This window comes from Carcharodon carcharias, chromosome 21 (genome assembly GCF_017639515.1).
Source record: "Carcharodon carcharias isolate sCarCar2 chromosome 21, sCarCar2.pri, whole genome shotgun sequence".
Classification (NCBI taxonomy): Eukaryota; Metazoa; Chordata; class Chondrichthyes; order Lamniformes; family Lamnidae; genus Carcharodon; species Carcharodon carcharias.
In genome coordinates this window covers 33999720-34050516 of record NC_054487.1, presented here as the reverse complement: position 1 = coordinate 34050516, position 50797 = coordinate 33999720, and the positions used below count along the sequence as shown (strand labels likewise).

Sequence of the window (50797 nt, the reverse complement as noted above, 5' to 3'; positions counted from 1 at the left end):
CCAGTCAGTTTATCCTGGGTGGTGAGAATGCTTTTGGAAATGATAATCCTGGAGAAAATTAACAGTCAGTTGGACAAGGGTCAATTCATTAAGAAAGACCAGCATGGAGTTGTTAAAGGCAAATCAAGCCTGCTTGAGTCTTTTGATGATGTAACGGAAAGGATTAATGAATAATGTGGTGATGCAATCGAAGTACTTGGACTTCAAAGGTATTTGAGAAAGTGCCACATAATAGGCTTGCCTGCAAAGTTGAATCCCATGGAATAAAAAGGACAATAGTGGCATGGATATGACATTAGCCTGAGTGACAGGAAAAAGAGAGTAGTGGTAAATTGTTGTTTTTTGGATTGGAGGAAGGTATATAATTGGAGATGCGGGCTAACAAGTGCCCTGGTCTTTATGTACTTCATCCAAGGGTCTTAAAAGGCTAGTGAGATACTTGATGCATTGGTTTTAAATTTTTCAAAACTCCCTAGATTCAGGAAAGGTTCCATTAGATTGGAAGATAGTGAATGTAACTCCATTATTCAAAACGGGAGGGAGACAGAAAGCAGGAAACTACAGGCCAGTTAGTTTAACATCTGTCATAGCAGGGATAATCCAGGAAATTACAGGCCAGTGAGCCTTCCGTCAGTGGTAGGGAAATTATTGGAGAAGATTCTTCGTGACAGGATTTACTACCATTTGGAAGCAAATGGGTGTATTAGTGAGAGGCAGCATGGTTTTGTGAAGGGGAGGTTGTGTCTCACTAACTTGATCAAATTTTTCGAGGAAGTGACAAAGATGATCGATGATGGAAGGGCAGTGGATGTCAGTAAGGCCTGTGACAAGGTCCCTCATGGCAAACTGGTACAGAAGGTAAAGTCATACGGGATCAGAGGTGAGCTGGCAAGATGGATACAGAATTGGCTTGGTCATAGAAGACAGAGGGTAGCAGTGGAAGGGTGTTTTTCTGAATGGAGAGCTGTGACAAGTGGAGTTCCGCAGGGATCAGTGCTGGGACCTTTGCTGTTTGTAGTATACATAAATGATTTGGAGGAAAATGTAACTGGGCTAATTAGTAAGTTTGCAGACGACACTAAGGTTGGAGGAGTTACAGATAGTGAAGAGGATTGTCAAAGGATACAACAGGATATAGATCGGTTGGAGACTTGGGCGGAGAAATGGCAGATGGAGTTTAATCTGGACAAATGCGAGGTAATGCATTTTGGAAGGTCTAATACAGGCAGGAATTATACAGTAAATGGCAGAACCCTTGAGTGCATCAATGGGCAGAGGGATCTGGATGTACAGGTCCACAGGTCACTGAAAGTGGCAACGTAAGTGGATAAGGTAGTCAGGAAGGCATATGGCATGCTTGCCTTCATTGGGCAGGGGTATTGAGTATAAAAGCTGGGAAGTCATGCTGCAGCTGTATAGAACGTTGGTTAGGCCACACTTGGAATATTGCGTGCAATTCTGGTCACCACATTACCAGAAGGATATGGAGGTGTTGGAGAGGGTGCAGAAGAGGTTTACCAGGAAGCTGCCTGGTATTAGCTATGAGGAGATGTTGGAGAAACTCGGATTGTTCTCACTAGAGCGACGGAGATTGAGGAGCGACTTGATAGAAGTTTACAAAATTATGAGTGGCATGGACAGAGTAGATAGAAGCTTTTTCCCAGGGTGGAAGAGTCAATTACTAGGGGACATAGATTTAAGGTGAGAGGAGAAAACTATAGAGGAGATGTGTGGGGCAAGTTTTTTACGCAGAGGGTAGTGAGTGTCTGGAATTCATTGCCAGAGGAGGTGGTGGAAGCAGGTACGATAGTGGTGTTTAAGAGGCAGCTTGACAAATACATGAATAGGATGGGAATAGAGGGATACGGACCCAGGAAGTGCAAAATGTTTTAGTTGACAGGCAATATGATCGGTGCAGGCTTGGAGGGCTGAAGGGCCTGTTCCTGTGCTGTACTTTTCTTTGTTCTTTATTGGGAAAATGTTAGAAGCAATTATTAAAGAAGCTATAGCAGGGCACTTGGACAAGCTCAAGGTAACCAGGCACATTCAACATGGTTTTGTGAAAGAGAAATCATGTTTAACCAATTTATTGGAGCTCTTTGAAGAAATAACATGTGCTGTGGATCAAGGGGAATTGGTGGATGTAATGTACTTAGATTTCCAGAAGGCATTTGATAAAGTTGCAAGACAAAGGCTGTTGTGGAAAATAAAAGCTCATGGTATAGGTAACAAATTGGCATGGATAGAAGATTGGCTGGCTAACAGGAAGCAGAGAGTAAGCATAAATGGGTCTTTTTAAGGTTGGCAAGATGTAATGAGTGGTGTTCCACAGGGATCAGTACTGGGACCTCACGATGACCATGAAACCATTGTCCATTGTTATAAAAACCCATCTAGTTCACTAATATCCCTTAGGGAAGGAAATCTGTTGTCCTTACCTGGTCTGGCCTACACATGACTCCTGACCCACAGCAATGTGGTTGACTCTTAAATGCCCTCTGAAATGGCCCAGCAAGTCACTCAGTTGTAACAAACTGCTACAAATTTGCTAAAAAGGAATGAAACCGGATGGACCACCCAGCATCGGAAACAACAATGGCAATCTCAGCCCTGTCAACCCTGAAAAGTTCTCCTTACTAACATCTGGAGGCTAGTGCCAAAATTGGGAGAGCTGTCTCACAGACTAGTCAAGCAACAGCCTAACATAGTCATCCTCACGGAATCATACTTTACAGATAATATCCCAGACACCACCATCACCATCCCTGGGTTTGTTCTGTCCCACCAGCAGGTAAGGCCCAGCAGAGGTGGTGGCACAGTGGTATACAGGTAGGAGGGAGTTGCCCTAGGAGTCCTCAACATCGACTCCGGACCTCATGAAGTCTCATGGCATCAGGTCAAACATGGGCAAGGAAATCTCCTGCTGATTACCGCATACCACCCTCCCTCAGCTGATGAATCCGTTTTGCTCCATGTCGAACACCACTTGGAGGAAGCATTGAGGGTGGCAAGGGCACAGAATGTACTCTGGGTGGGGGACTTCAATGTCCATCACCAACAGCGGCTTGGTAGCACCACTACTGACCATGTTGGCCATGTCCTAAATGACATAGCTGCTGGACTGGGTCTGCGGCAGGTGGTGAGGGAAAAATATACTTGACCTCATCCTTACCAACCAATCTGTCACAGATGCATCTGTCCAGTATTGGTAGAAGTGACCACCACACAATTGTTGTGTAGATTAAGTCCCGCCTTCACATTGTGGATACCCTCCATCGTGTTGTGTGGCACTACCATCATGCTAAATAGGATAGATTTCAAACAGATCTAGCAACTCAAGACTGGGCAACCATGAGGCACTGTGGGCTATCAGCAGCAGCAGAATTGTACTCGACCACAATCTGTAACCTCATAGCCCGGCATGTCCCCCACTTTACCCATTACCACCAAGCCAGGGGATCAACCCTGGTTCAATGAAGAGTGCAGGAGGGCATGCCAGGAGCAGCACCAGGCATACCTAAAAATGAGGCATCAACCTGGTGAAATTATAACTGTCATGAAGCTATTAATATATATAATATTTTGGAAAATATTTTTCTTTCAAAATAGAGATTTAGTCTTTGGGTGTGTCTTAATTGGATTGAAGCCAGAGAGTCTGGGTGCTTTGATGTACCAGTTTGAGATGTAAGCAGAGAGATAGCTCACATTTGTATTTTTTGAATAGAACGTTCAAGAAGTAGGGTGAAACTTGATGCCTTTCTTACAGCTACCAAGCCATATGTTTATATTACTAATAAATTTGGTACAATGAATGGAGTTCCATTGTTAAAAGGTAAAATTCAAAGAGGTTGTTGATACAATGAGAATTAACATTCAATGAGGCTGGTAGGTACAACTTCAGTAGTTTTTGGTTGAACAGGCAGAGGCAATGTAAGATCAAAAGGAAACTGCAAGCCTCCAATTGGCTCCATAGTGGAAAGAACCTCATTTTGAATGTGTAAGGTGAAGATGCTTTGCCTGGTGTTTGGTTAAGTCTATGAATTGTTGTTGCCTTAATGTAGATTAGTTTGGGAATTTGTTAATAGTTATGTTCGGAGTAATTTGTAGCCATGTGTATATATAGTTTAACCAGTTTAAATTAATAAAATGTTTAATTTAGTTTAATGTAAAACCTCAAGAACTAGTGGCCTGATTCCTGAGTTTAGAGTTGCATCTCAAACATAACACTTAAAATTATAGGTTATGACAATTGGTTAAAGTTTCCCTCTGAGATTTTAAATAACTCTGCTTTACCAACTGCATTGGTCATAACAATTGGGGGCAATGCAGGGATAAATTACATTTCTAATTCTTTAATTGGTTAGGAATTGGTGGATCTTAAAACTTACGAGTACGAGGGGCACTTTGAATTCAGGAGTTGGTGAGGTATTTTAAGAAGTGGTGAGACTGCATGATAGTTTTGGCAATTGCTGAGACTTGTCTGGGAGAAGAGATAGCTCTGAGTGGGTTGGAGAGAATAACCAAAAGTAAGTTAACAGAGTTGGCAGATGAGATACAATTTGGGTTACCCGTGGGGTCAAGGAAATTAGATATGGTTAAAAGTATAGCACAGCATCTACAGTTGAAAGTGAAACCTGACACTAGTGAGTCAGAGCTGAAGGTAGCGAGATTTCAAAACAAAAACAAAAATAAAAATACCTGGAAAAACTCAGCAGGTCTGACAGCATCTGCGGAGAGGAACACAGTTAACATTTCGAATCCATATGACTCTTCAACAGAACTAAGGAAAAATAGAAGAGAGGTGAAATATAAGCTGGTTTAAGAGGGGTTGGGACAAGTAGCGAGACTTCAGTTGTAAATGAAAAAGCTTGAATTAGAAGCAAAGGACAGAGAAAAAGCTTTTAAGAAAGAATTAGAAATTGTGAAAATGGAGGAGGAAAGAGAAAGAGAGAGAGAAAAAAAATTCCAACTGAAAATGTTGGCTGTTAGAAAAGAGACTTCAGTAGGTGAGGAAGGATTTATCTCCAGAGTAGGACCCAGTGGGGATTTAAATTGAAGAAACAAATATTGAAGCGTTCTTTATTTCATTTGAGAAGCTAGCTAAACAGATGAAATGGCCACAGGAAAACTGGACAGTATTATTATAATCTAAGTTATTAGGTAGGGGGCTTGAGGTATTGTTGGTGAATTATGATGTGGTGAAATAAACTATTTTGAGTGCATATGAGTTGGTTCCTGAAGCATACAGGCAGAAATTTAGGAATATGAGAAAACAGCCTGGGCAAACTTATTGGGCAGAATTTTATTTTGTTGGATGGGCGGGCCCCACCCAATCGGTAGCAGGCGTGTAGCCGATCTCAGCCGGCGAAACGGGCCAATTAAGGACCTCCCAGTGCATTTCAGATTCCCGTGTACAGCGGGAATTTCAAATGTGCAGCGGGTGTGTACAGACCACCGGTTCCAATGGGGAACCGACAGTCTGTATAAAGAAAGGTCAGGCAGCCTCCTTTAGGCTGTTCATCATGGCCAGCCACCGGTGCAAGGGGTCTGCACAGCGGGCTCCAGAGGAGGGCAGGGCAGAAGAGGAGGGAGGCAGGTTGCAGGGTAAGCCAGTGAGGGGCCAATGTGCTTCTCAGTTCTCTGATGCCTGCCTTGCTGCCCTCCTCAAAGAGGTTGCAGAAAGTCGGGAGGTCTTGTTTCCCGAGGATGGGAGGAGGAGGGCCCCCCATGTAATCAGGCAGGCCTTGCAGGAGGTGGTGGAGGTCATCAGCTCCCAAGATGCTGTGCGGCGCACAGAGACCCAGTGCTGCAAGCGCTTCAATGATTTGTTGCGCTCTGGAAGCGTGAGTACCATGTCGGCCTTGGCCATCTGACCCAGCAGGTAGCCTTAGCCTTTGAGGCCCCCTCCCCCCACGTCTTAGTGTCGTTACTGCATTGGGTATTTGGCGCATGCTGGGTGGGCAAACAGATAGTGACCATGCTTACATCAGCCTTAGTGGTTGAGGAGAAGATGGGTTCTCCCCACAGCATATGTTGGTGTTTATCGCATTTGAGTAGTCTGGGGACAACCTGCAGGGGAGGCAACTAGACACATACTCAGAACTCCAACACATGTCATATTGATGGTGATGAGATGGTGGAAGTGGAGCTTCAAGGCGTCGTGGCCAAGAGCCATCTGCTGGCCTCGGTGCTGCACCTAGTTGCGCCTCCTTGCCATGGGCGCTAAGACCCGTGTGTTATTCAAAGTGATGGATGCCGAATGTGTCCAAGGTGGCCATTGAGGGAGGGGTTTGGGAGCAGCCGTACTATCTTCTGGTGACTGATCACCAGTAGTGTGGACAGGAGCTGCTGGAAGCCTCAGATGGGCCACTGGTTGGCGTGCGGCGTGCGCGTGCAGAGTACATGAGCGATCAGCTTCAATAAATACTCTTCTCTGTTCTGCAGGCAAAAACAGAAAACAACACCCAAGAGCGTTTGTGCACTGGTGGTGGCCAGGCCATGCTACACCATGTCACCCATTTCGGGGAGCAGGCCATGGAGCTGGGGAGGAGGCAGGTGGCCAGATCGGCAGGTGTCAGTGAGGCTGGGGTCCAGCGGCCAGGTATTTGAGGTCCACAGTCCCATCCACTCTGTCTGCCCACCATCCAAAGCACTGATGGTTGCTGCAATAGTTAATGCTGCAACACTGCTCATTCACAGACTGAGACAGTCAGACGTGTGGGTCATACACACAGGTCCCTCGGCCCCTTGAGGATGCATGTCTCTAGCACTTTCCAAAGTCGCCTTATCCCATTTGTGACCACTATCGCCATGGCCTAACATGCCATGGCATCGCTGCTGCACATCCAAAGACTTATATCATCTTAGGAGGATATGTACCTCCAGCACCCTTTCAGCCAGTGCGTCCCACATTACTCTGTCCAAAAGGTCCTCAGCACCTCACCCGACAATCTCATGGCGCTCAAATAAATGCCATCACGTTAGTCATCCCTGTGCCAAGGGGAAATGTTGCCTTCTGTCCACCCGTTCTATGCCTCTCATAACGGTATGAAGATCAATAATGTGACCTGTCAATCTCCTGTGCTCCACGGCAAATGTCGCAAGTGTTTGCAATGTTTCCTCATCACTCCAACTCTCCAGGCCAGCATGCATCCAGATCAGGTACCTCTGCATTCTCCCCACTCCAATGCCATCCCTCCCATGAAGCGCAGGTCACAACTGAACACAGAAGTGTAGCTGTGGCCTCGACAGCATTTTCTGCACTTGCAACATGACCTCCCTTTTCCTACATTCTATTCCTCAGCTAATAAAGGCAAGTCTGGCTTTTACCTTGTTAAACGCCTTATATTCCTTTCTGCTACCTTAACGGGTCTGCCCAGCAAGGTCCCTGTATTTGTCCTTACTTTCCATGGTCCTACCATTCCTCGTGTATTCCAAAACAAAAACAGAAATACCTGGAAAAACTCAGCAGGTCTGGCAGCATCGGCGGAGAAGAACAAAGTTGACATTTTGAGTCCTCATGACCCTTCAACAGAACCTCGTGTATTCCCATACCTTGTTTGTCCTGCCCAAGTGCATCACCTCACGCTTATCCACATAACATTCCATGTGGCATTCCTTAGGCCATCTGACCAATCTGTCTGTATGCACCTGTAATGTTTGGGCCTCCTCTTGACTATTTACCACCACACCAATGTTGGTCTCCTTAGGTTCTTGAAGGGTGAGCACATTATGAGGCTGGGGGGGGGGGTGGGGGGGAAGGGATGAATGGTGTTACTGACTGAAAGCTAACTGATCCACTGTTGTTAATTTCAGTATCACCACTGCATGGCCGCCAGGAACAAGTCCAGAGCCCCCCTCCACACCTGAGGGGCATCACTTGCAACTTGCGTCACATCATTTCAGCGAGCCAGGCACCAGCGCAGTGACTACCACATCGGTGGGGATTATAACGTTGGCTAGTGTGCCAGGGCACAGTGGAGAGGGCACTTCACAATCGCTGGAGGAGATGGCACAGACAGAGAGTGCCGATGGCGCCTGCAGCCAGAGGACTGCAGGGGACCAGGCACATGCTGAGTCCGACAGTGATGATGTGCCTCTTGAGGTGTCAACCATGCAGCAGCTGCAGGACAAGCAGCAGGGTGCGCAGGAGCATCTGAAGGGTGTGCTTCACTTGGTCTCTGTGGTGGAGGAGTCCAGACAGAGTGTCAGTGATGGCATGGACCTCAGGACAGAGCTTCAGGCTTCCTCCATTGAGAGATTGGCGACTCTCATGGAGAGGGGCTTCAATCGGATTGAGAATCTTCTGACTGGGTTACACTCTGACCTGCAAGCCCTCACAGCACTAATGGCCACAGGTGGTCATTGGCAATGTGGGAGATATTCTGGGCATCATGTGTCTCAGCTCGGTGCCCATCCATCTGCGGTGAGCAGGGAGGTCCAATGTGACCTCACGTTGGCGCATATTCATGGCAATAAGTTGGGAAAGACACATTTGGCTTTATATGATGTATGTATAGAAATATCATCTTCAGTGAGGCAACAACCTTATGGACTAAATCTGGCAAAGTTATCACAAGTACAAAAAGAAACTGATTTCATGTTTCAAAATGATATCATTGAGTCTAGTTGCAGTAACTGGAGTTCACTAGTTGTACTGGTACCAAAACCAGATGGAACAGAAAGACTGTGTGTGGACTATCGAAAGGTGAATGCGGTGACAAAAGTGGGATTTTTAAGTAACTCCGCTTTACCAACTGCATTGGTCATAACAATAACACAGGACTACTTGCGTGCCAAACAGCAAGAAATAGACAGGGCTAAGCGACCCCAAAACCAACGGATCAGATCGAAGCTATGCAGTCCTGCTACATCCATTCATGAATGGTGGTGGACAGTTAAACAACTCACTGGAGGAGGAGGCTCCACATATATCCCCATCCTCAATGATGGAGAAGCCCGGCACATTAGTGCAAAAGATAAGGCTAAAGCATTTGCTACAATCTTTAGCCAGAATTCCGAGTGGATGATCCATCTCGGCCTCCTCCGGAGGTTCCCAGCATTGCAGATGCCAGCCTTTAGCCAATTCAATTCACTCCACGTGATATCAAGAAATGGCTCAAAATACTGGATACTGCAAATGCTATGGGTCCCGATAATATTCCGGCAACAGCACCAAAGATTTGTGCTCTAGAACTGTCTGTGTCCCTAGCCAAGCTGTTTCAGTACATCTACAACACTGGCATCTACCCGACTATTTGGAAAATTGCCCAGTTGTGTCTTGTACACAAAAAGCAGGACAAATCCAACCCGGCCAATTACCACCCCATCAGTCTACTCTTGATCATCAGTAAAATAATGGAAGGGGTAATCAACAGTGCTATCAAGCGGCACTTGCTTAGTGATGCCCAGTTTGGGTTCCACCAGGGCCACTCAACTCCTGACCTCATTAAAGCCTGAGTTCAAACATGGACAAAAGAACTGATCTCCCAAGGTGAGGTGAGAGTGACTGCCCTTGACATCTAGGCAGCATTTGACTAAATGTGTCATCAAGGGCCCCTAGCAAAACTGGAGTCAATGGAAATCAGGGGAAAAACTCTGTTGTTTGGAGTCATACCTGGCACAAAGAAAGATGGTTGCAGTTGTTGGAGCCCCAGGACACCAGTGCAGGAGTTCCTCAGGGTAGTGTCCACGGCCCAACCTTCTTCAGCTGCTTCATCAATGACCTTACTTCCATTAAAAAGTCAGAAGTGGGGATATTCGCTGATGATTGCATGACATTCAGCACTATTCGTGACTTCTCAGATACTGAAGCAGTCCATGTCTAAATGCAGCAAGACTTGGACAATATCCAGCGTTGGGCTGCCAAGTGGCAAGTAACATTTGCGCCACACAAGTGTCAGGCAGTGACTATCTCCAACAAGAGAGAATCCAACCATCACTCCTTGATGTTCACTGGCATTACCATCACTGAATCCCCCACTATTAATATCCCGGGGTTAGTATTGACCAGAAACTGAACTGGACTAGCCATATAAATACTGTGGCTACAAGAACAGGTCAGAGGCTAGGAATCCCGTGACGAGTAACTCTCCTCCTGACTCCCCAAAGCCTGTCCATCATCCACAAGGCACAAGTCAAGAGTGTGATGGAATACTCCCCACTTGCCTGGATGAGTTTAGCTTCCACAACACTCAAAAAGCTTGACACCATCCAAGGCAAAGCAGCTCCCTTGACTGGCACCACATCCATAAATGTTCACTCCCTCCATCACCGACGCACAGTAGCAGCAGCATGTAGCATCTACAAGATGCACTGCAGGAATTCACAGAGGCTCCTTAGGAAGCACCTTCCAAACCCACGACCACTACCATCTAGAAGGACAAGGACAGCAGATAGATGGGAACACCACCACCTGCAAGTTCCCCTCCAAGCTGTTCTTTCACTGTCGCTGAGTCAAAATCCTGGAACTCTCTTCCTAACAGCACTGTGGGTATACCTACACCACACAAACTGCAGCGGTTCAAGAAGGGAGCTCACCACCAACTTCTGAAGGGCAACTAGGGATGGGTAATAAATGCCAGCCCAGCCAGTGAAGCCCACATCCCGTGAATGAATTTTTAAAAACTGTTTGGAATTTATCTAAATGACTTGGATGAAAGGATGGATGGGATGGTTGCCAAATTTGCTGATGACACATAGGGAGGTCGGAAAGTAAGTTGTAAAGAGGACATAAGGAGGCTACAAAAAGATACAGATAAGTTAAGTGGGTGGGCAAAGATTTGGCAAATGGAGAATAATATGGGAAAATGTGAAATTGTCCATTATGGCAGGAAGAATAATAGAGGCATATTATCTAAATAATGAGAGATTGCAGAGCTCTGAGATGCAGAGGAATTTGGGTGTCTTAATGCATGAATCACAAAAGGTATGCAAGTACAGCAAATAATTAGGAAAGCTAATAGAATGTTATCTTTTATTGTGAGGGGAATTGAATACAAAAGTAGGGAGGTTATGTTTTAGTTATACAGAGCACTAGTGAGACCACATCTGGAGTACTGTGTACAGTATTGGTCACGTTATTTAAGGAAGGATCTAAATGCATTAGAAGCAGTTCATAGAAGTTTTACCAGACTAATACCTGGAATGGGTGGGCTGTCTTATGAGGAAAGGTTGGACAGACTAGGCTTGTATCTGCTGGAGTTTGGAAGAGTAAGAGACAACTTGATTGAAACATTTAAGATCCTGAGGGGTCTTGACAGGGTGGATGTGGAGAGGATGTTTCCACTTGTGGAAGAATCTAGAACTAGGGGTCACTGTTTAAAAATAAGGGGTCACCCATTTCAAATGGAGATGACGTGAAATTTTTTCTCTTAGGGGGTCGTGAACCTTTGGAACTCTCTTTCTGAAAAGGTGGTGGAAGCAGAGTCTTTGAATGGTTTTAAGGCAGAGGTGGATAGATTCTTGGTAAGCAAGAGGGTCACATGTTATCTGGGGTAGGCGTGATGCAGATTTGAGGTTACTATCAGGTCATCCATTATCTTATTAAATGGTGGAGCAGGCTCAAGGGGCCAAAAGGCCTACACCTACTCTTTGTTCATGTGTCTGTATAGTTGGGTTCCCCAGGGGTCGGTACTTGGTCCACTTCCTTTCTTGATATATATTAATACGCATAGAGGTACAGGGCACAATTTCAAAATTTGCAGAAAGCACAAAACTTGTAAGTATTGTGAACTGTGAACAGGATAGTGATAAACTTCAAAAGAACATTGATTGGCTGTTGGAATGGGCAGATCCATGGCAGCTGAAATTTAATACAGAGAATTGTGAAGTGATACTTTTTGACAGGAAGGAAAGGCAGTATGAAATAAAGGATGCAATTCTAAACGAGGTGCAGAAACAGAGAGACCAAGGGTTTCATGTGCACAAATCATTGAAGGTAGCAGGGCAGGTTAAAAAACAGGAGAGTGGTTTAAAAAGCATACAGGATCCTGAGTTTATAAATGGAAGCATAGAGTACAAAAGCAAGGAAGTTATGATGAATCTTTATAAAACACTGACTTATACTCAACAGAAGTATTGTGTACAATTCTGGGCACAGCTCATTAGAAAGGATGTGAAGGCTGTAGAGAGAGTGCAGAAGAGATTTACGAGGACGGTTACAGGGATGAAGGACTTTGGGTAAGTGGATATTGAAGAAGCTGGGATTGTTCTCCTTAGAGAAAGTTGAAATCTGAAGAAATTTGATGGAAGTAGTCAAAATCATGAGGGGCCTGGGACAGAGTAGATGGGGAGAAACTGCTTCTGTTGGCAGGAAGGCTGAGAACCAAGGGATAATGTATGCAGGTGATTGGTAAAGGAGCCAAAGGCGACACATTAAAAATGTTTTTATGCAGCAAGTGGTATGGATCTGAAATGCACTGCCAGAGTGTGTGGTGGATTGTGACTTTCAAAAGGGAAGAATAACAACTTGCAGGGCTGTGGGGAAAGGCAGGGGGAGTAGGACTAGCTGTGTTACTCCTGCAGAGAGCTGGCACTGACAAGACTGGCTAAATGGCCTCCTTCTGTGCTCTGTGCTCTAAGCATTCCCTGATTCTGTGATATCTGAAAAACCTTTGTAACGCTTGTCATTTATGTCATCTGTTAACTCTATCTGTTAATTAGAGAAACTTACTATGCTGGCAGACTTACTGGGATTCGCTGTACAATGATCAGAAGTGGAAGTCCAGGCTTCTTTAACTCTTATTTAACTAAGGTAGGGTTGTTTTAAAATATTATGTCACTCAAAGTTTAAATTTAAAACTTGTTAAGGTGCTGCCAGACCTGCTGAGTTTTTCCAGGTATTTTTGTTTTTGTTTTGGATTTCCAGCATCCGCAGTTTTTTGCTTTTATCTTAGTGTTTAATTGACTGCCACTTCTTTTCAAGGAATGCCTACCTTGAAGAAGTATTGCTTTTCTCTCCGTCAGGATTTTCATATCTCTCTTTTGCCTTGTTCCACCTCTCACTGGCCCTCTATCCAGCTCTACTTGTCCCACCCCGCCTTAAACTAGCTTATATTTCACCTCTCTTCTATTTTTACTTAGTTCTGTTGAAGGGTCATTCGGACTCGAAACATTAACTGTGCTCCTCTCCGCAGATGCTGCCAGACCTGCTGAGTTTTTCCAGGTATTTTTGTTTTTGTTTTGGATTTCCAGCATTGGCAGTTTTTTGCTTTTATCTAACATGTGACACTTGTTTGTTTCAGAGTAGATTGATGACCTTTTGTAGAGATATGTAAGATTTGTATTACAAAAAACAAGTGCACAATATTGCAGTTCCAAGTACAATACTATCTGCATGAATTATTGTGAAGATTATTTAACATGCTAACACTTTTTACATTCATGATAATCTTACCTGAGGCATTGTGTACTTGGTATTCAAAGTGTTCCTATCTGATAAAGTTTCTTTGTTGCTTTATCAGGCTACATAACTCTGTTCTGTAGGTAAATACACCTTGCTGATAGATGCATCCTAGAACATACCAGGATGCCCTGTGCTAAGTAAACTGATAGTAGCTGAGGGAGCCAGACTTACTCAGGTAGATGGAATAACAACAATAATGTATATTGGCAGCCTTAACATGGAATAGATAACAAGTTGCTTCAGAGAGGAGAATTGGAGTAGTAAGGAGTTGGCAGAAATATTAGCAGCAAGGTTGCAAAGATGGCTTTAAAGGAGCTTTTAAAAGGTGAGGTGGAGAGGGGAAGGCAGGTGCAGCTAAAGGCTCGTCAACCAATGGTGGACCTAGACTGGAAAGAATAAAAGAACCAAGAGCATGGATGGGTGGTGAGACAGAGGAGGTTCTAGAAAGTCAAGGCTTTCTGGCTTTGAATGGCCCAACTTTCTGGATAAACTCACTGAGCCATCAAGAGAAACTTGTGTGTGAACTTTGACAGGGAGTGTTGTCCAGTTATTCAATGTGAGGAGGTATTACACTGCATTCAATCCCATCCTCATCTGATATCTGCTCACATTCCCTTTAGAAAAGGTTCCATTGGGTGCTTTATCAAAAATGACAGTTCTCGTTAACTTTTGTGGGGAACTGAGGAATGGGGCTAATTGTGAAGCTCCAATTTCTGCCCCAGCTGAGATCAGTCTACTCACCACAGCACTGGATACAAATCTGGAATCAGCTCAGCTACTCACCCCCTTAACCAGCTGAGCCACTCTGTGTTGGCTTTACTTGTTTTTAAATTTAATCTCCTGAATGTAACAGGTTCTTTCCCTTTGTTCCAACTTTGGAGGGGGAAAATACAGTCAACTCATGGACATGTGTGTTGACCTGTCTCTACTGGTTGTGATTCCTTAACTTTTAAAACACAAATTCCATAAAACTGCTCTGACCCAAGAATGGGTCGACAGCAAAGGCAAGCTATATATTTCAATACACATTCTTTGAAAGCTCCAGATATATTACTAAGCCAGTTAATTAGTAGGTGGTGCATTACAACAGGACATGTCCATGCCCAGGAATGCAAACAATGCAAATTGATGTCAACAACATCCAGTTATCTGATGGATATTGAAATCAATGAGGTGCTTTCATATTTTAAAAACTGTAGCCAACAGCAAGTGTGTAATTCTGTCCCTATTGTTACAGTTTCAAATTTAAACCTGTGATCTGACTTTTCACTTATCAGTACCGATTTATGATCTGCCAGTATCTACTGCATAAATTTCAAGGCTGTTCTATTTGTACCTTGTCAATTCTATCTAATTTCCCAATTTTCTTGTTTTCTGTGGCCTAGAACTTACAATCCCCGGAGTGTCTAATCCCTAACCCCATCTACCCTCTCATCCCTGCAAAAAACTCCAACCCCTCCCAACTACCCCCCGACTACCTCTGATCCCTCCCAACTACCCCCCGACTACCTCTGATCCCTCCCAACTACCCCCCGACTACCTTCTCCACTCCCAAGCTACCCTCTTCATCCCCCTGACTAACCCCAACAATCCTCCTGACTACCCCGACTAACCCCCAACCACCTTCCCCACCCCTCAACTACTCCCCCACCCACCGACTCCCTTCCCAACCCACCTAACTAACTCCCAACTAACCACCTGACCCACCAGACCCATCCTACCCCTCTGACCCATCTTAACCTGCCCCAACCCATCCTATCCCCCCGACATATCCTACCCTGCCTCTCCCCGTCTCCCCATCCTACCCATCTACCTCACACCCTTACCTTCTCCCTGGCTTCTCAAAGTGGCTGGGATCTTTAAACATTCCTGCTTTACAGCAGCTTGTGCTACAAGAAGTGGGTGTAGCTTTATTTCCCTCAACGCTGCTGCCCTGCACTGAAGGCTTTGGGAACCTGCTGCGCTGCCCGTTTCTCACCATGTGACAAGGTCAGGTGAGAAATGTGCAGCTCCCAACCAAAGTAAGTAAAAAGGAGCAGAATGGCAACCTGACTGTGATTACTGCTCCACAGAAGTTCTGGCCCTATATATCTTGTCTTTTCGGCTGATAATATTTGCCCAATCTTTTGTTCTTTTATCTCTGCGACCTCACCGAAGATCTATTATGTTATCTAACAGTCTCCTATTTAGCGGCCTGAAGGCCATTCAACTCATTTTTCTCCCTCTGTGATTGGTGTAATTTGCTCTCTTTCCATTTCTTCATTTCCCTTTTTCTCACACCTTCAATAACACATCCGCTTATCTTTCAAGACTTGACTTCTGATGGAAGAAATGCTCAGAGGAAAGGTCATAACCCCTACTTCTCTTAACAGCTGCTGTCTGAACCTGCAATGTATTTCCAACGCTTTCTGTCTTGCTTTAGTAAAACACTGTCCTGATGTAGCTAGTTGCAATGCTGGTGGACGCATTCTTTTCTGTGCGCTTGTCATTTGTTAGTCCTGCTTTTACCTGAGGACGGAATAGTAAATGGGGAGTGCAGTATTAGAAGATCAGTACAGAGCAGTATTTGCAATGCGAGCGTATCCTCACTGTCATCTTTTGTTGTCAAAAGGACTAACTGTAGTTGGTTTTATTTTTAGGTTGTATTTTTGTCAGAAAAATCTGCTTAAATTCAATGTTAACCCTCATACATTAATAAAACCCAGTTAGGAGAGATAAACTAAATTCTGGAGCCTGATCCAAGCGAACAGCTCTGACTTCATTGCCAGCTCCGGCAGTGCACGTTCTTAAGTGGCCACCCACTGTAATTGTTGTTGATTTAGCTGGCCCTGCAAAGATACAGTGTTACTGATGGTGCTGGACACTACGACCCACCAATTTTGCCAAACTTGCCCAGTGAGACCAGTTCTCACTGTTCCGTACAGATCTTACCCCGTCACCTTTCAAAATGTTTGCCTCAATTTGTATTTGATGATCTTTGACTCAGAAACAGTCCAGTAAGGAAAATTTGTAATTTCTGCAGAAGGTCTGTGGAATCTGTAATTGCTTTTAAGAATGTTTGAAAAGGACTTTAAGGAGTTTGAATATTGAAACCGGATCAATTATAATTTTCTTGGATTATAAGAAATACTGGTCCATGTAACTGGCTACCCTTGACCTGGAAGAAATACCATCAGGAAGGAAGTTAAGAAAGAAGCCATGTAGCTGACAGTTCATGAAGGAGAGCTGCAGAAACAAAGGAAAGCTACAAGCAGGGGAGCTGGAAGGTGTAGGCAATCAGTGCAACAGATGCAGACAGAGACAGAAAGAGGAACACAGACTTCTTGTGAAGAGAAGAAGCAAATCAGTTTTTCTGTTTGTCAGAAAAGAAGACAACAGCTCTCGGAGGTACTGTGTGAGTTGACTAAAAAGATCTAAAACTTGGAAAGCTGTGTGAATAGTTCCGAGACACGAAGGAGCCAAGTATTTTCCCAGAAGTGGCCAAACCATGAGCTGGGGTTTTATTGGTTGGTCAGTTGAAAAGAAACTCTGGAAAGCTACCATCAGAACTGTTGTGACTTGAGAGAGAGAGAGAGAGAGTTTGTAGAAGTGTGCCTTGATGGTGATAATCGTACCTGTGAAACTCAAAGGTGAAAGAAGTTGTTGGATAGGACTGCTGACCTACCCTGTGTGAGTAAAGAACAGCACATTGTGGAACAGTGTAGCTAAATAATGCCAGATGTCTGCGAGGAATGATTGGATGCTTGTTGGTTGCGTGAGCCTTTTTTTTGTTGTGTCGATTATTTAAAGTGAAATTTAGCTCTCTACCTGGAAATATCATTTGCCTATTAATTCATGTTTAATTTGCTTTGCTTCTAATCTTGTGTTAAAGTAAAAGTTAAAAATGTGGAAACTTCTTGCTAATTTCTTGATTTAGGGGTAATTTAGTAAATTTGGTTATTTCAGTTTATGGTACCCCCAGGGTGGGGGCGCTGGTGGTGGGGGGTGGGGGGGGGGGGGGGGTGCACTGTAACAATATTTCTACATCTCCTCCCTTGTGGGTGTGGGCTCTTTTCTGGGGTCTGGTCTCAGGGTTACGGTTTCCACCAATACCTCACCTAAGAAGAATTGATTAACATACAAGACTTAATGTTCAATCTAAGCAGACTTTTTGGACCATGAGAGCATTGCGTCTGAACCTAATTCTATCTGATCTGACATCCACATGTTGATTAGAAACTCTGGCGGAATTTCTCTGCCTTCAACTCAGAAGCACTGAGTTAAATTGTAGCACTCTGACTGCCACCTGAACCGAAAGCAATTAATTCAACACAGCAACAAACAAGCCTGATACTTTACAAAAACAAAAATACCTGGAAAAACTCAGCAGGTCTGGCAGCATCTGTGGAGAAGAGCACAGTTAACGTTTCGAGTCCACATGACTCTTGAACAGAACTAAGGAAAAATAGAAAGGGGTGAAATATAAGCTGGTTTAAGGTGGGGGGGAGACAAGAACAGCTGGATAAAGGGCCAGTGATAGGTGGAGATAACCAAAAGATGTCACAGACAAAAGGACAAAGAGGAGTTAAAGGTGGTGATATAATCTAAAGGAATGTGCTAATTAAGGGTAGAAAGCAGGATGAGCAAGGTACAGATAGCCTTAGTGGGGGTGGGGTGGGGTGAAGGAATCAAAAAAGGCTAAAAGGTAGAGATAAAAAGGTAGAGATAGAGAAATATATTTAAAAATAATGGAAATAGGTGGGAAAAGAAAAATCTATATAAATTATTTGAAAAAACAAAAAGGAGGGGGAAAATTGGAAAGGGGGTGGGGATGGAGGAGAGAGCTCATGATCTAAAATTGTTGAACTCGATATTCAGTCCGGAAGGCTGTAAAGTGCCTAGTCAGAAGATGAGGTGCTGTTCCTCCAGTTTGCGTTGAGCTTCACTGGAACAATGCAGCAAGCCAAAGACGGACATGTGGGCAAGAGAGCAGGGTGGAGTGTTGAAATGACAAGTGACAGGGAGGTTTGGGTAATGCTTGCGGACAGACCAAAGGTGTTCTGCAAAGCGGTCACCCAGTCTGCGTTTGGTCTCTCCAATGTAAAGGAAACCGCATTGGGAGCAACGAACACAGTAGACTAAGTTGAGGGAAGTGCAAGTGAAATGCTGCTTCACTTGAAAGGAGTGTTTGGGCCCTTGGATGGTGAAGAGAGGGGAAGTAAAGGGGCAGGTGTTGCATCTTCTGCGGTTGCTTGGTAAGGTGCCATAGGAGGGGGTTGAGGTGTCGGGGATGATGGAGGAGTGGACCAGGGTGTCACGGAGGGAACAATCCCTACGGAATGCTGCCGGGGGGGGGAGGTGAAGGGAAGATGTGTTTGGTGGTGGCATCATGCTGGAGTTGGCGGAAATGGTGGAGGATGATCCTTTGAATGTGGAGGTGGTGGGGTGATAAGTGAGGATAAGGGGGACCCTATCATGGTTCTGGGAGGGAGAGGAACGTGTGAGGGCGGATGCACAGGAGATGGGCCAAACACAGTTGAGGGCCCTGTCAACCACCATGGGTGGAAAACCTCGGTTAAGGAAGAAGGAGGACATGTCAGAGGAACTGTTTTTGAAAGTAGCATCATCAGAACAGATGCGACGGAGGCGAAGGAACTGAGAGAATGGGATGGAGTCCTTACAGGAAGTGGGGTGTGAGGAGCTGTACTCGAGGTAGCTGTGGGACTCGGTAGGCTTGTAATGGATATTGGTGGACAGTCTATCACCAAAAATTGAGACAGAGAGGTCAAGGAAGGGAAGGGAAGTGTCAGAGATGGACCGTGTGAAATGATGGAGGGGTGGAAATTGGATGCAAAATTAATAAATTTTTCCAGGTCCAGACAAGAGCATGAAGCAGCACCGAAGTAATCATCGATGTACCGGAGAAAGAGCTGTGGAAGGGGGCCGGAGTAGGACTGCAACAAGGAATGTTCCACATACCCTATAAAGAGACAGGTATAGCTGGGGCCCATGCGGGTACCAATAGCCACACCTTTTATTTGGAGGAAGTGAGAGGAGTTTAAGGAGAAATTGTTCAGTGTGAGAACAAGTTCAGCCAGATGGAGGAGAGTAGTGGTGGATGGGGATTGTTTGGGCCTCTGTTCGAGGAAGAAGTGAAGAGCCATCAGACCATCCTGGTGGGGGATGGAGGTGTAGAGGGATTGGACGTCCATGGTGAAGAGAAGGCGGTTGGGGCTAGGGAATTGGAAATTGTTGATATGACGTCAGAGGAATCACGGACGTAGGTGGGAAGGGACTGGACAAGGGGAGAGAGAATGGAGTCAAGATAGCAAGAAATGAGTTCCATGGGGCAGGAACAGTCTGACATGATCGGTCTGCCAGGACTGTCCTGTTTGTGGATTTTGGGTAGGAGGTAGAAGCAGGCCATCCGAGGTTGGGAGACTATCAGGTTGGAAGCTGTGGAAGGAACATCTCCAGAGGAGATGAGGTCAGTGACAGTCCTGGAAACAATGGCTTGATGTTCAGTGGTGGGGTCATGGTCCAGGGAGAGGTAGGAGGAAGTGTCTACGAGTTGACACTCAGCCTCTGCGAGGTAGAGGTCAGTGCGCCAGACAACAACAGCACCACCCTTGTCAGCGGGTTTGATGACAATGTCAGGGTTGGACCTGAGAGAACAGAGTTCAGAGAGAAACAGGTTAGAATGGGTGAGAGGAGCAGAGAAATTGAGACGACTAATGTCACGCCGACAGTTCTCAATAAAAGATCAAGAGAAGGTAAGAATCCAGAGGGAGGGGTCCAGGTGAAGGGAGAATATTGGTGGTGGGTAAAAGGATCCGTTGAACAGGGAGAGGACTCCTGCCCAAAGAAGTGAGCCCAGAGATGAAGGCGGCGGAAGAAGAGTTCAGCATCATGCCGAGCCTGAAATTCATTGAGATGAGGGCGTAAGGGTATGAAATTAAGTCCTTTGCTGAGCACTGAACGTTCAGCATCGGAGAGGGGAAGGTCAGCGGGTATGGTGAATACACGGCTGGGGCTGGGATTGGAAGACAGGATGGGGACAGAGGGGCAGGCAGGGGTGGAGGGTCCTGGATGGGTGTTGGTGTCAATGAATTGTTGGAGCTTGCGTTCTTTTGCACCTGAAAGAAAGAGACAAAGTTTCTTGTTGAAGCGCCGGATGAGACGAAGAATAAAATGAAACTGGGGGCACGCGCAGCTTTGAAAAAGGGTATGGCGGTGCTGCTGGAGGGAGAGGTCGAGTGTGTTCATATGGCGGCGCATGGCACTGAGTGTGGATCTCAGGATGTGACGAGAACAGCAGTCCGAGAAACGTTTTATGTCCCGGAGATACCTGTCATCCTGTGTGGGTTCGAAACATGAGGGATGGAACTTCAGTTGAAATCCACGTGGGGTAAGTTGGAGACGGAGACAGTCACTGAGGAAGGAAATATAGCTGTGAAAAAGTCTGATATTTTCCTATTCTGTGCATAACAGATTCCCATTGAGCTACTGGAGAGACAGAAGACCAGTTCAGGTCATTCAGCCTCTCCATCTCATCAACCTCTTGAAATAAATGACATTGTGATGAAAGTCCATGTGTAATTGTTCCGACTGTTCTTTCTGCCCTGCCATGGCTTGTAGTTAAAGAACAGAAGCAATTCTCTTATTTTGGTAGGAAGAGCACAGAGAGAGAATAGAAAATGAAGGGTCCAATTCTAAAGGGGCACAGGAGCAGGCAGGTCCGGGTGTTTTTGTCCATAAATCATTGAAGATGGAAGGATAAGTTGAAAGAGCATATGGCATCATGGGCTCGATCAATATGAGCATAAAATACGAAGGCAAGGGAGGTATGATAACCTGCTCTTTCAGCCTCATCTGGAGTACTGCATCCAGCTCTGAATGCCACACCTTAGGAAAAATGCGAAAGCATTATAGAGAGTGGTTCCAGGGATGAGGAACTTCAATTAGGTGGATAGATTGGAGAAGTTAGGACTGTTCTCCTTGGGGAAGAGAAGGTTGAGAGGAAATTTGAGTGTGGTATTCAAAATCATGAGGGGTCTGGACATAAGAGGTAGGAATCAGTGCCAGTTGGTAGAAATATCAAGAATGAAAGACACAGGTTTAAGGTAATTGCCAAAAGAATCAATGCTAACATGAGGAAAAACTTTTTTGTTCAGCGAGTGGTTAGGATTTGGAATGCACTGACTGGGTGTGTGGTGGAGCCAGGTTCCATTCAGATTACAAACCAATTGCCTTTTGAAAGCCTGAAAAGGAAAAATATGCAGGGCTAAGTGGAAACCAAGGGGAGTGGCACAAGGTAAATTGCTCCTTCCAAGGGCCAGCATAGACATAATGTACCAAAGAGCCTCCTTTTGTGCTGTAGCTGTTCTATGATTCTATGTCGGGTGCAGTTAGAATAATAACCTGACCAATTCATTTAACTCCAGTGACAGCAGAGACCTCATTTTTTTTATAAACTGCTGTCAGATCCAATCATCCTACTTCCATCTGTTATCAGGTAACAATGTAAAATGGAAGCATGGTCCTGGAAGAGAGGTATATGCCATTCTCCTCAAACGCACACATGGAGACGTGTATATGCCCGTCTCCCTGTGCGGGTTACAGGAAAGTGGAATATACCCGTCTCCCTGTGCGGGTTTCAGGAGAGTGGAATATACCCGTCTCCCTGTGCGGGTTTCAGGAGAGTGGAATATACCTGTCTCCCTGTGCGGGTTTCAGGAGAGTGGAATATACCTGTCTCCCTGTGCGGGTTTCAGGAGAGTGGAATATACTCTCCTGAAACCTGCACGGGGAGACGGGTATATACCACTCTCCTGAAACTGATGCTGCAATATAAGAGCCTCTTACTGCAGTTATTTCATCCATTCGTCATGAATAAACAGGTATGTGAACTTTTGGAATGGCTGAAACCTGTTTCAACCACAAAGTAATTACCACCATGTCCTAACTCTTGCCTAGGAGACTTTCCACAAAGTGAAGTGTAGAAATAACTAACCCTCCTTGTTAATGGTAGAAATTATAACTGACTGTAGTTATGTCCTGAACAAAGAACCTGTTTGACATTAATTTCTATTCCCTGGTTAAATATCAATAAAGGAGAAGTTTCTTAACTTGTGTTCCAACAAAATATAATTTAATGATCTGGGCCACTGAATGAACTATACTGAGGGTTCACTTCACAAAATACACTAAAGATATTTGAGACAGCATACTGACAGTAGCTAATGTATAAGAGTTCTTAATGAAAGAACCACTTGCATTTAAATGGCGCCATTCACAACCTCAAGACAATTTGCAGTCAGTGAAGTGCTTTTGAAGTATAGTCACTTTTGTACTGATGGAAGCACAGCAGCCAATTTGCACATAGCAAGTTTCCACAGGGAGTAATGTGACAATTTGTTTTAGTGATGTTATTTGAATGATAAATATTGACCAGACCATTAGAAAGAATTCCCCTCTTCTTCTTCTTTGAATAGTGACATGAGATCTTTTGCATTCATCTAAGAGGTCAGATGGGTCCTCAGTTTAATATCTCAGCTGAAAGACGGTGTCTCTGGCAATGCAGCACTCCCACAGTACTACAGTGAAGTATTAGCCTAGATCTTGTGCTGAAGTCGCTGGAGAGGGGCTGAAACGCACAACCTTATGACTCACGCGGGTGTGAACCACCGGCTGGCACTGGTGTTCCCATAATCTTGTTGCCCTTGTCCTTGTAGGTGGTAGAGATCGTGGGTTTGGAAGGTGCTGTCAAAGAAAATAGTGTCCCTGAACTAAGGAAGGAGAACACCAGGGAGTAATCCCACTTCTAGACGCTGCTACTGGAATGCACTCCTGCGGGTATTGGGTGACTTATCATTGCGAATATTTATCACTTTCTCCATTCATGTTGATTAACATTTGATACTCGCTGCATAGACTTAAAATTGAATTGATTGGGATGTACATACACCAGTTTTAAATGTAGCAGGACAAATTGGGAAGGCTGTTAAAAAGGCAATGGGATCCTTGGTTTTATAAATAGAGGAATGCAATACAATAGCAAGGACGTTATGGTAAAGCTGTATAAACACTGCTTAGGACTCAGCAGGAATATTGTTGGCCAGTTCAGGGCACCTCATTTAAGAAAGGATGTTAGACAGGGTACAGAGGAGTTTTACTAGAATGGTACTAGGAATGAAGGACTTTAGTTATGTGGAGACCGGAGAAGCTGGGTTGTTTTCCTTAGAGTATGAAAGTTATGGGGAGATTTCGAGGTGCTCAAAACCATGAAGGGTTTTGATAGGGTTAATAAAGAGAAACAGAGACAGAAGAGGTGATAAACAGAGGACACAGATTTAAGGTGATTGGCAAAAGAACCAAAGGCCACGTGAGAAAATATTTAATTACTCAGTGAGTTGTTTGTGATCTGGAATGCACCATCTGAAAAAGTGGTAGCAGCAGATTTAATAATAACTACTAAAAGGGAATTGGATAAATACTTCAACTAGGGAAAAGTATAGGGCCATGGGGCAAGAGCAGGGAGTGGGCCTAATTGGATAGCTCTTTCACAGAGCTGGGAAAGGTATAATGGACCCGATGGCCTCCTTCTGTGCTGAATCATCCTGTGAAAGAATGGACATTTGGGGACATACTGGAAGGGAATGGGTGTCTGTGGAACTGTTTCCCAACAGGAATGAAAACATTCAGGAAAGGAGAAGGAAAATTGGATGGGACATCAAGGGAAGGAAAATAATGAAGTTCAAAAAAGTTGAATCATTGTAGGTGTCAACACTTTGACACAACAGCAGACCCAGTTCACAGGCGGGAATTGTTGGTCTGAATGCTTAAATATAGACTTTATGTCTGGATCAGATGTGAAATGAGGTTATAAACAGCTTGGAGAGCTTCTATAAGCTTAGATAGTATTGTAATACCATCGGCCTGAGGTCACATTAGTTGCCAAGCTATGGGCATTATCAGCACTGAAATTTCAATAAGTGAAACACTGAAACAACATGGTGGTATGAATAGAGCTGTGTTTACTTTAGCTTCTGAAGTGAAACAACAGAAACAGGTTACACTGAAACTCACCAATTAAATAAAGACAATAAGACTTGTCAATCTGAATGACAACTCACTCATAAAACATGACAGAGCGCCTTCTGCGATAACTCGATTAGTCTTTCCTATTTTATACAGACCCGGAAAGATCCTGGTCCAATGCCTGGCCTTGTGTGGAGTTGAAAGTCTGACTAAACAAAGCTTTGATGCTTTCCACAGACGAATAACCTGCTGATGCTTACTGTCTGGATTAAAGGAACAAAATGGCCAAGTGAGCGAGGGGTCAGAGGGCAGCCACATCTTTGTGCTCCCCCCTGCGAGAGTTAGTTTCTGGGCTGTGCAGTGGTGGTCTGAGATGGGCTTCTCTCCTGCTGACTGCGGGCATTGCCAGCAGCCTGAAGGATGGCTGTATGGCTGCAGACTTGCCAGCTCAGGAAGCAGAAGGGGATAAAATTACTGACCAAAAGGAGCTGATGTACAAAGGAAGGATAAAACCTCTGAACCGTTATATGTTTTATGTTTGTAATGAAACATTTTCTCACTGGAACTGATTTACTGTTGATGTTTATAACAGAGTTTCAGTTAACAAGCTTGTAATGCATTAGGTGGTTGGGTTAAATATTAATTCTTTTACCATTCTTTTATAATCAAATGAGTTAAAACATTGAAGGATCTATTTTAACTCTGTGTGGGATCGGGGTGCAGGTAGTGATCCCCCTGCCCAGCCCCTCCCCCTCACCCCTTCCCAGTCACCTCTCCCCTTCCATGTATGTCACCCTTTTCCCCAGTCCACAACCCCCCTCCCCCATCCACCCTGCCCCTCCACCCCACCCCTCCCTGTTTTCCCCTCCCCTGTCCACCCTGCACCCCCCATCACATCCGCCTTTCCCCTCCCCTATCCACCTGCCCAGACCTCTTCCATCTCCAACTCTCTCTCCCCCTTTAGCTCTCTGCCCCATCACCCTCCCTCTCCCCTCTATCCTGTCTGCTCCCCCTCCCCGACTCCATCTCCCTCTTTCCCTCCACCTCCCCCCCACCAACCCCCTCTCCCTCCCTCCACCAACCCCCACTCTCATCCCCCTCTCCTTCCCCCCTCTACCACTTCCCCTCCACCCCACCCCTCCCTGTTCGCCCCTCCCCTTCCCCCCTCCACCACTTCCCCCGCCACCACTTCCCCCGCCACCACTACCCCTCCCCTTTCCCCGCCACCACCTCCCCTCCCATTCCCCCCGCCACCACTTACCCTCCCCTTCCCCCGCCACCACTTCCCCTCCCCTTCCCCCCGCCACCACTTCCCCTCCCCTTCCCCCCGCCACCACTTCCCCTCCCCTTCCCCCCTCCACCACTTCCCCCGCCACCAGTTCCTCTCCCCTTTCCCTGCCACCACCTCCCCTCCCCTTCCCCCCGCCACCACTTCCCTTCCCCTTCCCCCCTCCACCACTTCCCCCGCCACCACTTCCACTCCCCTTCCCCCCGCCACCACTTCCCCTCGCCTACCCCTGCCACCACTTCCCCTCCCCTTCCCCCCGCCACCACCTTCCCCTCCACTTCCCCCCGCCACCACTTCCCCTCCCCTTCCCCCCGCCACCACTTCCCCTCCCCTTCCCCCCGCCACCACCTCCCCTCCCCTTCCCCCCGCCACCACTTCCCCTCCCCTTCCCCCCGCCACCACTTCCCCTCCCCTTCCCCCCGCCACCACTTCCCCTCCCCTTCCCCCCGCCACCACTTCCCCTCCCCTTCCTCCCGCCACCACTTCCCCTCCCCTTCCCCCCGCCACCACTTCCCCTCCCCTTCCCCCCGCCACCACTTCCCCTCCCCATTCCCCGCCACCGCTTCCCCTCCCCTTCCCCCCGCCACCACTTCCCCTCCCCTACCCCCTGCCACCACTTCCCCTCCCCTATCCCTGCCACCACTTCCCCTCCCCTACCCCCCGCCACCACTTCCCCTCCCCTACCCCCCGCCACCACTTCCCCTCCCCTTCCCCCCGCCACCACTTCCCCTCCCCTTCCCCCCGCCACCACTTCCCCCGCCACCACTTCCCCTCCCCATTTCCCGCCACCACTTCCCCTTCCCTTCCCCCCGCCACCACTTCCCCTCCCCTTCCCCCCGCCACCACTTCCCCTCCCCTTCCCCCCGCCACCACTTTCCCTCCCCTTCCCCCCGCCACCACTTCCCCTCCCCTACCCCCCGCCACCACTTCCCCTCCCCTACCCCCCGCCACCACTTCCCCTCCCCTTCCCCCGCCACCACTTCCCCTCCCCTTCCCCCCGCCACCACCTCCCTTCCCCTTCCCCCCCTCCACCACTTCCCCCGCCACCACTTCCTCTCCCCTTTCCCTGCCACCACCTCCCCTCCCCTTCCCCCCGCCACCACCTACCCTCCCCTTCCCCCCGCCACCACTTCCCCTCCCCTACCCCCCGCCACCACTTCCCCTCCCCTTCCCCCCGCCACCACTTCCCCTCCCCTACCCCCCGCCACCACTTCCCCTCTCCTTCCCCCGCCACCACCTCCCCTCCCCTTCCCCCCGCCACCACTTCCCCTCCCCATCCCCCCTCCAGCACTTCCCCCGCCACCACTTCCCCTCCCCTTTCCCCGCCACCACTTCCCCTCCCCTTCCCCCCGCCACCACTTCCCCTCCCCTACCCCCCGCCACCACTTCCCCTCCCCTACCCCCCGCCACCACTTCCCCTCCCCTTCCCCCCGCCACCACTTCCTCTCCCCTTCCCCCCGCCACCACTTCCCCTCCCCTACCCCCCGCCACCACTTCCCCTCCCCTACCCCCCGCCACCACTTCCCCTCCCCTACCCCCCGCCACCACTTCCCCTCCCCTTCCCCCCGCCACCACCTCCCCTCCCCTTCCCCCCGCCACCACCTCCCCTCCCCTTCCCCCCGCCACCACTTCCCCTCCCCTACCCCCCGCCACCACTTCCCCTCCCCTACCCCCCGCCACCACTTCCCCTCCCCTACCCCCCGCCACCACTTCCCCTCCCCTACCCCCCGCCACCACTTCCCCTCCCCTTCCCCCCGCCACCACTTCCCCTCCCCTACCCCCCGCCACCACTTCCCCTCCCCTTCCCCCCGCCACCACTTCCCCTCCCCTACCCCCCGCCACCACTTCCCCTCCCCTTCCCCCCGCCACCACCTCCCCTCCCCTTCCCCCCGCCACCACTTCCCCTCCCCTTCCCCCGCCACCACTTCCCCTCCCCTTCCTCCCGCCACCACTTCCCCTCCCCTTCCTCCCGCCACCACTCCCCCTCCACCACTTCCCCCGCCACCACTTCCCCTCCCCTTCCCCCCTCCACCACTTCCCCCGCCACCACTTCCCCTCCCCTTCCCCCCTCCACCACTTCCCCTCCCCTTCCCCCCGCCACCACTTCCTCTCCCTTTTCCCCGCCACCACCTCCCCTCCCCTTCCCCCCGCCACCACTTCCCCTCCCCTTCCCCCCGCCACCACTTCCCCTCCCCTACCCCCCGCCACCACTTCCCCTCCCTTCCCCCCGCCACCACCTCCCCTCCCCTTCCCCCCGCCACCACTTCCCCTCCCCTTCCCCCCGCCACCACTTCCCCTCCCCTTCCCCCCGCCACCACTTCCCCTCCCCTTCCCCCCGCCACCACTTTCCCTCCCCTTCCCCCCTCCACCACTTCCCCTCCCCTTCCCCCCGCCACCACTTCCCCTCCCCTTCCCCCCGCCACCACTTCCCCTCCCCTTCCCCCCGCCACCACTTCCCCTCCCCTACCCCTGCCACCACTTCCCCTCCCCTTCCCCCCGCCACCACTTCCCCTCCCCTTCCCCCCTCCACCACTTCCCCTCCCCTTCCCCCCGCCACCACTTCCCCTCCCCTTCCCCCGCCACCACTTCCCCCGCCACCACTTCCCCTCCCCATTCCCCGCCAACACTTCCCCTCCCCTTCCCCCCGCCACCACTTCCCCTCCCCTTCCCCCCGCCACCACTTCCCCTCCCCTACCCCCCGCCACCACTTCCCCTCCCCTTCCCCCCGCCACCACTTCCCCTCCCCTTCCCCCCGCCACCACTTCCCCTCCCCTACCCCCCGCCACCACCTCCCCTCCCCTACCCCTTCTCTCTCTGCCCCCACCGACTACCCCACTTCCCCGCCCAGCTTCCCTTTCCACTTCTCCCTATCACCACCACCTCCCATTCCCCCTCTGTCACTCCCCCCTCCTGCACCTCCTCTCACGTACCCTGTTACCTCTTCCCTCTTCCCCCCAAACCCTCTGTGATAGGTGGCCTTACTGTGCTCAAATTCAGGCAAGTAAAAGTGGAGGATGGTGAGAACTGTTGGCATGGTGACATGACCCACCTCACCTGAATTGTACACATTGAGCAGCAGTGAGTAAAATTGGCCTTGGCTATTTTGATATCTATCACCTGTGGCTCAGCAGTAGCACTATTTGCCCCTAAGTCAGAAGATTATGGGTTTGAGTTCTCTCCAGTGACTTGAATACGACAGCTAACTAACACCCTAGGTGCAGTATTGAGACAGTGCTACATTTTTGGAGGTGCTATCTTTCAGATGAGACTTTAAACCAAGGTTGACCCTCTGAAGCGAACATAAAAAAAACGAGGGCAATATTTTGAAGAAGAGCCAATGCATTCTCCTGATCGGTTGGTCAATATTTACCACTCAAACGATATCACTAAACTAGGTTGTCTGATCATGTCTCTCATGTTGTTTGTGAGGCATGCTTTGTGCAAATTGGCTGCCATGTTTTCTATTGATAAAACAATTAATTCCATGTTTAAGGGTTTGATCTACCTTTTCTTTCATTTCACTTTTGTTGACTATAAAGTGCCTCAGAAGGTCCTGAAAGGCACTGTGTAAATACAAGTTCTTCCTCCGCTAAATGTAAAAATTGGAATTAGATGCCCTGCTTTCAGAAATGGGAACTCGCAGGTCATCAGTTCCAACAGATTTATGTTAGCTATTGGTAAAACCAGGTAAAAGAAAGAGAACACAAGGAGATCTCTGTTGAAGTTGCTCTCTCTCTTCAAGTAAAACATGAAGTAACTCTTGGGGGTTTCTGGCAGGTATGCAAAGAATGTGCCATTAATTCTGATCTCACTTTTATGACTCAATCCATTTATAAACTGGTACAACTGGTTCCTCCTGATTACCAGTTCAATCTCCAAAAATATTTTAAGAGTGCAACATTTCAGGTTAGCGTAAAGTGGAGTCTTCCATTTTGTGATCAGGTGATATTCTGTATGTACCTGCCTGAACTGTTTCCTTAATCAAATGTTTACAGAAATACATTGCCCAATAGAATGTTTACTACTGCAAGTATATTAAGGGTGTGGGGGAGAATTTATCCCAAACATTTGCTAATTGTTTCTCTCATTCATTTCCATCGCCATTGTACAGCAGTCATCCTTTCCTTGTTAAATGTCAAGCAAGGAGGTGAGCTGTTACCATGCTTTTCCCAATGGTGTTCTTGATCAGCTGCTCTGAGGGTGCCTGGAGTGGCTTCTGATGGATGACTTAGGTGAGATCAGACATGTTGGCATGGACATGAGCATAGCTGCAAATCAATAATCTGTAACTGAATGGTGCAGTGTCTGCAGCCTGCACTGTGATCAGCCTTTCAGTTAAGGTTTAAGATTTCCATTCTGGCCAACAACTTTTAACTAGCTTTGTTTCATTGATAAGCAAAGATTCAAGCGGCAACTGTTGCCATATATGTCAAGTCCGGACTTGGGAGTGTAGCAACTTTTTTCTCTAGTTATACAGTAAAGGACATACCAAAACATCATGAGCTAGATCCAGGTGGGCCATACATTCTTATTGCAACAGAACTGTTTTTGCTTTTTGTGTTCCACACAACCAAGCTTTGTGAGCTGGATTAATATTGCCCAGACACATTTCATCTCAGGACTTCACAAACAGTAAAGACAATTTCATTCAACAGACTGGGTTAATTTCAAACCCAAGCCTCAGAGATGAAAGGGCTGTGAGTTATTATTAATTATTCAGCAAGTCAGGCAGTATTTATGCAGAGAGAAGCAGAGCTAAGGCTGCAGGTTGATGACCTTTAATCAGAACTGGGAGCGAGCTGGTGCTTGGGCTTGGGATCCCTGACCAGTATATGGCAAACAGGTTTCTCCACCAAATTCCCTAGACACTGCAGCTTTCTCCTCTTTGCCAGATTTTCTATGTTTCCCTCCTACCTTGCTATTTCTCAGAAACCATTTACACCTTTTGCCTGACACCATCTTTCCTTTCCTCATTGAATCACTCTGCTGCCTTCCCACTCATTGCTTCTTCTTTTCCTGTTTTTCCCCAGGTTCTGGGAAAAAACTTAGAAAGCGTTCCTCTCTAAGATCTTCCAGGTTGGACATTGACCTGGAACATTACCTTTTTCTCTCTCCACAGATATTTTAAGACAGTTTATGTTTTCCAGGATTTGCAGTAGGAACAGAGGAATATGTACTGGGGGAAGCCATTTGTCTCCTCAAGCCTGTTCCACCAGTCATTGAGATCATGGCTGATCTGCAACTCCGCATACCTGCTTTGCCCCATATCCCTTAAATAGATTTTTATTCACAAAATTATTATCTCAGACCTAGCATCAATTACTATTTGTGGAAGAGAGTTTCACTCTTTGTGTTTCGAGTGTTTCCTAATTTCACTCCAGAAAGGCCTGACACTAATTTTTAGGCTATGCCCCCCAGTACAAGACTGCCCAACCATCAGAAATAGTTTCTCTCAATTTACCCTATCTATTCTTCTTAAGATCTTGAACACTTTGATCAAATCATAGAATTACTACAGCACAGAGGGAGTCCATTCAGCATGTCATGTCTATGCCAGCTCTCTACAAGAAAAACTCACCTAGTGCCACTCTCCTGCCTTTTCCCAATACCCTGCATGTTTTCCCTTTCAGATAATGAACCAATTCTCTTTTGAAAGCCACGATTAAATCTGCCTCCACTACACTCAGGCAGAGCATTCCCGATCTTGACCACTTGCTATATAAAAAAGACTTTCCTCATGACAACATTGCCTCTTTACAATCACCTTACATAGGTGTCCTCAGGTTCTTGATCCTTTCACCAATGAGGACAGTTTCTCTGTATCAATTCTGCCCAGGTCCTTCATGATTTTGAACACCGCTATCAAATCTCCTCTTAACCTTCTCTTCTCCAAGAAGAAAAGGCCACACTTCTCCAATCAATCTTCATAACTGAAGTTTCTCATCCCTGGAACCATTCTCGTGGATCTATTCTGCACTCTCTCTAATGCCATCATATCCTTCCTAAAGTGTGGTGCCCAGAACTGGACTCAATACTCCACTTGAGGCTGAACCAATATTTATACAGGTTTATCATTACTTCCTTGCTTTGGTATTCTATGCCCTGTTTGGAAAGCTTTAGATCCTGTAGGCTTTTTTTTAAACCACTCTGCTACCTACTCTGCCAGGTTCCTCTGCTCCTGCACCCCCTTTAGAATTGTACCCTTTATTTATATTGCCTTTCCTCATTCTTCCTACTAAAATGAATCACTTCACACTTCTTTGCATTAAATTTCATCTGCCACCAGTTTGCCTGCCCGTTCCACCAACCTGTCAATGTCCCTTTGAAGTTCTCCATCATCCTTCTCACAGTTACCAATACTTCCAAGTTTTGTATCATTTGCAAATTTTGAAATCATGCCTCATACACCAAAGTCTAGGTAATTAATACATATCAAGAAGACCAGGCATCCTAACACCGACCCCTGCTGAACCTGACTATAATCCTTCCTCCAGTCCAAAAAAACAACTATTGATCACTACTCTGTTTCCTGTCATTTGGCTAATTTCATATCCATGTTGCTACTGTCCCTTTTATTCCATGAGCTCTAACTTTGCTCACAAATTTGTTGTGTGACACTTTATCAAATGCCTTTTGGAAATTCATTAACACCACATCAAACACATTACCTTCATTTACCATCTCTTTTACCTCAGGGTGTGGAATCACTCCTTAACCTACTAAACTCCAGGGAATACAACCCTAGTTTATATAATCTCCCCTCATAATTAGCCTTAGGAGTCCAGGTATTATTTTAGTAAACCTAAGCTGCATTCCCTCCAAGCCAATATATCTTTCTTCAGGTGTGGTGTCCAGAATTGTATGGCTGTAGCATAATTTCTACTCCCTTGTATTCTAGTCCTCTAGGTGTAAAGGCCAATGTTCCATTCACCTTTTAAAATTATTTTCTGCACCTGTTCATGACATTATAATTATCGATATACTGGACCTGAACCTCCTCTGTTTGTAGCTGTTTACCATATAGAAAGTACCCTGATCTATCCATTTTAGGTTCAAAGTGCATGACCTCACACTTGCCTACATTGAAATCCACTCCACAGTTTTTCCCATTCAATTAATCTATTAATATCTCCCCATAATTTTATGTTTCCATCTCTACTGCCTACTTCCTGACTTGGAAATATATCACCGTTCCTTCACTGTTGCTTGGTCAAAATCCTAGAACTCCCTCCCTAACAGTACTGTGGGTGTACCTACAGCACATGGACTGTGGTGGTTCAAGAAGGCAGCTCACCACCATCTTCTCAAGGGCAACTAGGGATGGGCAATAAATACTGGTCTAGCCAGTGATGCCCACATCCATGAATGAATAAAAAATAAATAAATTGCCTAGCTTTGTTTCATCGGCAAACTTGGATATGTGGCTTTCTATCCCATTATTTAAATCGCTAATAAGTACAATCAATTGTTGATGCCCCAACACCAATTTTTGTGGCACACCACTAGTCACATCCTGCCAATCATACCCATTATCCATATTCTCTAAATAATAAATAATTTTCCTTCAATTCTTTGAGCTTCAATTTTCGCTAACAGTCTCTTATGAGGGACTTTATCAAATGACTTCTGGAAGTCCATACAAATAATAACCATTGACATTACCCTCTTGAGCATTGCTGATAAAAGAGACATGCTATCAAAGCTTTTTGTCTTGTACTCATCAGGATAGCTTGCAAGCATTTTCCAGCAGTAATAGGGGAAAGCAATTTATACTGCATAAGAAAAGAGCGCTGATTGGTTAGCAAGTGAACTCTGATTGGTGGAGGCATTGCCGTGGAGAATGCAGGATGGAACAGTTAACTGCCCAGCTTTGTTCAAATTCAAACTGGGCAGGTCAACTCTGATTGGTCAAGGCATTGCCCTGAGAAATGAACCAGGGAATGACTGTTCCCTTAGCTTTTGTTTAACTGAAAAAAAAAATGCAATGTGCACATGTTCCTCTTGTCAGCAAAGAACAGGACTCTGTGTGTGAATATATGTGGCTTCTAGCATGCCTAAGTGAGCCAGACTGTGAGCCTAACTAACAATCTTAAGTTGGTTTTCAGTGTAATTCTTAGCACAATCAGGATTGTTTGGCAGATGTTGTTCAATCACAGAATCACATCTAATGTTGGACACTATGTTTGAGTTTTGTAAGCAATACCCTTTCCACTACTTTAGTGACCTCTTCAAAAAATGTTGTTTTACACTATTCTTATTATTGAATATATGCAGACTCATCATATAATTTCAGCCATCTTAGAGCATTGCCACCATCAGCATGTAGATCACCAGATAGTTGTTAGTGAGCTTGATTCAGTGATAAGGAACATGGGTTGTATTTGTTCTCAAAGACCTTTGTCATTATCATGAAGGCGACATTGGTGAAGATTTGAGGTGGACTGTCACTGTACAGTTCAAAAGTGGCTGAGAAATGCTCAACTAAGAGGGGGTCCAGAACAATCTGGTTGACATTCTGTAGGGTCAGAAATGGTATATGCTTTATAGGGGCATCTGCTGTTCATTCTTCATGACAGAGAATGGTAAGGAAAGGTTCAAAGGATCAGGAAAGATTGAACATATTGGGTATCTCAAAGAGGGCTATGCTCATAAATAGAACAAATTAATGTAAATTAGCAACATAATTTTGTCACAATTTTTTTTCACCAATTCTACGACTGCTTCTGAATGACAAAGATGTGGAAGAGCCATTTTGCAAAAGACTGGTAACCATGAGGGGACAATAGGATTCAATATGCCTGACACAAAATGCATAACAGCATTGATGATCCACCCAACATAATCTGTAGTGTGTGAGCCCAGACAGGAATGTAATATTCCTCAAATCTGTAGGGTAGTGTGAGAGCAGAGAAGAATAAAATGGAGGAATTTGCTTTCCGGGTAGACCTTTAAGGCCACCTGCTTACTTATATTACTGCCCTGGAGCCAATGCTTCAGAATAAATATGACCAACAACAATTTTCCCCCTAGAGTTCAGCTCCAGCACCACTGTTTTTTTAATCTTTAATTTTTCAATGAACAATCTGCCTGGAATCAAATTATGGAAATTCAGATTTACTTATGATAGCACCTTTGATACTCTGCCTAGAGGGCACATTCACTAATGACATGAAACTTATGGTGGAGTATGACCTGAAATGGTCATTAGTCAAGTATTATGAGGTCTGTTCCCTCTGTCTTTCACTTGCACAATGCTGGTACTTTTCCATATCATAGCATTGTAACTCTTTCTGGAGTTAAACAATTAAACTAAATTAACAAAATGAAGGACAAATCATAGCATTGTAATGTACAAATTGGACTTTTCTTGTTAAATGTGTTGATTTTTACTTAATAGTTTTCAGTTGGTTTGTGATCTACCTTAGGCAATGGTCTCATCAACTTGTAGCATTGAAAGCTTGAGTCTGAAGGTATGGCTGTGATCTCATTGGAAGTCGGGAGCTTCCTTCTTGATATAATGACAAACTCACAACCAAGCTCAAATTTTAAATCGTCCAATTGGTTTAAATCAAATTATCTTTTCATTTGTGAGTTAAATTTTGTTTGTGTATCTAAAATAATTTTATGTCAAATTCGGAAACACGAGGAAGCAACAAGGCAGTAAATGGGTATCAGGTGGATTTCTGCTGGAATTGTAAAATGAGCTGGTTAGACCGGTTGGACGGGTTAAAGAGCAGCTCGCTCACTCTGCACAGTTTGAACTGCTGTTTCTCATTTACTTCCATTTGCTGATTACTGCAGTCAGTTTGTCGGTAACTTTCCTTATAAGATGAAGATCGTCCTTTTTTTATTTGGTCTTTGGATCCCATCTGCGTTCTGTGTTGGTTAGTTCGCTTTTTAAGCTCCTAACTTATTGAGTCTATCTTCCTTGGTACAATTTAACTTTGATCGAATTCGTTTTGTTTCAGTAGAACTTCGTAATAAGGTTTAAACTCAATCTCTTCGTTTTTATCGTAGTTATAAAAGTCAAACCAGAAGTTCCCCCGACCCGTGAAATCCGAGCTCTCCGAACTACCACCACCATCACTCTAACCAAGCCGATTTGTGTCTTTACCAATGGTACTGTTGTCGATGTGTTCGGCGTGCAAGCTACTGTGAATTGTAAGTGTTGGGGTAAAAAGTTTGGGGCTGGGGAGTACTCTCCCTCTCTTCATATAAAGGAAACGCTCAATCCTTCAATTAAGAAAAAAAATAAACCCCTTGGACAAAAAGTCCTCGCAAATAACTGGTGTATTGCAAATCGGAAAATTTACTATCAGTGCTTTTCGGAAAGTTGTGTTGATGTTGGTCCCCAAGCTTGGATTGACATCAGAAAATTTTTCTTTGTTTGAAGCAATGTGTTACTTTCCGTCCTTGTTTAATTTGAAATATCATGATTTCATCTCCTGACATTCTGGTCTTTGCCTTCCAAAGCTAGATATGGTATTTATTGCTTCTACTGTCACACTTGTTCAGTGAACGTCTACACAAGTCTTGTTGCCTTTATCTCTTTCCCCTTGATCAGTCATTATGAATTTGTGAATCATATTGACCACTTTTTTCCCCACTCAGCAATGTTGCAAAGGTGTAGAGTGTTTCGCGTTTATTGACTAGGTTCTTTTATGAATCTTGTAGAATGGAACTAATCCATTTAGAACTATTACTCTATTATACTAGAAGCCTGATGCATTGTGGGGTTGACTCAAATACTATAGTGCATTGACTATATGAAGTTTTTTTTTTGGAAGTGTACCTTCCATTTTTGGCTGCAGACCTCCCTTAATGCCTGAGGAAAATCCATAGCCAAAGAAAGGCTTTCTGCACAGTACAGATTTAAGGTTTGTACTAAACTCTTTGCCCTTTCATCTCCTGTTGTCACTGAATTCTGACTCTCCTGTCAATTGTCCTCCCTTGGAGCACAGCAGAACAGATTTTGTAAATGTTCCTGTTGATAAATTTGGCTACTCCTGTCACCTGAAATTGAGGTGTTGCATAAACATGCTGGGGGTTGTGATAGAAAATGGTGTTAGCAATAATGTGCTGATGGAGTCAATACAATGTCAATTCCCAACCCTCCAGTGATGTTACCTGGAACATTCAATCCATTGTTAAATTTGCCTGACCAAGCAATTGCAGTAGTCATTTTGGTTTCCAAGTGTTAATGGCCAATTTTTTAATATTTACAAACCTGGCCACTGGGAATTATAAGAATATGGAAGCAAGGTGCAATGGTCCCTGGTTTTGCTCCTGAAACTCTTGTAAAAGGGCCTCAAATATAAATCTTCGCATTTGAGTATTCAAAGTTCTTGCTGTTGAAAAACATTAAATCATAACTTTTTTAACCCCACCTTATGTATTTTCCCCCCCCCCCAAAATTTGTAATCCCCAGAGAGAATGCATCATTAGTACTTCTAATTACAGCTTGGATGTTTATGATGCTTTTCCTAACATGCTAGCATTAGTTTAACATTCTGGGGGTGGAGGAAAGTCAGGCAGTGCTATGGAGATTCCATCTGCCAGCTTGGGTATGTAAAAGATCCCATGGTGCTATTGTTAAACATAGCAGCAAGTTATCGCCAATGTCCTGGCTAATATTTCTCTTGATCAGCATCTCAAGCGGATTATCTGGTCATTATCACATTGCTGTTTGTGGGAGTTTGCTGCATATGTATTAGCTGTTACATTTATGATAACACTTCCAAAAGGTACTTTGAGATGTCAAGTGGTTGTGAAAAGTGCTATATAAATGCAAGTCTTTCTCTTTAGGAAATGAGCAACCTTAGTGATGGTGCAAATGAGGTCAGAACCTTATCTCTGGATCAAATGTTTCAACCCAAGGTTGAAAACAGGCTGGCTTAATCTGACTGTTGCCAGGGAGAGGGATGGAATTGGTAGCTCGGGAATGGTATGACTATCTTCAGTTGTCCCAATATTGGAGGAAACTTCTCATCCAGTTCTGGATGTCCAATAATAAGAGTCAGAGACTCAAAACATTAACTGTATTCCTCTCTGCAAATGCTGTCAGACCTGAGTTTTTAGCTATTTTTTTATTTCCAGCATCTGTAATATTTTGCTTTTATTATAATAAAAGTATCCTGCCTGGTCTGTAAGACACTTCTGAATCATGGGGAGTTTTCATGATTGATTTGTCTGCTCTTGGATTAACAACATAGTGCCTTAGCTTTTTAGCTATTCAAGCAGGAAAACTCCCAAATAGTTTTCTATTGAGGTTGGAAAGCTGAAGCTAACCTTATTGAATTAGGGATTAGGAGCTAAAGAAATACCCTGAATACACCAACTAAAATAACAGTCCTTAATGTTTCTATTTTAATTTTTTTTATTCATGGGATGTGGGTGTCACTGGTTAAGCCAGCATTTATTGCCCTTTTGGTGGTGAGCAGCTACCTTCTTGAACTGCTGCAGTCCATGTTGTGCATCCACAGTGCTGTTAGGGAGGGAGTTTCAGGATTTGACCCAGTGATGAAAGAACGGCAATATATTTCCAACTCAAGTTGGTGAGTGGCTTGGAGGGGGAGCTTGCAGATATTGGTATTCCCATGTGTCTGCTGCCCTTATCCTTGGTGGTGGTGGTTGTGGGCTTGGAAGGTGCTGCCTTAGGAGGCTTAGTGAGTTCCTGAAATGCATCTTTTATACATGGTGCACACTGCCACTGTGGTAGTGGGAGTGAATGTTTGTGGATGGGGTGACAATTGAATGGGCTGTTTTGTCCTGGATGGTGTCAAGCTTCTTGAGTTGGAGCTACACTCATCCAGGCAAGTGGGGAGTATTCCATCATACCCCTGACTTGTGCCTTGTAGCTGGACAGGCTTTGGGGAGTCAGGTGTTTTTGCAGGATTCCTAGTCTCTGACCCGCTCTTGTAGCCACAATATTTATATGGCTAGTTCCATTTCTGGTAAATGGCAGCCTCCAGCATATTGGGGGATTCAGTGATGGTAATGCCATCGAATGTCTGCATTTGAATGTGAACTGCATCAGTATCTGAGGAGTTGCAAATGGTGCTGAACATTGTGCAATTATCAGTGAACTGATGAACTTATGATGGAAGCAATGTCATTGATAAAGCAGCTGAAGATGGCTGGGCCGAGAACACCACCCTGAGGAACTCCTGGAGATGAGATGACTAACCTCAAATGACCACAACCATCTTCCTTTGTGCTAGGTATGACTCCAACCAGTGGAGAGATTACCCTCTGGTTCCCATTGACTACAATTTTGCTAGGGCTTCTTAATGCTACACTGGGTTAAACGGTGCCTTGATATTAAAGGCAGTCACTCCCTCCTCGCCTCTAGTTCAGCTCTTTTGTCCACGTTTGAACAAAGGCTGCAATGAGGTCAGGAGCTGAGTGGCTCTGGTGGAACCCAAACTGAGCACCAGTGAGCAGGTTATTGCTAATCAAGTGCCTCTTGAAAGCACTGTTGATTTACCCTCCATCCCTTCCTGGTGGAGAGTAGATTGATGGGGAGGTAATTGACTGGGTTGGATTTGTCCAGCTTGCGTACAGGACATACCTGGGCAAGTTTCCACGTTGCCAGGTAGATGTCAGTGTTGTAGCTGTACTGGAACAGCTTGGTTAAGATTGCAGCTAGTTCTGGAGCAAAAGTCTTCAGTACTATTGCTGGAATATTGTCAGGGTCCATAGCCTTTTCAGTATCCAGTGCTTTCAACCATTTCTTATCACGCCGAGTGAATCGAATTGGCTGAAGACTGGCAACTGATGTTGGGGGCTTCTGGAGGAGGCCAAGATGGATCATCCACTCAGCATTTCTGGCTGAAGATTGCTTAGCGAACAATTATTTAGCAACAATTATTTTTCAGAAATCTGGTTAAGTCTTGTATTTATAGTTGTGCTTGATACAAAAAGGTCATCAGCCCTTAATCTGAAGTGATGCTGTCCCTCTTGTAAAGACATCTGTTAGATAATTGAACATTTTTATTGGAGAAAGTTGGTTAGTAATTGCTCCAAGACCAACAGGCTGTTCTTACTGTCCCTTATCTTTGGATTAGCTGCAGTGGTATACCATGGAATTTTTTTGGTAATATCGGCAGTGATTTTATTAACTTAAGAACTGGAACAAGTCAATTCCAATTATTTCCTAGCCAGTGATTAGTTGTCTTCTCTAGCCTAGAGGCTGTAGAACTTCTAATTAAAAATTTGCTATTTGGCATTCAATAACACAATTGTTTTTGTATGCAACTTGATGTTTACAAAAAATGAATGAAATGAACTGACAAGTTTAATAATCCTTCTCTTTGCAGCAATACCAAATGCCATTGGCAATAGCAGCATAAGGACTTATCAACAAACAAAAGGAGGGGCAACTGGGCCATATCGTGCTGCAAGCTTTGGCATTCCAACATGTACATCTTCACCCTTCATGCTGAGCACAGATCCTTTGAGAATCCAAGCTGAGATTGATGAATATCTGTTCAGAGTTGGGGATGATGTCCAGTGTCTGAGGCAAATTAACCCTCCAAATAAATGCAATGCTCCACTTACTGCAGGTGTAAAGTACAGGTAAGGAGGTTCAAATCTTTTCCCGTTGTAGGAACTGTGGTATGAATTTTGTATGAATTTTGTGCCAATTGCAGCAGGCAAATTTTTCCTGCTTGTCTAAAACAACTGGACTAAAATGAAAATTTTACAAACATCAACTTATTGACAGTCAATAATCACTTGACTGAATCATGCTGACCTCAATTATTCCATCTAATAGTGTACTCCTTTTTATATTAATGGATCATTCAGACCAGGGTATGGATGTTGTGGACTAGAATGATTGTAACTTCTGTGAAATGGATTTTCAGCTATTATGGCACCCTTTTAAGATGCTTCCTCTGTGTGGTACTTCTGGTGGAATATGTTTTCACCAGTGACTCTTTCTTCTCTACGCCCCCGACCCCCAACAAAAAATGGGATGGGGGGTTAGTTATCCAAGTCAATAAATGACTTGAGCAAATTCAAAAACTTGTTTATCTGGAAGAGTATATTGGTATAGCAGTATCATTTGTGTAGCTTGGAGGCACATATACTTGAGGATTGATTCTTAGTTGATTATTCAATTGCTACAAAATGAGGCTGGTGAAGCTACCAGGTTCATCTACTTTAACCTTTTAAAATATCATAGGTTCAAGTATGCTGTAAGAAATGGATCTACAAATGTGTATCTTACTGAAACGCTCTGGTCAGATTCCATTGCCCTTCTAGAAGGTAAGTGCTCTTCATTGGGTATCTATTCCATTTAGCAAACAGTAGCTTGGCATGATAACATTTGGTTAATCAGTAGTACAAATTTGAAATTTACCATTTTTTAACCTTCCCTCCAATTTTTTCTTCACAGAAAAATGTTGTAGGTGCAGGATTGGCCAATATCTAAATTGACTCCTCTGTCTCTCCTTTGTACCTTAATTTTTCTAGCCTTAACTAAATCCATTCCTCCTTTACCCATTTTATGGTTGGACACAACCTGAAACTGGTCACTATAGTCACATTGCCTCTTGAACCAATGGTTAGGCCAATATTGACCTGTAGGTTGCAAAAATGGTCTAACTTTTTCACTCGTTTTAACCCCTTTGTTCTGCTTTTCATAGGTTTAATATCATTCTACATTTGGATTTCTGGAACAGCTTTAAATACTCCCATATGTGGCTTAACTATGTTATGTCAAATTTGATGCCATGTGTATGTAAAACCCAGCATATCTTGAACTGAAATTGGGGACAATTCTGATAGCAAATTGGCAGTCATTTTATAGCTCTATGGGTTTTGTTTTTATTTCAGTTGACTTCAAAGGCTAGAATTGGAGGAACACAGAATTCTACTCCCCAATATCTCACCTTTTGCAACCAGTTCTTTTCACATACCACCCCTCTGTACTGTCATTTTGACTCCTGATCTCCCAATGCTTGCAGTTATAAATTTTAATTATACTTAAATCCCTTCATTGATTTATGCCTCTAAACTATATAATGTGAACTGCTCTAGTCTGATGACTTTCCCACATTTTGGGTGGGTAGAATATTTGATTGCTTTGCAGACTGTGCACACTCCAAGCAGCAATTTCTTTCCCCTGCAAACATGTACACTTGGATTATTGAAATATTTAACACAACTTTTACACAAATTTGCAAAGGAAAGATATTTGCTGTCCCTATATAAAAATGTTGGTACTAAATCAAGCAATCTCAAAACATTGTCCAAATGTGATTTTTTAAATTCCATTTGTACAACATAGATTAGTTTTCTTTTCTGGACCTTTTCCCACCCCACCACTTCTTGATTTTTGGTCTCTGCTCCTCAATCTCTGGAATGAGTGTGTTAGATGAGAATTAGTGTGCAATGCTTGAGGCTACGTAACTAATTTTGTGTTTATAAATACCTTGTCAAGTGGAATTCCACCCTTGTACAGGGGGAACATATTACTGGAAACCATTTAAAAGTTATAGCACGTGGCATGCATGAATGTATTGCTATCAAATATGCCTTCGAGTAAATTTCTGGCTAGGCTTGACACCAAAATGGCTTAAAGTCTACATTGTGGCATATTGTTACCCTGCAAGTTTTGCATGTAATCTCCCTTAAACTATCTGCTGCTAAAGAATAGCATTTGGGATGTCTTAATGAGGAAGAAAGGAAATATCACCACTTTTTGATTTAGTTAAGCTAATACTGCGCAATCAAGTTGGTGTGCAAGGAAACCTTTTAATTATAGTTACGGAGAATTATTTTTTTGAAGTTTTAAAGTTTCATTTGGAAGGAATTAGAATTTTTTTTACATTAACATTGAAATCCTTTGAGAAAACAAAATTTGGCATTACTGTGTAGCATCTGAAATCTCTGCTCAGTATTGCTCTTTACGATTAATAACCCTTTTATTCTGATTTTAACATGTGACCTGCCCTCACCCCTATCCCCAAGGCTTTGGAGCCCCATTTCAGGACTAATCCCAAATGCATTCAGGGAAGTAGTATTGAGACAAGTCTTTTCTTTTTTGGTCTGCAGCTCCTGGGCCCACAGTTATTGATCCTGCAGGCAGGAGCACTGGAGGAATGGTGGTGATCACAACTATTCTTGTCATCCTTCTCTTTCTTCTTCTCTGTGCTTTTGTCACTTTGCTGATGTCTATATTTTGGTGAGTATTACTAGAACAGGTGGATGTTGCTAGAATAGAGGATAAAAAGTGTGGTCTTAAATGATTGTTTCCTACATAATTTTACATTTCCATGCTCTGCAAACCCTATGCTGTGCCCTGTAACGTGATATTTTAAAGGTAAGAGCTGCCCCAAACCCCTGTAATCGTCTTTGCTTGCCGTCAATGCAGCTCCTGCTGTCGGAATTGCCCTGCAAATCTTTTTACAAGCGTATTTTGGAAATTCATCTCCACTTGGGTGAGACACTAGGAACTTGGCGGTACAAATATGAAAATCCAAGTAGTTCCTAGTGGTGTGCGCGCGCTGGGCATTGCAACCAAGCTCAATCTAGTGCTTATGACTTGACACGTGTTAAGTCTTCAGGGATCATTTGGATAGTGATTAGAAATAGAAGAAAAGCAGTTTTTCACATTTCACCCTTGCCTGGGTTTAGCAGGCAGGACTGCTGACTTCCCCTCCTAAAGGACATGAGTGAACCAGATGGGCAGTTATGTAGTCACTTATGTTATTAAGCTAACTTTTGGTTGAATTTAAATTTCTGAAGTGCCACATGCTCCTACTGGATTTAGCCCAGCCTAGTCCGTAACACAATCCCTACACTATTCTATCCAGAGAGAAGTTGAACCTTGTTACCTTCCCCATTCTTTAGCATTGTTTAAGCTTGCTTTTTTCTCTTCTGGCTATAATTAGTCACAGTCATCAACACAACTAGGCTCTCACATGGAGGTATTTTAACTGACAGCTGGGTTATGAAGTGTTATTTAACTTCTAACATTTTCTGGACATCCAGCCTGGGAGGAAATTACCTCAACATCTTGCTCTGAAAATTGTTTTTAGAATTTTTGTCCACAAACATGCTGCTCTATCATACCTCAAGTGGCTCAGTGAAAAGTCCAATTTCAATTGTTTCAATCTAATGTGTAATCTCCTCTCTTTTTAGTCTGAGAAAAGAAATCCCTGCAGTGGAGCAGCGGCCTACTCCAGTGAGCTATGTCGCTCATAAAAAGCATCTTGACTTTTCTCAACATATGTATGCAGAAGCATCCAAACCTGCTGTCCAACAGTCATCTGAGGAACGTTACCAGCCGACTATTGAGTCTATTCAAGGTTCTGAGTAAAGTGAAGATCCAAGTGTGTGTGTATATACCTCAGTTTGCTATTGTGCATTCTTGTGTTGCTCTATGTTTAGAATCCCAAATGTTTTTAAGTGCTTGAAGTTAGAGGGTGGGTGGGGGACATGGTTAAACCTAACACTTGGTTTAAGAGAACCTGCTAGTGCATTACAGCATTGGATTGCAGTCTAAATCTTCCATGCAGCAGTTAAACTCTGCATTAAGATCTCAAATTATTTTCTTGCTGAAGATGATTCAAGGGCTTCAGTTCTTGAAGTCCTGAGATTGAAAACGCTTGGATTTGCTTTGGAACAATTCAGGAAATTAGCTATTCTAATCTATCCCATCTTCTCTCTCCTTGTTGGACACTGGGGCATTGTCGCTTGTCTCATTCAAATGGCTAGTATGCGTGATAAATGTTGCAGGCCAAAGCTGATTTGGAGTTTATCTTCACTAAATTTGTGCACATGTACTCTTGGCATAGGTCATTACTGAGCAGAAAAACCCCTCTATCCTGGGGACTGGAACTTACACTGCAAGTCAGCTGTTCAATGCAGATTGGTGATTGGACATCATCTGCATAAATGAGATGGAGATTTTACTGTCTGGGTTAAATAACTGCAGGGATAATCATGGAAATTTTTTACTTCTATATTCAATTAGGAACATAGAGCCAGTTTAGTTAGCTTGGTAAAAGTCATTATGCAAACACACCATTGAGAACTCATTCCAAAATAGTCTATTGGATTTAAGTGGGCCCAGACAGACATTGGGAACCTTCTGCTCTCCATGGGATAAGATCTTGCCTCAGGTTAGTGATCTTTAACAGTCTGGTAGATTGTGCCTCTATCTTGGACTTGGTGGGGTCACTTAGCTAGCATCAAATGATTAGCTTCATTTTTAAGTGTGAACAAGCTTAGCTTTGCCTTCTCCAGCTTAATTCTTCAATGGTCAAAGACTTTTTTGTCAAGCATTATTTCTGAAATATATATTCATAAACCAATTAATGTCATGGATTTCAATTATTTGGCCCGTGTGCTTTTTGGGAAATCTATTTTATGCTGGGGTGTTGATCTCATTAAGAACTAAGTTTCTCTAGGAGATCTCTGGTTAGGCACAGTGATTGACCAAGTTGCCTGGGAGATAGATAATAGAATAGCCAAGGGCCAACAAGGAGTCAATTTATAGGGGTGAATAGATTTTGGGTGTGGCTCTGGTCTCAAGCAGGGTTTTAGTTCAGAATAAACTTGCTGCAGGACACATCTTTCAAGCAGAGTTCATTTGAAATTAGCTAACGAGTTTTAAAACTCTTGAACTGAAGGACCCCTAATAGGGAATTTGACTTCTGGGATAGCCAGAAGAGTGTGTTTAATGCAAGACTTGAGAGTTAAGAATATTAGAAGCAGAGTGTTCTGACTGAAGGTGGCTACGCTTCAGATACTAGCCTGTGTTGAACTAGGAGTCTACAACTGTAAGACAGTTGGGGTTTTGAAAAGGCAACCTTGCTGGAAGTAGAAGGCCCAAGAAATCTCAACCTTTGCATAAACCTTCCCACCTCAAATCTTCAAAGCAGTACTCTGACCAAATGGTTAATCTTCCAATTTTTGTTAACTGACTTGTGTTATTGGGGGTGGGGAGTGTATGTCAAATGGGTATAGAAGGAAAGTTTTTTTCTAAGTTTTTAGTTTAGACTGTAAGTATCCATGTATATTCTACTTTCAATCTCATAGCTGACTATTGTCTCCGTTTGTTTTGGTGCAATAGTTATTTTGCTTTAAACCATGAACTTTGTAGCTTCATACCTGGGTTTTCAGATTATAAATAAACATGTTATTGGTCTCAGATCATAATACAATCTCAGAAGAAATTATTTGACAGCAATGTCCTATTCCTGTAGCTACTTGAAGAGTAAGGATGTTGTCCTGCAGACCCCAGGTCAGGCTATTCTCACCAGATATTGGGCAGAAGATGATGAAATCTTGATAATGGGGGAGCAATGAGGTCCAATAACAGTGAATGGGAAGCTGAACCAAGGAACTACCATGACATTGAAACCCCCAAGAATACAGATGCACATGCTATTGTAGGTGGACTGGAAGCTATTGTGTATATTACTACTCGTCAAATGTAGTAATCTTAATTATTTCTGGACTCCAAATTAATTGTGAATTTATCTTAGTGAGGTTGAAGTCTCCTTCCACCTGTATCTCTACAACATAAACCCAGCTTCTTATGGTACTTAACCAAATCATGGCAGCATGTGTTGTGGGTTGTGGATTGTTTCAAATGATAGTAATACAGGAAAGTATGTTCTATATCAAACTAATGCTTGTAAATGCATCTTTTTGACTGCACATACATTTTGCCCTGGGATGAGGTGGTGGTATTGGGAAGAAAAGTAAATAAGGAAACAATTGCATTTTTTTGGGAAGTATTGAGACCAGACCGCTTTCAAATTTAAAGTAATTTTCTTTTCCAAGGCTGATTTTAAAAATGAAGATGAGATCGATTACACTCTGGCTACCTTGTATTTCCCCCACAGCAAACTGCATCATTGTTGGAACCCAAACTTGCTTTTACAAACCCTGTTTAACACACGATTGTACAGGAATAGTTAAACTTCTGACTGTAACTTGGCTCATTTTTTGGTATGGTATTTTTCTTGTATTCATTAAAATAAAAACAATCTTTGTATAGTTTGTCTCTTGCCCCTTTTTTTACAATGACCTATTTCAATGAGGTTTATCTGTTCCAACAGTGTACTGCAATATCTTTCTTCAATAGTGGTATATTGTAAAAGCAAAATACTATAAATGTTGTTTACTTGAAATGTTACCTCCTGCTGCTGCCAGACCTGACTATTTCCTGCATTTTGTTATTTTACCAGCATATTGTGAGAGCTTGCTTTTCTTCCAAAGGCATAGATTTCTTGCTGGAATAATCTTCCATTGATTCTAGTTGTCTGTTGGTACATTAAGTTTGAGCCTGGATATTATTGGCGAGCATGACTGAGGGCATCCCATCTGAACCTCCCTGTTTTGAGTTGAATGGTTTGTTCCTTTTTCTCCAGAAGCCAGTAGTAATCAAGCAGGAAAGTGGGCTTCTGCCTCCCCATCCCCACAAACCTCCTTTTGAAAGCACTTCCAAACTCGTGACCTTATCACCCAGAAGGACAAGGGCAGCAAACATATGGGAAAAGCACCATCTACAAGTCCCCCAGACCCAGCCACACACTGTCCTGACTTGGAACTCAATCACTGTTCCTTCACAACGGCACTAAGTATCCACAACATATGAACTGTAGCAATTCAAGAAGCTTTCTCACCATCACCTTCTAAAAGGCAATTAGAGATGGGTAATAAGTGCTGGCTTTGCCAGTGATGCTTATGCTTTGATAAAGCGTTTTTTAAAAAGCTATGCAGGTGTATTAAGGAGAAAAAACCATTGCTGTGGTACAGCTGTGATATATGTTGTACTTCCTCAGATGACTTCCAAGGATACTATAGTTCATGTATCTTTTAAGCCTGGCTTTGACATTCTCCCAGGCAATAATTCTCTATTTAAAAACAAGAATGTTAGTGTTCTCTTCATAAAGAATTATTTTAGGGAGCATGAGGAATTGGAGTGCTACCAAAGTTTATTTTGGAAACTTGGGAGGTGACGAGACCAAGAGCTTGGAGTTGGTAAAAGATCACACGGAGCTGTAAAAACGCAGCTGAGGGTGTGGGGAAATATCAGGATGGAATGGTAGGGTATGCTCAATGGAATTACTCCATTGCTTCCTTCTGGAGTTACTGACTAGCCCAGTAGCCCAAAAGTGACTCGTGTTTTCCCCTGAAATGTGGACGTTTGGAACCTTATGGTTCCTATATTTTCCTTACCTTTAAATCCAGTACATTTCTGTATCCTAGTTGCACAGATGCCACTGTATTCTCAAAACAGGTTATCATAGGTAGAAAATGCTTCTGCCTCACCCTTTGCCATTTTTGTGGTTCATTGGAATGGAACTAATCACATTCTCATCATGTATTTGCATTTGGACATGAACACAAACTCTTGTTCTTTCCTTCCTTACCCACGTTTCCTGAATCTTTGTTGTACCAGTTTTTAAGCAATCACTAACATATTTCCAATTCTGACGAAAGCCTCTTGACATGTTTCCACAGATGCTGCCTGGCTTGCTGAGTATTTCCAGCATTGTGGCTGATCTGTGCTCATTTAGTGAACTGCTCCCTCTGCTGGCTGCACTTTAAAGGAACAAATTGTTTTCATAAATTTGCACAGACCCATGCCTGAATATTCATGACTGGAAAGTCACAAATTAATTATGGTTGTTAGCAGAAGGAAGCAGGTTTTGTCCAATCACTCCTCACCATGGAACTTGTTCATTCTGGCTAACTATTTGATAGCAGTGAACTGATGCACAGATCAACATCTGTGGAATATGTTTTCCTTATGGTCTGCTCTATGAAATGAGGGAAGTTTTAATTGAGCTGAGTATGCATTGTACTTGTTTAAAAAATAAATTTAGGGCATTGTCGTTGAATTAGGGAAGGAAGTATCAGGCAAGATTCCTATTCCTAGATCTAGGGCTGTATGCTGGGAAGCATATGTATGAACATTAGAATCCAATCTACACCTATTTGCTTTCAAAAGCCCTACCAGTAACCATGGCTCATCCAGGACCCCTGAAAAGCCAGTTTAATTTCCATAAAAGATCAGAATTCAGCCCTGGCTGTAAATATGGCCATGATGTTGGACAATAGTTGTATGGGATTAAAGCAATCAATTTTTATTTCATGCATTCATGGGATGGTGTTGCTGGCTAGGCCAGCATTTATTGCCCTTGTTCACATTGCCATGACTGGAGTCTCATGCTGGCCAGACCAGATAAGAACAGATTTCCTTCCCTAAAGGACATTAGTGAACCTGATGGTTTTTTCTTTAATTGGCAAAGGTTTCACAGTCATCAGATTTTTAATGCCAGTTTTTTCTTATTGTATCAAATTTCACCATCTGCAATGGTGGGATTTGAACCTGGTTCACAAGATCATTACCCTGGGTGGCTGGGATACTCGTCCAGTGCCTATGCTACTGCCTCCCTCCAGCCACGGTCCCAATAAGCATCTCTCTCCATTAGGGAGGCATAATTTTAGCAACTTGTAGCTTGAGGGGCTGTATGATCAGAATCCCCTCCAACTGGGAACTTTATGGAACAAAAAAATCCAGACCCAGGGCCATGTTTTGACTCCTCTTTGGAACTAAAACATACAGAAGTCCAGCTACACGTAACACGGCTGGGCAGTAAGGGGTTAATTTGGACATTCCGTTAAAAACAGTGGCTCATCAAAAGGGTTTTGACATTGATTACTTATCAGACTACTTATGGTACCGGGGAAATGCCATTACCTGCCATTGACTAATGCAATTAAGAGTGATCATCCAACACAATGGCACAAGGAATACATCAATACAATATACTGAAGGTAATGCCCTGAAGGTGTGCACCGCAAACAATAGCCGCATCGCCAGATTTCAGTACTATGATTGGTTCCTCTCTCGGAGAGGAATAGGGTCATTCAAATCCTCATTGAGCCAGGTGCTGTTACTGTGTTGCCTCAAACAGCAGGAGAATTCATACAATAAAAACTGATATTCATCTGGGATATGTCTCCCATGGAAAAACCCTGTATTGCTTCAACCAGCAAGATTTGATCACATTCATTGGGACTACGCTAGCTAGCAGACATTGGAACAGCAGGAAATATGTCTTGATATGACTAAGCTAAATTATTATAAAAACAGCATATCAGTTTCTTTGTTGCAGTCGGACGAAGGGTCAGGGCCTACAATCCACACCAGATGGACCAGCCATGTTGGGAATTGTAAGTGGTTTTAGCCAAATTGTAGTGATATTGGTCTGAGGGTTTTGGGACGAGACCTGGTGTTTTGCCTGTATTTTGTAAGTTCAAACTGAGTCATGGTGACTTTGTGGTGGGTTAGCTGGAAATTGGGGTGTCAATTTCAGCTGACTGCCAGGGGTTTTTGTACTGAGGGTGGGCTACTTTAATTTTGGGATTTTCCTGTGTTATTTTAACTAATTGTAAAAGTATCTATATTAGGGACATTAGTGGGTTCAATCAAACATTAAAGTCTTGGTTGAGCCAAAACACCGTCTGTGCAATTTTGTTCTTTATAATCCCAAAAGCCCTTTAAAGGGGCAATAGGAACCCCAACAGGGTGCCACTCCAAAAGCACAAGGCAAGGCTTCCATGAACTACCAGAGCCAGTATGTGGATTGAACCCACATTGTTGGCATCATTCTGCATCACACTCCAGGAAATTGAACTAGCTGACCCCTACTTAAAGCTATAATACACCCGGAAAGCCGTGAGATCAGTAGAGAGAATACTTGCAACCAATGCAGGTCAAATTCACTTGTTACCTAACCTCCCCTTGGCTATTACTCACTGGTGAATTGCCATTAAAGGTGCTGAATAAGGACAGTTTTTTAAAAAATATACGAGCTTACTACTGTATAGTTTAAATCATGGAGAAACTTCTTGTGCATCCCCAATTTTCACTGGCAGTGGTGCCTTCAGCCTAGGCCCTAAGCTTTGGAGTTCCATCCTTACATCTCTATGCCCCTCATACTCTTTCTTCTCCTCTAAAATGCTGCCTAAAACTTACTACTTTGACCAAGTTGTTGGTCATTGGTCCTAATATTTGTGGTTGTCAAATTTTGTTTTGAAAGCAGCCCCGT

The 50797-nt window shown here is 44.4% G+C and overlaps 1 protein-coding gene across 1 annotated transcript; it reads left to right on the top strand.

The window, feature by feature from the left end:
* The first annotated feature begins 35423 nt into the window (after positions 1 to 35423).
* On the top strand, positions 35424 to 46730 carry LOC121292985 (uroplakin-3a-like). Its single transcript, XM_041215513.1, has 6 exons — positions 35424 to 35596; positions 35730 to 35873; positions 40031 to 40289; positions 40900 to 40982; positions 42774 to 42903; positions 43863 to 46730. Exons 1-6 carry the CDS (start codon positions 35542 to 35544, stop codon positions 44038 to 44040), a joined length of 849 nt encoding a protein of 282 aa, XP_041071447.1. The 5' UTR covers positions 35424 to 35541; the 3' UTR covers positions 44041 to 46730.
* The last annotated feature ends 4067 nt before the right edge of the window (positions 46731 to 50797 follow it).

What these genes read in the sequence shown, in the direction of transcription:
- LOC121292985 (XM_041215513.1), top strand. Translation starts at nt 35,542, where the DNA reads ATGAAGATCGTCCTTTTTTTATTTGGTCTTTGGATCCCATCTGCGTTC. An exon ending in ACTGCAGGTGTAAAGTACAG is followed by an intron (nt 40,290 to 40,899) that starts GTAAGGAGGTTC and finishes AAAATATCATAG; the next exon opens with GTTCAAGTATGCTGTAAGAA. An exon ending in TTCCATTGCCCTTCTAGAAG is followed by an intron (nt 40,983 to 42,773) that starts GTAAGTGCTCTT and finishes TTTGGTCTGCAG; the next exon opens with CTCCTGGGCCCACAGTTATT.